At 45.6% G+C, this 71,785-nt stretch overlaps 1 protein-coding gene across 1 annotated transcript; it reads right to left on the reverse strand.

Moving 5' to 3' along the window:
- Positions 1-19,103: 19,103 nt before the first annotated feature.
- Positions 19,104-58,684, reverse strand: WNT7A (Wnt family member 7A). Its single transcript, XM_071550996.1, has 4 exons — positions 57,868-58,684; positions 56,771-56,997; positions 44,866-45,137; positions 19,104-23,403 (listed from the first exon to the last, which is right to left on the reverse strand). The coding sequence occupies exons 1-4, from the start codon at positions 57,936-57,938 to the stop codon at positions 22,924-22,926; spliced, it is 1,050 nt and encodes a 349-aa protein (XP_071407097.1). The 5' UTR covers positions 57,939-58,684; the 3' UTR covers positions 19,104-22,923.
- Between the last annotated feature and the right edge of the window lie 13,101 nt (positions 58,685-71,785).

Below are 71,785 nucleotides of genomic sequence, written 5' to 3' on the forward strand. Positions count from 1 at the left end.
CTCCCTCAGCTGAGGAGCTCATTCTTTCCCGGAGCATTGCGAGTGCCTTTGGCTGCCTTGCAGTGGAGGATGAAGAGCTGGAAGATTAGAGTGTCTGTCCCTTTTGCTTTCAGAACGAATTTTCATTCAGGAGTGCTAAAGCTGATGGACAGATGGCTTCAGAAAGCCCTTTAACTAATACGTGTTGCCAGCCCTACATCCTCTTCTCTGTTAAACATTTCATTCATTATGCAGTTCCAAGGAACGGTGAGAGCCAACTCTTTCTGCCAGTGTCACCACTGCATGGAACTGCCCCTGCTTTCCAAAGAACTGTCAAGAGGCATTTTTCTTCGACGGGGGGAAAATCTAAGTCTTGCTACAATCAGCTTCTGAAGAGGAAGGGCCTTGCATTCAGCCACAGCACCAGTGAGTGCGGAAATGGAATTAAAATGGAGAAGAAATAAGAGGAGGGGAAATCTCAAAGGGTGTCAGGGGGTTATTTGCCTCAAACAGCTTCATGAGATGGTGTGCGGTGTGCAGATTGTTTTACAGATCCAGCTCAGTGTGCACAAAGACAGAGCCTTGGATGCTGTGGAGGTTCTAAACAAGGGAAAAGAGAAATGAAAATACCACTGCAGTTCTTCCATTCTACTAGAGCTTCCGAATGGCTCAGAGTAATCATAGGCTGCGGAGCAAAAGTGGCTATTTTTCATTACAAGTCCCATTTTAGTTCAGCTCAAAGTCACCTGTTGGTAGAAGAGAAGAGGAAAAACAACCAAGAGTTGGTTCTGTTTCTGTGAAGTGTGAGAACTGCTTCCCTTAAAAATGTCAGGAATGGGAACTGCTCTGGGGCAGCAATCTTGGCAAACAGCTCAGCTGTGGGACCAAGGGCAGCACCAGCCCCACCTGTGCCCTCCTGGGGGACTTTCTGGATGTGCCAAAGAGCTCAGATGTACCTGTGTTATGTTTCACTTCACTGTAAAGTATTGGGGAAAACTTATTTAAACTGAAGCACCAGGAGATTTTTCTGGTTTATTTACTTTTGAGTGCTCATGTGGTTGGGAAAACAGAGGGGCAGGGGAAGGTTCCTGGGCGACTCACTGTGGCCACCAAAGCTGTGTGCTGTCATGCTTAGGAAAGGAAAAATCCTGGTGTTTGACCCCAGAAGGAATGGGAACAGTATTTCCTCTCATCTGTTCCTTCTCCTTCCCCAAACATCTGCAAGGTTGGTGAGGTTTGGACTTTCTCCATGACAAGGTGGCTCCATTTCTGTCTCATAAGTGGCACAGAAGCAGGTGGGGAGGGAAGGAACAAACATACTCTAAGTTCTGAGATTTCTGTGTTTGATCAGTGTGCTGTTCATTTTTCTGCTAAATATAAAACATTCTTAGAGTAACTTCAGCCATTCAGAATAAATAGAAATTGAGGCAGGAAGAGGAAATATATTTCTCATTTCAAAGCACATCTCAAATTCCTTTAAATTGAAGGAATTTAAAGCATCCTTGTTTTCTGGCTACCTAGCATAAGGAGAAAGGATAGGAATTTTCCCCAGTCATAATAAGATTTCCTAAAGTTGCAAGAATTTTTTTCAAGTGTTTACCAATCCAAGTCAGTCAACAACTGCTCATATGAAGAGCTCTGAACAGTTTGATACCAGTTTGATATCTGGTGTGCAGATTGTAAATACATGTGAAAAGTGGCTCAGCCAGATTAATTTTGACTCCAGTCATGACTTGCAATTAAAGTCAACAGAATTTTTACACATGGGACTCTGCAAACAGCATGAATGTGTTTTCCGTGGGACTTCTTTCTGTTTTGCTTGGTGTGAGCAATACCCCTCTTCTGGCAATCAGCATTTGGTCCTCAAGTATTAAATTCATATTTTGGGGGGGTTTCAGGAAAAGTAGAAATTACATCTAAGGCTTCATACAACAGTTATTTTAGAGGAGAAGTATGTGGAGATATATATATATAAATATATTCACTGACAAATTTATCCATATTACATGAATATTTTAATTAATATATTCAAAATATAACCAAACCCTTGTCCTAAAGAGAATGGACCTTGATTAGCATTTCTATGCTCCAGGAAATAAACACCCGAAGTCCCCAAACAACCTGGTCATTGTGAAGAGGTGGAAGCCTGGTCAGAAGCAGGAATACAGCAGGTGAATGGATCAGTCTCCAAAGAGGTGTTCTCTGCCCAGATCTTTAGGTGGAGAATTTGGGGAAGATTCCAGAAGACAAAGATGCCAGGAAAGGCACTTCAGAGGGGAGACAGAAAGGAGGGAGAACTTGAGATACTCTGAGGAGACCCCAACATCTTGCACTGTGATTTGGGGTGATCTGTCCAGCTCCAGGAGAACAGGGAGAACTTGGGATAACCCACAACTTGCACCAGGGACGCTGTTACCACTGATTGACCTACCAGACCCTTTTCCTGAATGCCATTGCCTCTCCCATGGGAAAGAGGAGTATAATCCATAAAATTCTAATCTGTGATTAGTGTGTTTTGGTATCCAGATCCTCTGAGTCTTAAACAGTGACAAGCCAACAGATTAATTCCATGGAGATTGTAAGTAGTACCTTAGACATTTCTCAGCTTCTATTCTGATCACTGGCCAAAAACGTCAGCAAAACCAGTAAGAATGTGCTATGAGGGAAATTGCAATACATTAAGGAATTTGGGATAAAAGATAACAACCCATACAACTCATGAAATTTAGGAATTACTACTCTGCTTTGTCACAAACTGTAAAGTTTTTCTTCTCTCTCTGCTGGAACTCAGAATTTTCAGTGTGGTCTGCGAGGCTGGAATATGTCTGTTCCTCCTGAATCTTCTAAAAAATGTTCTGAGCTGCAAAGTGGCCCCAGTCTGAGTGTGGGGTGGAACAGGGGAGCAAGGAGAAGGAGGTCCCTCTTACTGACCTGCTGCGGCCTCTGAGATTAAAAGAGGTTTTTAGAGCTTCACAAGTGACAGAGTGAATAGGGAGTGATGTGGCAGAGAAGCCATTGGAAGGGCCATTTGAAAGGACCCTCCCTGGTCCTGGATTAAATCACAACAAATGGAAGACAATGAAATCCAAGAAAAGACTGAAATGTTTGTATGTTGGAAGATAATCTGTCCTGAGTCAAATCCTGCATTTCAAACTGCCCTGAAAGACCCTGCTTCTACTTTAGTTCCCAACAGCAATAGTCAAGGACTTTATTTGTGTCTCAAAGCACAGCCTCAGAACTGGTGATAGAATGGCTCAGAAAGTCTGTGTTCAGGGCAGTTGATGGTTGTGACGTGAATATCTGGGCCGATTTGGTTTGCAAAAATCGAGTTGGAAAATTCAAAGAACTCCTTGTTTGACTATTCTAGCAGCTATAGACAAACTCACAAGCACAGAAAGAAAAATTAATGAATATTTTTTAGGCTTCAGTGTGAGACAATCTCAAATACATGAGCGTACATCCTCCCAGAGCACAGTTCAGATCACTGGTCATTAATTAGAAAATCAGACTGTGGTACATGTGTGTGGCAGGACATGCCAGAATTAAGCTGCCTAGTACAAGCCTCCTACCAGCAATTACTAAGCCATGCTTAGGTGAACACAAGGACCCTGCAGAAGAAAGTCCTGCCCTTGGTCCAGATGTATTCAAGGTTCTGCAGTGCTCTTCAGGCATGACCTCAGCCATTATAGAGAACATTAACAATTTGCCCATGCTGCCTTACACTAGAGCTCCATTTCACTGAGAGGGAGCTTTTCCTTGGTTTTCAGGGAGAGTCTTTCTACTAAAGAATTCTGTAAGCAGAAGAAATCTGGTAGAACTCAGCTGGTCATAGTTATGCTGCACTTGTTTCCTCTCTTTCCCCAAAGATGGACAGTTCTTCATTTTATTTTCCTTGGAGCAAAGTTTTCATCTAAAATCTCAAACACCTACTCTGCAAATCTGACTTGTAATATTCTATGGCTTCGAGAATGAGGCCATGTGTTCTAAACCAGGAAATAATAGACACACACCCCAAATACAAATCTAAGTAATATAATTATCACGTAATGACATTTGGTTGTGTGAATTCTGCTGTCCTGAATAATATATGCCTTGACATCTTACATTGCAATGTAGCTTTTGACACCATGTGTTTTGTAGAAATCTGGGGTCTGGGGCATGGGTTTTTTGTTATTTATTTATTTATTCATGGTTGAATCATTAAACGTAACAGAGCATCATTTGATTGAAGTTGTTCAAACTATGTGAGATTTCACTCCACAGAACTGATTTGAACTATCAACCTTTTTAATAACAAATTGTTATCCCAAACAACCCACAGAAGAAAGGAATAAATGTTTTTCTCTGTTGGTTTGAATATTACTCTTGAAGGAAGAAAATGATCTCATTTCATCTAATAGGAGGAAGTGCTCAATGTAATACATTAATGCACATTATAATAGTTTCTCTTGAAAGCTGAGGAATAATTTGAAGTAGAATATACTTGTAAATATTCAATCACTCAGTAAACCTACCAATCTTTGACTTTGTTAGTTAATGCTTTTTAATTGCCAAAGCAATAACTGAAGAAGGAGGGCACCAATCTATTGTAATTACCTCAAAATACTGTGCTGCGAATATCAATCTGAGAAGGTGCTCTTCATACAAACAGTGCTGTGGGAAGGACATGGGAAGAGCTCCATGTGCTTCAGCATCAGGAGTGTGGAGACGGGAAGCTGAGGTAGCAACTGGGGTCTGCCAGGAACTCTGAATTGCTGCCAAGGGGTCTGTAGCTCTAGGCTTGCTCCAGAACAGCATGTGGCTGCAATACTGCTTGAGGCTGCCAAATATACACAGATTTGTGACATTTCCTACACACACAGCTGAGCTGGGGCCAGGGAGTGGAGCTGGCACTGGGTGAAGTTCCTGGAAGGCAGAAGATTTCCCTGTTTGCTGCAGTCCAGGAAGGGAGTGGCACTCGGCATGAAGCATTTGGGGAGACCCTCTGATTTTCTTTGAATTGTCAGTTTTTAGGACCTCTCTGTCTCACTGGTTGCTGTATCCTGCTCATCACCTTTAGCAACTGGGAGAAAACGGAAGGTGAGTTGGACAACTCATTCCCAGTGCATGGGTCCTGCATTCCCAAACTGCCTCAATCCTGAGCTACAGCACAGGAGGAAGGACAGACTTTACCTCTTCTGGGACCCACTTGCTCCTTGTTCCCTGTTTACTGGCAGCATAATCTGACCAAGCATGTTTAACAGCAGAGTGCTTTCCTGAACCATATGGAACTGATAACAAATATTTCCAGGAACTACAAAAAGGAGAAAAATCATTTCTGGAAGACTCAGCTGTGTAAGAGAGCATGTGCTGCAATGTAGGGGCTTTGCTGTGTGGGTTTAAGTGTTCTGGATGTGTCAGATGCTGGCACCTCCATCTATGCTAGTGCCTAATTTCAGTAATAAGGAGAAGATGACAACAAATCTCACTGAACACTTTAAAAGATATTTAGGTGCTCAGGCTTGCTATGACATAGTGAAGTTGTAGCATTTCCCTACTGAAGATGTATAGTAACAATTACACATGTTGCAGAAATTATTTTAATTAAATGTCCTGTTTGAGCCGCTATGGAATGTTAATATGTGAAATGACTCAATCCCCATTCATCATTTCATACCATATAAATCCAGTTTATACTGTTCAACAAGATGCAAGTCAGACAACAGAATAGAATTTCAGCACTTGTCCCTGGCCAGACAAAGAGAAATCTTGGTAAATAAAGCAAGCTGGTTAGTGATGAACTGCTACTAATTAGCATTCTTGAACCAGCTACTGAGGAGTTAGATGAATGAGCAGATCTGGAGCCAACTCGGTAATGACTTTTTCTTTGTGCAACCACCTCAGCTTTTAGAAGACGATAATTGACTCAGCAATCATACTTATTCTGGCAGCAAGGAACAGGTTTCCTTTACTGGGTGACTTTACCTGGTTCTGGATAAGCAAGCAAACTCTTCTGGGTATCTTTAAATAGGGAAAATGATCTGCAATTTGGTTATCTGGAGAAGGTCTCTGCACATGAGGGTGAAGAGCAGCTCTAAATTATGTGCCATGTTGAATAAACTGCACAGGGACAACCTTGTTTGAAAAAAGTTGTACAAGTTTTTCCATTTCTAGGCTTCTGCCCCCACCACTATGAGCTTACACACACTGGTGATATCCTGCTGGAACCTGATAGGAGGGCATGCACTTGAGGTAAAATTTATCACTGCACACTGCAGGTCCTGCTGGGCTGTATCACAGAGAAACAGCAACTTCCTGAGATCTGGAGCCGTGGATTTATCCCTGATCTAGAACAAGGTTTCTGTGAGGAAAATGGTACCATTCTCAACGTACAAGATAAAAGGTGCACAACCTACAGGGAAAAAATTGCTCTGGCTGCATTCACTATTGCTACTAAAACAAGAATTGCATTGTCCACTGAAATCCTGTGTAGCTTTTTAGATAGTTATGGGTAAAAATAGCTATAAATATGAAGACTTAATGAATATTTTGTTCAAATATTGAATGTACGTCTAAGGAGCAGAAAAATCTCTATAACCCTATTTTGACTTTTCACAGAATCACACAACATGCTGAGCTGGAAGGGACCCACAAGGATCATGGAGTCCAACCCTCAGCCCTGCACAGGCCCAGCCCCAAGAGTCACCCCCTGTGCCCCAGAGCATCATCCAAACACTCCTGGAGCTCTGGCAGCCTTGGGGCTGTGCCCACTGCCCTGGGGAGCTTGGTCAGTGCCCACCACCCTCTGGGGGAAGAACTTTTTCTAATGTCCACCCTAACCCTGCCCTGACACAGCTCCAGGCCATTCCCTGGGTGCTGTGCCTGCCCTGACACAGCTCCAGACCATTCCCTGGGTGCTGTCTCTGCCCTGGCACAGCTCCAGCCATTCCCTGAGTGCTGTCCCTGCCCTGTCACAGCTCCAGGCATTCCCTGGGTGCTGTCCCTGGTCCCCACAGAGCAGAGATCAGTACCTGCCCCTCCTCTTGCCCTTCCTGAGGAAGTTGGACCTGCACTGACATCTCCCCTCAGTCTCCTCCTCTCCAGCTGAACACACCGAGTGCCCTCACTCTCTTTCCTTCCAGGTCCTTCCCCATCTTTGTTGCCCTGCTTTGGATACTCTCTAAGAGAATGAGCTTCCTGCTTCATGATGTGGTTCCTGAAGGTGTCCCAGAGACTTCCTGCCCACTCTGCTAACACAGCTCTGAGCAACCAGCCTGGTCATGACAGTGATGGGGAGCAACGAGTTTTCAGGGTTTGTGGCAAAGCTGTCTTGATGCCAAGCACCAGACGTTTCCACATGTGTATGTGTGTGAAAGAAAATTGGATCTGGCTACAAAAATGCAACCATGACTCAACTCCCCCAAAACACATGAGGAAGTGGAGGTGGGTTTCAGATTTTTCTTGATGCAATAGCTGTGTCTCATTGTTGAAGACAAAAACAATGCCCCCAGTCCCATTTTCTTGTTAGTGCTCTTTATTTAACCAGCAGTTCCACTGCATGTGGTGAGCCAGGCCAGCTTTTATGTGGTGATTCTGTCCACAAATCTTTTTGGAGGATTTGAAAACTACAGCAGCAATAAGAGTTACTACAGAGTGCACCTAATTTGGAAAGCATTTTGCCAGAACACCTGTCCTGATGCAGAGTTAGGGTCTTCATTGCTGCTGGCGTTTCAGAGCATTTGTAATGCACAGCCTGGCTGAAACAGGAGCTCAGTGCAGGAAACTGCTCACAAGAAAGGGTTTGTTGGCTTGATTTCACTGCGAGAAACTCCAAGGTGCCTTTGTAATATAAACCTTTATTAGTGATAGAAAGGGAGTCAAAGGAAAGTATTGCAAGCCACTGAGGTTAAACAATATGCCGCTTAAATCTAACTGTAATTTGTGTTATCTGTAACTGAAGAAGGTCATGGCATCTATCCTTCGCAGGGGCAGTTTGCAGTGCCAACAAATTAGCATCCCAAGCTCTGGCTTGGCATATGGAGCAGCCTCTGGAAGCTTCTCAGGAGAGCTGTGAACGGACAGGAACGGGCTCCCCTGAGCTGGTGATCTTACTGCCATTTATTACACAGCCCTGCTCTTGCTGCCAGCCCTAATGTGCTTGAGAAAGTGGCAACGGAGCCTTGGAAAGCAGAGGGAAGTGATGGCAGTGCCAGGGAAGCCGAGCCCCCGGGAAGTGCCCGCTGTAGTGCGGCAGTTCCGTGATCGCTGCAGGGTGGGCACGGCCTGGGGGGCAACCAAACATCGCCCCTCTTTTTGCTGTAAGGAAGGAAACAATGGGTAAGCCCAGAAGAAAAAGGACTTCTGAGAGGGTAGAGAAGAAAACCAATTTACTTTGAGAGCAATGAATTTAAGTGCTTTTGCCCTTTCTTAACCAGACTGGATAAGAAGGAGAAAAAGGAGAAAGCAAAGTCTTCTTCTTTCCCCTCCCCCTTGCAAAATCCTACATGCCCTTTTGGCAGAGATCCATCATTCACTTAATGTGTCCTGCTGAAATCAATTCATGTGTCAGGATTTGGAGAGCTAAAACAAAATTTGTTTGCTGATCCCATCCACAGATCACTCAAGAGGATTCATAAAGGTTAGCAAAAAACCCACAAACCCACATTCAATTTGCTGTGTAAAATAATGCATTAGGGAATGACAGATTCCAGCAGGGAGGGGAAAAGTCTGATTGTAGAAACCAGTTGGTCAAAGTCCACAAGCACCTTGAAGCACAAGCAATTACACAAAAGGGGATTTGCCCCCTTGGGCAATGGAAAAAAAATGCCCTTTATAGTGAACACTGTGCCCTGCTGAGCGAGAAGGTGAGGGTGTGAAGAGGTGCTTCCTCCATGGGCAGTGCAGGGGGGGTTGGGAGCTGTCACACCAGGGTGGGCTCACACATCAGCATGATGGGAGCAGGTCCCTTGGCCACCAGGTTGGACTGGTGCACTGGGCCAAAGCCAGCTCCACCTCCCTGCTGCCCATGGGGTCCAGGAGGGTTTCCATCTCCACATTTATTCTGGGGCATGCACAGAGGAACTTTGCCAACACATCCCCCCATCAGGGGCAGGTGGAGAATTTTCTCCTCCAGCTCCTGCTTTTCACAGACCTTGGGCTGCCTATGAAATGACTCCTGGTTTAGGATTCCCTGCTCTCTGCACTGACATAGAATCATAGAATCAGGACTATCCTGAGTGGGAAGGGCCCCACAAGGATCTCTGAGCCCAACTCCTGTAATACACATCTTCAAAGCTCATGTTCAACTAACCCAGCACAAAATTAGGCACCAAAGGCTCAGCCCAAGTGTCTGTAGCTGCTGAGGAGAAGTTCTCAGGGCACAGGCAGATGCTGGTCTGGCCCCAGCACGCTGCTCTGCTGATGTGCTGGGAGAGGTCACTTCATGCTGTTGCAACAGATGCAAGTAGGACCTTGTTTTTTGAAACTGCTCTTAATTAAAATATAATTAACTGCATGAAGCAGAGAGCGGCTTTCTCTAATCTCACCTTTGAATAAAAAGGATGGCTGAGAATGTTAGTCAGCAGAGTGCTCAGATGCTCCACCAGCACTTCTGGGTTCACATGGTTGCAGCTCCATCCAGAACATGAGACTGGGAGAGTAGAATGGTACAAATTGTGGCTGAAGCTCCCACCAACTGCACAAACTGCCCCGCGCACTGATGAGCTGTTTTACAGCCTCGCTGGATGTCGTTCCTCTGGTAAATATGATGTCACACTTGCTTCAAGCAATCTGTTGAGTTGTAAATATCACCAATCAATTCCTGGGGCTGAGTCCTGTGACCTTGGGTGATCCATGACAGTGCTGACTTTAATGTATTTTCTAGCCTGAGCAGAAGTACTTTTAGCTGCCCTTTCCCATTAGCTTCCTGCCTCACAAATAAAATACTAAGAGAATTATATTCACCACTTCTGCCAATTTTAACCGGAAATGATTTTTACTAAGAAATATTAAATGTTGCACATTGACAAGTTTGATCTGCTTATCCCTGTGAGGGTCTGCAGCCTTCTCCTTGGCCTTTTCTCAAAGCCAGGCATACTTTGCAGCCCAGGGTCACTTGACCAGTTTCAAACTCAAATTTAAGGACTTTTTCTTTATGCCCAGAGTAGCAGGAGGTTTGTGATCTCTGTCTGCGTGAGAGGCTTTATGGTGAGACTCCTCCAACTTGAAAACTTCATTCTCTGAGCCCAGAGTCTCCTTTCTGCCTCTCCTTCCCTCCACCAAACTTGCATGTAGACACTTTTGAAAATGATTGGTATTTGTTTCCATATGGTTGTTTCCTAAAGCAGAAAAATTACTTTACAGACTTGGGGTTTTTTATTAGGTTTTGGAAGGGTGGTCTGGGGAGGATGATCGAGGACAGGACACAACAACTGTCTGACAAAAAGGATATTTGCACTCAGAGGACTTTTTTCCTGACATCTGAGATGATCCCAGTGATACAGGCCCACATCCTATGAACTGAACTGCTGTGACACCACAGATCACAGGTCAGAAATGTGTGCAGAGCAGCTGACTTGGCCAGGTTTCTCTGTCTCAGGGCTGCTGAGCTCTGACACCATTGCAATGCCATGTACAGGCACCATGTGTTTGAAGTGAGGGTGAGAGCCCAGAGGCAGAATGTGATCTGCCAAATCTCTCCTGCTGCCTTTCTGCAATGACACGAGAAATCTCTGCATATTTGGCTTTTCTTCTAGACTTGTGGTAGGAGCAGAGGCACAGTCGGCAGCAGACACAGCCCTGTGGGCCCCTGAATCTCTGTAGTGCCCATGGAGATTTTACACTTGTAATTCTCAGTTCTGGCTTTGACAGCCTTGCTGGCTCCAGTAGAAGCCCTCATTGCTTCACCAGATCTTGGTGAAAACTTGGTGTTGCAAAGGTGTCTTTCATCTTCCCCTGTGTTGCTGCACTAGTTCAGCACCCTCAGGACTCTCAGTAATTTCATCTCCAGCCTCTTGGCACTGCGGGTCTCAGCAGGTGCATCAAGTTCTGCCTTGTGAAGGTGGTGGGCAAAGCTGCGGCTCTGGGGCTCCCTGTGCTGAGTGACGTGGGCACGTGGGTGGCACAGAACTGCCAGGCTGACAGTGCCATTTCAAAGTTTTCTCCCTAGAATCTGAACTTCAGATAAATCCTATGTGCTGGTTGTAATTTAAATTCAATCAATATTCAGTTAAAAAATAAATAGAAAGCTTTTTAGATCGGTGATGTAAGGGAATGTTGGTTCAAGGAAGTAATTATATATTATGCAGAAAAAGTCAATTTAAGTCCTCAATAATTTACTTAAGTGATTTACTTGACTGATGTGTTGTCTTGACCCAATAGGGCAGAGTAACAGACACTAAGTTATGGCAGAGTTCCAGCAAAAACAGCCGTTGTTACCGTCCAACATAAATCATTAGCTACTGTCTTGTTCCAGGTGTACACAGGTGCTATTTAAAACCCCAAAAAAGGGATAAATTCTATGTTTGTAAACATAACTCTGTCAAAACTAATCCTGTTTCTGGCAGATGAAGATGTTATCCATACCTTTTGGTAAGGCAATCTCCATTTTCAGGAAATAAAGCTCCTAGTGTATAATTAGCTCAAATTGGCTGGCTATAGGGCAGTAGGGACAAACACTGGGGTTTAGCTGGATAGCTGGAAAAGGAACTCCTTGCACAGACATGTGGGGGACAGCTGAAAGGAGGGCTACTGCTGTGGGCTGGTGGTGGCCCAGTGCACTTGGCAGATCAGCCTCAGGGCTCCAGGCTGGGAGCAGAGGAGAGTGGCTTCTTAAGGATGCTCTTTGGACTTTTCCCAGCTCACATACCATGCACGTAGAAGACAGAGATTTCCATTTGTAGCCATGACAACAGTGCTGGAGAACACTGCTTTCCTCTGCTTGCTGTACCTGTGCTACACAAGTCCTTTTAAAAATTACCTTTTGTGCTGTGCTCTTTCTTCAAAGCTGGCAGTGAACTTTGGCCCCTGAAGAAATGAAGCCCCAAGTGAGTCTCCAGTGCCCTGGGCAGGTGTGCTGAGCTCTCAACTTGCTCTGGCACTGTTCTAAATCTAAAAGAACAGCAACAAGTCCCCTGTGCTAGGTCCAGATCCATCTGAGACCAACTGAAATTTGAGTTTAATGATCCAACATATTAAAAAGCTTCAAGCAACCCAGAAGTCACCTGTTACACCCCTGTTTCCTGGGTTTATCCTTGCTTCAGTGCTTGTAGCAGCAGTGCTGGGTGTTATGTCTCCTCTCATGCCTTCTGTGGGCAATCAGGGCAGGCTCTGAGCCTGCTCATATGTGCCTCATGTGAACACAGAATCATAGAATGGCTTGAAGACCTTAATGATCACCCAGTTTCAGCCCAACATCATGTGCATTTGTGATTCTGGTACCTGCATCAGGTATGTCTTCCTCTAGCCACCTCTTTCGGAGCAGTTTTCCACTGGCAGTTCTGAAGCTCTGGTTATACTTTGAACTACAACAAACAAACAAACAAACAAACAAACAACAAAAAGCCAACAAAACAAAACAATTTAAAAACAAACAAACAACACCCTCCCAACCTATCAAAAATGGAAGAAAAACTCAATCCTAAACCACTTCCCACCTGTACTCCCTTGAAAATTATTGGACTATAATTCAACCAATGTCACTTGAGCATTAGCACTAGATTTGTGTGATGTTCCTTTGATTCCCTTGGACTGCAGATCAGCAGCTCTAGAGAGAAGCTCTGGAGGAAGCAGGTAGTTCTGGACAAGGAGGAAAACCAGTTGGCCAGGATGGTGGTGAGCAGCAAGATCTATCTGCATTCTTCATTAAAAAATATACCTTGGCAACCATAATGTGAAAACACCAATTAAAAATAATCAAACTGGGGGCGAATGGAACCCAGCAAGCCTCTGTGGGGAGGGGACTATAAAAAGAGTCTAGAGCAAAAATGGCTGCTGACAATTTTTCACATATGTTCTTTGAGACACAAGGAGCTTAACATTTCTTGAGCTTGGTTATGTAATGAGATCATTAGATCAGCAAAAGCAATACACCTATGATCTATTGTGGGCAGGGCTGAGAATTCAAACTTAACAGGAAACATGGTTGATAAACTTGCAGTAATTTAACATGATAGCTCTGAAATAGTTTGTGTTTTACAAGTCTGACTAGGTGTTGAAAATATTTCTCAAGGAATTAACCTGAACTTCAGCCCCCTCAGGTCTTCAGTCTTTTCATAAACCTTATAAGTACCACAGACAGGCCTTATGTCATTAGGCTCTTAATGCTATAAACATTTAATGAAGTTAAATTTGAAGCACAACACATTGTAAAATCGATCTGATCTTGTTGAGGAGACAAAGGGAAGAAAATTGTTTGAGTCATTTGGAAAACAAATTAGGAATTACATTCACTTAACTTTGAGGTGGGTGAAAAATTATGGGCAAGATGGATAGAGCCATTGTATTTGGAAGCAGAGCAGTGCTGGGGAACTCTCTGTGTGAGATGTGTCTGACACACATGAACAACATTGTTCACATGCTAGAATCACACCAGGAATCCCCTGGGACGTGGCAAGCAGCATTTTCCTGGAAATTGGAGGAATTCCACTCTAAATATTGCAGCTTAGACACCTCTCCCACAAGAAGCTCCTTTAGCAACTGGAGATTTCCGTGCCCACACGTCTTCACTGCTCTGTACCCAGGTACCTTGTCAGAGGAACACTCAGCTGCTCCTGTTCCCTCAGGAATGCTGTGCCCTGTTTGGCTCTCAAACATGATGCTGCATTATTTGCCTGGAGAACAAAGTCATTCCTTCTGCAAATGCTTTCCTATAACTGGTTTTCTAAGGAACAGGTTGGAGGGTGAGATTCTCTCACCTTAGAGTGGGACAAGGGACTTTGCTGGCAGCCAGCTCAGTTTCCTGGCATAGCTTAGCAGCATCTATTGTCTCCTCAAAGTGCTAAGTGGGAAGAAAAGGAATTAATTAAATAAATAAATAAACCCCTCTTAGTGAAGGATTACTGTGTAAAAATCTAAGACAATGAACAGGAAAAAGTGAAGGGCAAGGGACGTGTTAAAATGCTGCAGACACCAACCTGCTCAGAGGAAAGTGTATTTGCTCTTTCTTTTTAAAACTCATTATTTATTTCTCTATTCTTCAGGCCTAATGTCTCACTAATGAATTCCAGGGGGATTTTTGAATCATGGTGATATCATGGGTTAAACCCTTTCTCTACTTTTTGAATGTAAATTCTTTTTGACATTCTTACTTATTGCAGAGCATTGACTTCTTCCCTACAACAAAACCAAATGCTCTTTGGTTTTGCATAGTTAACATTTTGGTAATGGGTAGCCAAGATTCTCTCAGCAGCTCAACAACATTTTCTAAAGCACACTGGCGTTGTTGTAGCAACTGGTGGCTGATCTGTGAATAAAGCAGATGTCATTGTGGTAGGATAAAGGGAGAATAATCTATCACCCGGCCACTGCCACTCCTGCCCAAACAAGTCATCAAAATGACAACTTTGGTGTGTAGTCATTAATTAAGGTCTGTGTGTGCCCTTATCTGATCTGGTTATCATATCAGCCAAGGTTATGTTCTGAACACTGAGGGTTTCCCAGCCTTGGCGGAGGAAGCCAGTCGGGATGTGCCGAGGCACTGATACTCTGCCAGCTTCCTTTTAGGCTTTGATTGATTCACCACTTTCATCCAAGCTGGTCTGGCCTAAATAAACACAATATTATTCTGGGACACTTTTTTTCTTTGCGATTTGATCTGAATTCCACTCACGTGGGGCACAACTGAAGACGGGCAAGCATCAAAATATTCTGACAGGTGCCCAAGCTGAGCACAAAAGGAGAGACAGAGGCAGATAAATTGCCTTTCTAACTTGTCAGAAAGGCTTTACTCCATTTATTATTTTTTAGCTGCTGTTCTAATTCTTACAATTTGTACTTAGTTGGTATAACTCATTGACCTGAGGGAGTCACCTCACATCCCCCTCTTTTGGTGGCAGCAAGGATGATGTGGTTGTGCTGTCCTACTAAAGGCATTCCATTAGAACATTCCATAAGTTTTTTATGTGCTTCCAGTGCTGAAGCATCACAGCAACTAGGCACTGTTTTGTGGAGCCTTTCACCCAGTTTCAGCTTGCCAGAGGCTATTTGTTCCCTGTGGAACTGCTGTCCACATCTCCCGACTTAAAAAGCCTCCTATGCTACCTTCCTTGCCTCACAGTTTTGTTAATCACTTGACTTAAAGAGACAAAACATGAGACCAGGTTTCTACCATTTCCCTGGTGCATGACTCATACTTAATGTGGAGGTTATATTAATTACTGTGTGCTCAGCATTTAAAGAGTCTGAGAAGAAGGAGCCTCCTCCCTTCAGCTACACAGAACATGCAGTGAACCTGCAACATGCAGTGAATACATTTCCACACCGCTCAGATGTGGATATGGATTTTATAAAAGGAGGCAAATCAGTCATTGCTGAGTTCCTTAGAACAGGATGGCAGAAGCAGAGAAATCTGGGCTGTAGTCCTAATGCTTTCACAGGCTGCCTTTGTGCCCACTGGGCAACCCTCCTGGGCTCTGTGTCTCCTGATTTCCTGTCTGTTCTTGGGGATAATAGTGGCTGGCTGAGGCCAGGCTCAGTGCAGAACATTTGTATGACTTGACACCACAGCAGTAGAGTAGGCAAGAGGAATTATCCTGCCTTTTATTTTTAAAAAAATATATGGAAAATACCTTTTTAGGGGTAATAATTGACTTATCTTCCAGTGATGTGTGATGTCATTATGGTCTAACACCTCTACTGTATCTTCTCCGCCCTTCTTTCTTAACTTCTTTCTCAAGGTGCTGTATGTTTAATATCCTCTGCAGAATTTAAATCACTTCATTGATATCCACAGTGCATATTTCCATGGGCCCAATTGCAAAAGAAAAGTTGCTGGGTAAGACATTAAGTGCAACAAACAACTCACCAAACAGGTTCTTGCTGTGTCACTGGAATAGATGCTTGGATTTGGCTTGACCCAAATGAAACTGCACTGTGGGCTGTAATAAAGGGGAAGCCTTACCTCTGAGTAAAATCTGTGGCTTTAGCCAAGACCTTTCTGTGTGCCCTGGTGGACTCAGTGGTGTGCCTTCCATGCATCGAGTTGTTGAGGGGTTTTCCTCCTTAATTATTTTCCTCTGTATTCCAAAGAAAGCATTTCTGGGCTGCACCCTGTCTGTAAAAGGCCATTAGTGTCTTTATCTGTCTCCTAGTTAGAATCATAGAACCAAAGAATATCCTGAGTTGGAAGGGACCCACAGGGATCATGGAGTCCAGTCCTCAGCCCTGCACAGACCCAGACCCAAGAGTAAACCCCTGTGCCCCAGAGCATCATCCAAACACTGCTGGAGCTCTGGCAGCCCTGGGGCTGTGCCCACTGCCCTGGGGAGCCTGGTCAGTGCCCACCACCCTCTGGGGGAAGAACCTTTTGCTGAGATCCACCCTAACCCTGCCCTGGCACAGCTCCAGCCATTCCCTGAGTGCTCTCCCTGGCCCCACAGAGCAGATATTGGAACTGCCTCTCCTCTGCCCCTCTTGAGGAAGTCACAGACCCCGATGAACTCTGATCTCTTCTCCAACTGAGCACACCAAGCGCACTCAGCCGCAACTTGTGTGGCCCCTCTAGGTCCTTTACCATCCTCATGTCCCTCCTTTGTACACTCTCCAGTACCTTCACATCTTTCCCACCTTTGCAGTGAGGCCAGCCCAGTGCAGAGCAGAGCAGGACAATCCCCTCCCTTGTCTATGCTAGGCCTGATGCCCCCCAGGGCAGGGATGTCCCTTCTGCTCCAGGGCATATGTGGCCAACTGATTTGTTGAGCTCTAGTCTAATGAACTGCTTTTCTCTGTCCATGCTAAAAAGCAGTCAGTTGGAGTTGGGTAGAAATTACTTTTCTTCAAGACAGTGTTACCATCACTTGGAGAATCTCTGTGCTCCACAGCTTAGAATGAGTCAAAGGTTGTCAAAGAAAAATGGAACCCTAGGGATAATACCAGGAACCTGATTTAATTCACTTTGTAAACTGTATGGAACCAAAATATAAGCTGTTTGGTTTTTTTGTTTTGTTTTGTTGTAATTGAAATACTAAGAGTTTTGTGATATTGTTTAAATAATAAAAAGACTTCAGGATAAAAGGGCAAATGCCTTAAAGGATCCAGGAGGGAATCTGCTAAACTAATTTTAAAACAATATTACTTAAAGCACTGCTTGCTGACATCATGTGAATGGGCAAAGCTCAACAGCATCGAGAGAATGAGAAAAATTCCAAAGGGAAAAGGGTTGTGGGCAATGAGTAAATGGGATCAAGCAATAATCACAGAATCCAAGAAGGGTTTGGGATGGAATGGACCTTAAAGTTCATTTCATTCCACCCTCTGCCATGGGCAGGGACACCTCCCACCAGCCCAAGGTGCTCCAAGCACCGTCCAACCTGGCCTTGGACACTCCCAGGGATGGGGCAGCCACAGCTTCTCTGGGCAACCTGTGCCAGGGCCTGTCCACCCTCCCATGGAAGGATTTCTTCCATGAGTAAAGAATTCCTTTCATTAATATTAAGCACTACCTGTGGTACAGTTCATGTGAAGTCCCATCTAAACTGATGAAGAACAAAACTCAGCACTGGCTCCTCACAGGTTTTTGCTACGATTTCTTTTGCAAGTTTTAGCTGAATAGAGAAAAATCTCTTCCAGGCCAGTCTCTCCAACTTCATTTCAAAAACCCACCGGTGCAGCTTTCTCAATAGTATTGGAAAAGTGAGTTAGGAGCATGTGGTGCATTAGATGATGGAGCAATTCCATATTTGTTGTATTGGTCTGAATTATTCAAGATACTCTGTAAGAGGAAGAAAGTTTTTTCATGTTGAGTGTCCCCCTTCTCTATCTCATCGTAGCCTCCCATGCAGACCAAAAATCAAACCACACAATCCCTCAGTGGCTGGGAATGGATCAGATTGCTTATAAACACTCTATAGAGAGCTAAAACTCCAAGTGCTTGGAGAAAATTAGGTAACAAGTATAGGGACTGCAGGCAGGCTGCTGGTGGCAAGGGGAGGCAACTTTCCTGACAGCAGGAGTAAATATATTGTGCTACACTTAAAAGTGAGATTTCTCTGGGACTTGTTTCAGAGTGAATCTATTAATCTGTGACAACAACAAAACAGAAAAATCAGTTATTTCCTAAAATCATGAAAAGACACCTTTAGAGTTTTACAATGTCCTCTGGACAGGAGAATTGCAAAGTTCTGGTGTCTTTCTTCAAACACCTGGAGTCTTCTAGATCCACAACTCGTTAGCATTCTGACTTAACCATATGTTATTCATTGTTTGCTTTTGAGGAAGAATTCCCTTAATTTTTGCTCAAGATTAAAATGCCCACCTCTGAGAAATTATTGGCATGATTATGACCAGAAAAGAGCATGAATTGGTTAGGAAATTACATCACTTGCCACGGTGGCCACTGAGATAAGGGAGAACAGTTTTGAATCTAGATGAGCTTCATCAGCTGAAGTTCTGCAGCCTGATAAAACTCTGCACTTTGTTTAATTTTGGATAGTTTTGGAACAATCAAGCCTGACTCAGGCTGTAACTCTTGTTGGTTGGCAGCAGCAATATCTGATAGGTTTGGACAGCCCTGACTGGGCTTATCAGCCCCTGAGTCTGCAGCTCAGTCCTTCTGCCAACACGAGTTGGAGACCTACTTGTTCAATCAACTTCTTGGGGTTACAAGTTGGGGGCAGGGGACTGTATTAGTTAATTTGAGGAATTCACAGAGTGTATTTCCTCATATCTAATATCATGATAAATGCAAAATATTGTCAGAAATACCACTGTTGAATCCTAATTTGAATTTGTGCACCCTGACTGCAGCCTGTGAGGTTTCTGTATTCAGAAACCATTTTTTAACCATGATCAGTTCAAAAGAGTTTTGTAATCCACAGGAGAGTTCATTTGGAGTCTTGTGCAATATGGTGCATGTCCATTATTTTCCTTTTCTAAGTTACTGTGTCTGCTTAAATAACGTCACCAAACGAGCCACTTAAGAGTACATTTTAAGGATGTTTTCAGTTTAATCATCACTGCTGAAAGACATATCTCCATTAGTTTTGTGCATACATGGCAAAGAAAACTTAATCATTGACCAATTCATATTTTATGGAAGTGCTTCTACATCCAGCTGATTGCACTCAGATCAGCTGTCCTTTTACAAGGGCTGAGAGGTAAAATCCTTAATACTTGCTTTGGAATCCTAAGGCAGAGCTGCTTCATTTCCGTGAATTTGGATTCCACTACCAAAGGTTTCATAACCAATAACTTCCCAATTTGCAGTTACGCTTTCTCTGATGTGTTCCCCATTCCTCTCACTGCTGCTGCTCCTTGGAGGTGTTTTCTCTCCAGGCCCCAGCGAGGCTGTTCCCATGCCCAGCAATCCAGCACCAATGAAAAGACGTGTTTCCCTTTGAGAGCCACATTGTTGGACAGTTGTGTGCATTGCACTGCCATTGTGTGCTCCTCCAGCATGGAAAAACAGAGCTTTTCTATCCCTGAGCACAAAGAACAAGCTGTTGGGGGGGAGGGGGGGTGGAGGAATATCTACAAACCCCCTAAATCTTTCTCTTCCTCCTGTTTATTCTTCATGCCGTTCAAGCCCATTTATGAAGGACCAATTAACTTTAACTCCAGACTCAGGGCACGTTCTGATGGGCCAGATTTCTCCTATCTAAAGTGACACAGGGAATTTCCAAATACTTTCTAGTTGAATGCAGCATTTGCTTTTCCTTGCTCTTTAGCTCCCAACCTGTTATTCCAGCTGTCAAGCAAATTCATATTTTCTCTAATTTTCTCTCACATTTCTCATCAGCAATATTGTAAAATACAGGGGAAATGTGTACCAAATCCATTCCATTGTGCATCCAGCTTTTTATTATTGTGAGTAAAACTGTTTAAAGATATTTGTCCTTCAGTAAATATTCTGCTAACTGTACATGGCACATCACTGCATACGGAGTTACACAGGAAGCAGGAGTTTTACAGATAACTTTTCTATGGCAAAAACATGCTGAAAAGGTACTAATTTGGAAAGTAACCCTAATCAGTGAAGAAAGCACACCTTTGACTATTATACGGTACCCACAAAGTCAAAACGCAATACAAACTGGGGAAGGAGGGGAGATTCCAATATTAAATGTTACATCTGAATTATTTAACCATAATAGTGTTATAACAAATGTATCTACTGTAGGTGGTTGCATTTCATATCTTGATGTGTGCAATTTAGAGGAACTAAGAGCAGTGACTCAGTGACCAATAAAAATTTGCTTTTATATTGACAGTTTGAAATTAAACTGTGTTAATACATTTATTTTGATGTCTCATTCTGGTGTCTGAATTGAATAAAATTTCTATTTTGTATTAAGTGGCAGGTCTTCAAAGAAACAGTGTATTAATCCTGATCATACCTTGTTAGGATTAGGCACTGCATGGGCTTGTGTCTTACATAAATAATATATATACAGGAAGTGAGTTAAAACCCCCACCATTCAGATGAGCCCTAAAAGGTCAGGTTGTGAAACTTTGCAACAGCTTTTGTGATTCTTCCATTTCCCTTATCCCTTCTCTGTTTTTACAGTCTTAGGTGGGAGTTTTCCCCCAGAATTATCAGTAGGCACAAGATAGACCTGTATCATCTACTCCTTGTAATGTTTGCTGCTCTCCACAGGAGTCAGTGAAGTGTTTTTTGTTACTGATGCCTCTCTAAGCCTCATTAAAGGGGAGAGATCCTGGGAGTAGGAAAGAATCTGGTTTGTACCAGACAATTTGCAGTATCATCAGTAACTCTGGGCCATGTTTATTAACCAGTGAAAAACAACATTAAAATTATAATTTTTTTGTTTTATCGGTCACAAATGAGTCAAACAGGAGGAACAGAATGACTCTAAAAACACAAAGAAATATTTACCACTCAAACGTCTGAAGAAATTAGCAGTGATAAAATGGAAACACCATAAAGGGAACTCAAAATGGCTCTGAAAAACAAGTGAGTAGTCTTTCAATTTGCTCTCTTCAAACTTGCCTGGATGTTTTTCTGGATTTTTGAGCTCTGGCCTTTTGCGGGGGGAAAAGAATAATGTAAATGCCCAAGAGAGTTGGACAAAAAAGTAAGCTTTGTATCCTATCTATGAGAATCAGACGATGTGTGTCATGCCAGTTTTTACAGTCAGAGCCTACAGTCTCGCACTGATTAAAATGCAATTTGACAGCAGCACAATGTGAGGTTTAACTCCCAGCACACACAGCACATTTGCGAGTCATAACGCCACAGTTTAATGACTGACGCATGTGGGAAGCTAAGTCGCCTTTTTTTTTTTCCCCTTGAATGGGATAAATGAGCATCCAGTTAATACCAATCATGAATTCAAGCCATGTGGCAAAATTGATGCTACATACCCTGTTCTTGTTTTGCATATTCTGCAAATTGAGCTGCAGGAGAAGAGCCAGTTTGTACATACATCCGGAGAGAAAGTTCATTCTGCTTTCTGACACAGTCACCAATTGCAGCTGAATGTATCCAGCTTGCTGCTGTTGTGTTCACAAACTACTTACCCTTTCTCTGTTAAATAGCCTAAGAATTACAAATTGTATGCCTGTTTTGAGAAAAAGTACAGGTTGAACAAGCAGACGTAGTATAAATAAAATATTTATATAAAAATAGTCTCTTACAAAATATACTCTCTTATCCTATGATTGAGTTTTTCCAAAAGATGGAAGTTTGTCTGGATTTTCTTATTTTTAGATATATTCCAAACATGATTTCATTAATGCTTCTTTCTTTAATCGAAGGAAAAAAAAAACAAACCACAAAACCTGGTAAAGATTTGTAACCTCTACCACTTGACTTTTGTTCCAGACAACTAGCAGCAAACAGGAGAAAACAAATAAACAAAAACCCCCCAAACAACAGTGTGTTTGTGTATGTACATATATATAAAGACTCCAGCTTTTGTACTTAAACAGCTAGTACTGTAGAATATATCCTGCAAGTCCAACTAATAGAAATATCCTACTTAAGAACAATATGTACAGCTCCAGTTTTTCCTTGCTCTTCCTACAAAATTATTCCACAAAGAAAGCCAGCTATCTACTTTAATTGCAGAACAGTTCCCAAAAGGTTGGTAGAGTTCTTTTTTAATTAAATAAATTAATATTAGTTTTATCTGAATAAATTGTTAAATATTGCTATTATTATGCCCGAGTGTCCCAAATCCCTGTGCTAAAATCTGCAGCACACACACACACAAAAAATGCAGATAAAGCAGTGTCTACAGAAACCTTCCACAGTTCTACTCGCTGTAGCAAGGGGGATGAAGTGAAAAGATGGGCAAGACCAGCAGGAGCTTTTCACCAGTGTAGAAGCCTAAATCTGTGTCACCCACACGCTCAGTGGGCCATTCACAGCAGGGCTCTGTCCACCCCATCCTGTGCAAAGCCCTGGTTTAGGGACTTCTCCCCTATCCCTCCCTGCTCTGCACACATGGAAGTGTTTGACCACCTCTTCTCCAAACTAAGAGTCAGTTGCCACACTCAGATTTCTCCCTGACTGGTGTCTCTCCACAAGGCAGTCAATGCTTCTTCCTTTAGAGGTGCAGGTTCACTGAGATGATCTTTTCCTCTCTCTTTTGTGTGTCCGATGGCCCGAGGTGGGGTTTGTTTTCGTTCCTTAGCTGACTTTATGAGTCCAAAATGTGTATCCACATAAGCAATGGAACGTGAGGAGAAGAAAAGAGGGCTCCAACCATCAGCATTTCTTCTGGGAGAGCAGGTCTCGTGTTGAGTGCATGTGCAAAGGTAGCCACGGCCGGGGCTGTGCCCATGTGCTCACTTACAGGTGTACACCTCTGTTCTCTCGCTGCATGTGTTGCACTTGACGTAGCAGCACCAGTGGAACTTGCAGTTGCACTGCCACACCCTGGAGTACTGGTGCGTGTTGTACCCGCGACCGCAGCACATCAGGTCGCAGCCGTTGGACTGCTGCGCCGTCTTGTTGCACATCCTGCCCTGCGTGCCCACGCTGCCCGTCACAGGGTCCTCCTCACAGTAGTTGGGTGATTTCTCGATGTACACCAAGTCTGTGTCCATGGGTTTGCGGTAGGAAAGGGGCTTCTTGATCTTCAGGAAGGTGGGGCGCTTGTTGCGGCTCGCCCGCACGGGCTCCACCTGCACAGCCTCATTGTACTTGTCCTTGAGGATGTAGCCCAGCTCCCTGAACTTGGGCAGGGTGGTCCAGCAGGTTTTGGTGGTACAGGAGCCTGAGACCCCATGGCACTTGCACTCTAACTTCATGTTTTCCTCCAGAATCTGTGGTAGGACAAAGAACAATGCATTAATACAAGCAGGGGGATTTGATGGGTGTGGGGTGACAGTCAGGGGTGGATTTGCTCTCCAGCAGGAGTTGCCACCACATACAGGTCACATTCCCATCAGGGCTGTGGGTGTTGCTTGCCTGGCACATTGCTGTCCCAGGAAGCAAACACTCATCCGTATCAACCAAGTTCTGCCTGCAAAGCTGATTCCCCGTTTGCACTTGGAATCAAGCAGTGGAGGTAACATTGCCTAATTTCACAGCCCATGGACCAAAGGTAAAATGGGACGTTCCTCAGCCACAGCTTTTCTTCAATACAATTGCACCGTGCTTCATATTTATCTGGTTTTGCAGTGTTTAGCATATGGCATTGAAATCAGGAGCTGGCAGAAAATCACCCCTTTACATCAAATGTCACATGCAGAATGTTTTCAGAGTCCAACAAGAGGTGCCAGAACTTGACTTTTGTAAACAGAGGTTCAAGAATAAACTGCATCTCAGTGCTTGCACCTGGAAATGACATCAGATGGTGCAAGAGATGAATGAGCAGATAAACTCCATCAATGCTTACCCTCCTGTAGGTCCCACATTAATCAACAGCAGAGAACAGATGATCATTTAGTCATATAGGCCTCATCTGTTCTAAATGGTGCAGGTTAATGCTTCAGTTTGGAAATCTAAGTTTTATTTGGATATACCATAGTCAAACACACTTTCTGGAGGGTTGGAAGTATTTTGCCTCCTGTCACATGGATAACAGAGCAGACAAATGCCCAAGCAAGAAAATTATTCTGTCTTAGAGCATGAAGGGTAAGAGTAAAGATCAGGAATTGGTTTCATGCTTTTGTCATTATTTCTTGTTAAAAAAATTCTACCCGTTTAATACTGTAAAAGCATCTCAAACACCTCAGCACTGTGGTTTGCTTCAACCTGTCTCAAGCTCTCTTCTTTGCAGGGGGCTCCCATGCTTATGCCCAGTTGTCAGTGCTTTCCTTTTGAAGATAACAAGCTTCATCTTCCCTTTCACCTTCACATCCCTTGAAACTCTGTGTATCTCTGTGTTCCTGTGTCTTCTCCTGTTTACCAACCCAGTCTTTGCCAAATCAGACTGGTCTCCTGAGCCCTACAACTGACCTCACTCAGCAACAACATTGGGTTAACACAGGCAAACCTACCTAATTCCAGCAATTCATTTCCCACCAGTCTTTACTTGAAAGAGATCACAACAATTTTGATGATGAAATTCTGCCCAACCTGGCAGAGAGCAGCAGTGCAAAGCCCAGCCAGAGGGATTATCAGGGTTCAGGGAGTGGCCACATCATTCTTCCCCTGAGACAACCCAGCTGATCCAAACTTGGGCAGTCTGGAAGGCTGGGGAGAGGTCAGGGATATGGGAATTTGAATTAACCCTTTTTTATATCCTCCCTTTCTGTTTTAGGTGTTTGGAAAACTCACTCCATCACTCACCTTTTTCAGCAGCAAACAGCAGAGTCTGCACTGAGGCAGCCAAGCCCAGCTCGAAGGCTTGACATGTGTGGGGACCTCAAATCTAAAACCTCAGCCTAAACTGGGGGTGGGAAGGAAAAAGCCCATCACAAGCTGTGCAGCAGAGCACACACTGTCAAACAGAGCTCTGCCCCCTTCTTGGCAGCCTTAAAATAAGCAATTTGAAGGTGGCAGGTAGGAGCTCTCACACCTTTTGGTCTTGAGGCTGTTTCTGTGCCACATTGGCACAGAAACTGCTATTGCCAGACCTTGGCATAGTTTGCAGCTGCTTCTTTGTTCCTCATTCTTCCACTGCCTGTTTTCCATGAAGACGGGGATTTTAAGGTATTAAAATGACAGGCTCAGAGGGTTGGGGCTGTTCAGCTTTAAACTGAGAGTAGGTTTAGATGGGATATTGAGAAGGAATTCTTCCTTCTGAGAGTGGGCAGGCCCTGGAACAGGTTTCCCAGAGAAGCTGTGGCTGTCCCATCCCTGGGAGTGTCCAAGGTCAGGCTGGATTAGGCTCTGGTCTAGTGGAAGGTGTCCCTATCCATGGAAGGGGGTTAAAACAAGATGATCTTTCAGGCCTCTTCCAAGCCAAGCCATTCTGTGATTCTAGGATTTTTTAATTCTATGAAATAGCTTTGTTTTCACTTTAGTCTATGAGCAAATTGTCAGCACATGTGGACTAAAAACAGCATTAAAAACCCTAGAAAGCAGAGGTCCAATGCTTTGACAGTTGTGACCTTAGCATATGTTAGGTCACACTTTGTGCTACTGGTTTTAAATTAGTTTCTCCTGCAAACTAATGACTGCCCTAAAACTCAGATATGAGAAACTTTTATATTCAGATCTGCATCTTAACTTGCAGCTCTGCTTGGGTTTTGGCTTTATCTTGTTATCTTGAGTTTCTCTCTCAGCCACTGCATACTTCTTTTATTGCTCACTCATTCATAAGGTAGTGCTCTTCAAAGATAGATGGGGAGATGGAAAAGGAGTTACAGCACAGAAACCGAAAATATAACATAAATTCTTTCAGCCTCATTTGGACCTTTTTAACAGCTCCCTTTTATTTTTTTTTATTATTATTTACATTTGAAACTAGCCAGGATACATTTCTCAGCCCTAATTCACTGACTGTTCTTGTAGAAGTGCCTGGCCTTATATCCTGGTACGATGTTCAAACTTGCAACAAAATATTTCTACCTCGCCGCCGTGGGGATCCGCCAAACTCACTCCAAACACTAATACAAAATGCATCATGTGTCCTCTCTCCAGGTAGGGGGGTTTTTCCTGAAGTGTAGCTGAGTAGCCTAAATTGCCTTTTGGATTCCTTCATTACCATGCCATTCCCAGCCAGCAGGCTCAGAGGGAAGGAGCAGCTCCATGGCCAAGAGCTGAGCCAGCAGTGCCAGCTCTGTGCCCGAGCTCCTGCTCCAGGGACACGATGCCAAGCACAACCACCTTCTGCTTTCCAGGCCTCAGCTAAGGCTGGGCATGGGCACTCAGGATAAGAAGCTTTGCCTTTGAACAGGAGTAGTTTGTACAATACCAGTTGAGCCCAAGGGCCAGGGATCCTCTCCAGAGGTGTGAAAACATTTGGAAGGGGACGGGAAGGGGCAGAGAGATGAGAAAGACTTTTGACTTTTACCTCTGTGCTACATTTATTGTTCTATTTTGCATTTCTTATTTTTGTATTTTCCTAAGATTACTGGCTGCCCCTGCCCTCATTGGAGATGCACTTCCAGCGTGCTGTGCTAAAATCTCTCTGACACATCCACCCCATTTCGGTTCCCTCCACTCTGCAATGGAGCTTCACCTTCCAGAGATGCCTCCTCTGGCCCAGCCCCTCCACCTCTGGCTCACACCCCCTTTTGTTGGTCCTGTCCTTGCACACATATCCTTCTTACTGGGGCTGTCTTTCAACACTGTGTTTTGCAAATTCAGCTAGAGATTAATTGACACTCCAACCTTTAGAAAATAGGCTACAGGGAACTTGAACTGTCTGTCCTCAGCAAAAGCAAAGGCCTGCAATGGATAGTTTCATTGTACTGCGATATCAGGTGCTTGGGCTATTTGTTTTAGGACAAAATATTAGGATGGTGGTATTTTAATATTGTCCCATTATTCCAGTATCCTGTGGTAAATCAGTGCCTTTATAAACTCAGGATGTGAGTTGCAAAGAGAAGGAAGAAAATAAAACAGGAGATTCTTTGGGTAGGAACAGCAGGCTTTGGTCTGTCCCTCAGTTTCTGTAAGCCCAAAGCAGTGCCTATAGCTGAAAAACTTGGTCTGTGTTAAAAACCCAAAGTGTTCTTCACCTTTCAAGATCAACATTTGTTTCTTTGAAGGAATTATCCACATGCTCATAGTTTTTACATTAGATTAAAACTTTATATTTGTTATTGACTTTTCCTAAAACCTAGGAGCCTGAAGGGCACAAAATTTAAATCCTTGATCCTCTGTTTCTTACCAAATGACCATATCCAGCTCCATCAGTAAATCTGCATGCACCAGTGAATGCTCTGAACTGGATTAAATGCGAACAAAGAGCTGGAGTTCTTTTAGCTTTGTCCACTTTTTCTTTGAGCTCCTACAGTAAACTGTCAGTACTTGTTTCTCTCCCCCTCCTCGCTTCCCTCCCCCCCCCTTTCCCCTTCCCCTCCACTTGCCATTAGCCTCTGGGAAATAGTTTGGGTGAGAACTCCTGCTGGCTCTCCCTCTTGATGTTATCTTCACATGCAGTACCTTTGGGCACTGCCATTAGGAGCTTAACATGTTTTTTCTTCACCTCAAGTTTTGCAGGGAATGCAAAGAGTTGGTCAGGTGAGGGTGGCAGTCTGGGGCTCTAGAAAACACTGTCCCAGGAGCTGCATGGGCTGGGGCCAGCAGGGTGGTCCTGGGACCCTGGCATGGGCTGGCTCAGTGAAACCAGCAGGAAGGACTGCCTGGCATGACTTGGGACTGGGTAGGCTTTGGCTCACGAGGGTGGTCCTGCTGCCCTACAGGAATTGTGTCCTCCAGGTGGTGGGACTGGAGCTTGGAGTACTCAGGGGGCAGGCACTGATCTCTACTCTGTGGGGACCAGGGACAGCACCCAGGGAATGGCCTGGAGTTGTGTCAGGGCAGGGTTAGGGTGGACATTAAAAAAGGATCTTCCCCCAGAGGGTGGTGGGCACTGACCAGGTTCCCCAGGGCAGTGGGCACAGCCCCAAGGCTGCCAGAGCTCCAGAAGTGTTTGGATGATGCTCTGGGGCACAGGGTTTGACTCTTGGGGATGGGCCTGTGCAGCCCTGTGGGTTCCTTCCAGCTCAGCATATCCTGGGATTCTGTGGAACACTGGGCACCCTCCTGCAGTGGGTTTTCCCAGCTCAGTGTTTCTGTTCCCCATGTTACTCAGTGCCCTTGGTTTCCAGCTTCCAAAGTCAGCTGCCTTTTCAAAGGCATCTGCCAGGGCAGCTTGGCCCCCTCCTGCCCAGTGGGCTCAGGCCCTGCACAGCCCTGGGTTTGCCACCCGGACTGCACTGCCCTCAATGCCAACGTTCACAGTGGCACATCCAGCGACCATCACACCTCCAGTGCCTTCTCTCCCACCACCAGGATTCCCATAGAAACCAAGCCAAGACCACAGTGTCTGAGGCCAGGGACCCTTCACTGCTTCACGCCACAGAGCTCAGGCTCCACTCCACAGGTGAAGCAGTTTGGAATTAGTGAGACAACAGGCACTGACTCCCACCCCACCCCACCCAGGCCATAATCCTGCCTAATTTTTCTGACATCCCATCACGTGGCTCAGGAAATACCTCTCTCCTACAAGTGCCTGCACACACACCTTTACTGTAGATCAAAGGAAACACAACTACTGGCAAGACAAGAGCGAAATGTTCACTCTGGAGAAGAACACGGCAGGGCTTGGAGAGAGGTCACAACGTTTCTGGGGAGTGGGAGGGTTATGGTAAGATCAAACCTGCTCCCTTCAGCTGCTGGAAGATGAGGATTTGTGATTTATGTTTCTTACAGAGGCAATTGTAGCTCCTTAAGTAAGACAAAGCTCCTCAAACTTCAGGAAAGATGTTGAGATACATATTTTTTGCTTTGGAAAAGGACTCCTCAAATAAAAATAATTATTCGAGTTTAAACAATAAAGTCATGACTTATTTAGTCTTTCAACAAACTAACTTTCTTGAGAACCAAATCACATGTAGAGCAACTGGCAGTGAGGTCTGTCGTGAGACTAAGCACTGAAAAGGGCAGTGGATGGATTTGAAACACTGCTTTGACCAGATGCAAAAGGACTGTATCTCATTAAAATGACTAGGAAATGTCTCTGCCATTTGTTTTATCCATGTGTGAGAGTAATCTCAAAAGGATGCTGCTGTTTAAGGAAATTGTAGGGCTGTTCTAACACCAGAGCTCTGAAATCTGAGAACACTACAAGTAATACTTGGTGCTTTTTGATGGGGAAAAAACAGAACATGAGAGAGCACAAAAAAGCAACACTGCTGTCAGAGACAAATCCTATGAAATCTTTCAGAAATGTGAGAAACAGCATAAAAAAAGCATCCAAATGCAAGTGTAAAATTAGCAAAGGTATATTCAAACAGGAAAAAAAAGGAAAATATTCACAGAGCTGTTGTAAAATATGTTCTGTAGAACACATTTTGCATTGATGTCCTGTGGCAAACTGACTGGGGATGAGTTTGGAACCAACTGTGTCCCACAGTGAGTGACTCACTCCAGACAGCCTTGGAGAACTCAGTTGAACATATTATGAAGATCTTACTAAGCCCAGCCAAAAGATTTTTTTTCTTCATGGTTTTGTAAGTAAATCTGTGCAAAAGAATAAAATCTGAAGTCAGGATCAAACGAATTTGCTGATGAACACCAAGAGCTGTGTCTGTCCCAGAATTACTGCTACCCCAGGCAGGCTGAGCTGGTTTTCTCATGACAAGAATTTCTGTGTTTTAAATAAAAAATGCCTGGGAAATCACCAAAGCATGTGGCCTACATCAATCAGATCACCTTTGCTCTTTCCTTGCAAGAGGTGTCTGAAGATAATCAGGCAACATGCTGGTCTGGGCACTAATTCTGAGGACATGCTGATAAATGACACACTGCTCCAACCACCAGAGGTGGGTGATATTTCCCAACACCACCATTCATCTTCCTATTTTAAAAATCAGAAACACTTTTTCTACATTCAAAGTCATGATTCCCTTAAAAAGGAAATTTCACAATGTTTACACTCTCAGAAGTTTAACCTTTTGTGTACTATTTCTGACCTTTCTCTCTGCCACCACAAAGCAGGAGGTGCCTTCCATTTCTTATATGCCCTTTACAGAGTTTCAGATTCATTTTTATACTTTCTTCCTGGAATATTAGTTGGCCTTTACTTCATCTTCATAAAAAATTCAACCATATTCAGCCATTATTTTCAAAATGCAGCTTCTATTTCCACACTATATCAAACAAGTAGAGAAAAAACAATAGACTTTCTGTATGGTGCCAGTGCTCATGCACTGCTGTCAGCACAGAAGGAGATGGTCTCCTGTTTGAGTCAGAGGACAGAGGAGCTGGTACCCTTCGTTCCCTGACTAACACTGTGCAGAATAGCAAATGAACATAGAATTCTGAGAGCAAGGCCAGTCAAAGCTGAAAGGAATGCAGCAAAAAGCATTTTCTCCTGCGGAGTTTTCTTATACTTCTGATAACCTTCATGACTTGCTGTGTATTAAAACAATTTATCATCATTGCTGGGTCCAAAAAGCAGAACAACAGTAGAAAATAAATTTTACAGAATGCTTTTGTAATTGGTACTCTTGAAGAACTGATGAACTTGGGCCAACAAGGACATAACTGGTTTTAAAAAGAGAGATTTAATGAGACAGGTTCTCACACAACCTAAAAATGCTCTTCACAAACCATAAGGCACTTTGCATTTTTTTCAAACTGCACAAACTGTTCTGTGAAATAACTGAAGTTGTCAGAATAACTCAGAATCAGAGAAATATTGAGGCTGGAAAAGACCAAGATCAGAGTCCACCCTGTGCCTGATTCCCACCTTGTCCCCCAGCTCCGAGCACTGAGTGCCACATTCCTTGGACACCTCCAGGGCTGGGAACTCCAAACCTCCCTGGGCAGCCCCTTCCAATGCCTGGCAGCCCTTTCCAGGGAAAAATTCCTCCTGAGAATCCTTCCTCAGCTTTCTCTCACTGAGGGTCCTTCTAGGAGAACACCTCACAGGCACAGAGCTGTCCTGAGGAAAAACTTCTGCCCAAACCCTCTTAGTTTTGCAGAAGTACCTGTGAAAGAGGATTCCTTGTCTGTGGCTCCGAGTCTGTGCCTCACTTGCTCAGTGCTCAATATTCCTCTCTGACAGCTCTGCAAATCTAATCACTGCCCATGAAAGTCAAACAAGGTTCTGAAGTTTTTATTTATCTCCATCAAGATGATGCTTGCAGAGATGGTGGGCATGATGTGGCAACACCTGATGGGGCTCAGGGAAGTGTGACAGGGCTTGGAGAGGAAGGATGCCCTTAGAGCCTCACACTGCCCCTCTGGGTCAGACAGTCTTTCCCTGCAGAGGGGCTCATGCCAGGGATTCTCCTCTCCCTCACCCTCCACCTTCTCCATCATATCTGAAAACAGCTTATGCAAGACTTTGGGATTCCTGCCCTTCTCATGTCTCTCCTGAACACATTCCAGTTTTCCCCAGACAGAAGGTACCTGCACTCTCCTTTCTCTGTCTGTGCATTCAAATGCAAATCAAAGCCATTAATTCCTGGGCTGGGACTGGGAGCCTCAGGTTGGGTTTTGGGTACTCTGAAGGGATTTGGTGGATGACAAAGGAATATTCAATGAAAAACCCTTCTTACCCAACCCTTCCTTCTCTTTGCAGGAAGTCCTGTTAAAAAAACCTTTTCTTAACTACAAATCTCCAAACTACTGCTGAGGTTGACTTTTGGGGCTAGTCCTGTGCAGGGTTAAGAGCTGGACTCGATGGTCCTTGGGGGTCCCTTCCAAGTCAGCATATTCTGTGTGATTCTGGGTGTGTTGGAAGTACTATATCAGGAAATAGTCTGAAAGTACCATGTTCTCACTACCTGTTGCAAGTAGCTGTGAAATGGGGGTTCCTGATGGGGGACTTTGTGTTTTCTCAGTTGCTGATGACAAAAGCTTGAGGGCTGGCTTGACAGATTATTTGTAATCACAGTTATTACATGCTGTGGAGGTTTCTTGGTACAGCTGCTTGCAATACTGGTCTGACCTGCCTTTGGGTTTTGTGGATTTTTCTATTTAAAAGCAAGGCAAATATCTTAACAGAAAAAAAAATAATTTGAAAACATAGCTGTCAATAGGTTTGATAAACTACTTGTTTTAAAAAAATAACTCTTGTTAGACCCATTATCACCTAGATTACACAGGATCAATGCAGTGCCAAGTAAGTGTCATCATGTAGGAAGTTTAAAGATCAGTCATAAAAAGGAACTTGGAAAAAATAGTTCAGAAAAAAAATCTGTTTTCTTTTAATGTGCTTTCACTTGTTATTATTGGAATACAGCTGAATTGTCTTAAAGACAGTCAAGATGTTATTTTATAGTCTATATTTAAGTGAAAGTGTGATTTCCAACCCCTTACTGAAATGGGATTGCGAGATAAAGGGCAAATTTATCTCGAATCATTATTTGCTGCTGTCCAAGCAAAACTGACACTGTGGACATGATGGATTTTAGCTTGTGAAATACTGAATAGTCTTGCTGTCTGGCCTACCTGGGCACTTTGTAGGATGAAGCTAAAATAGACTGGGGAGGGGGATGGGTTACAGAATCCCAGATAGAGTTGTTGGTTATGTTATCTACTTCACCTTCCTATCACTACATAAGTTTTCCACAGCATGTATCTTTCCTTCCAAAAAGATACTAGCTAGAATGTTCATGCCAGAAGGGAATAAAAGATGATTGAGGAGGTTTGGAAGTGAAGAAAAAACATGGTGTTCACTGACACTGAGACAGTTTAGAAGGAAAATGAGACAGCAATTTTTCTGGCTTTGGACATGGTACCCAAATATCATTTCCTTTTGACTTCTCTGTATCTCCACATCTTACATTCTGGTCATCCACTGAAAATCACCCTAAAATAGTGTTATTAAAATCAGGACTGTCTAAAATAGTCATCTTTTTGCCATGTATTAAAAATGTGACGAATACCTATTCTTGAAAACCTCATTTTCCCAAATGCCTGCTCCAGCCTCCCAGCTCATTCCTGCAGTCAATGTATGGATCAGAGCAATGAAGGCAATGAAATCTTAACTGAGCAAAGTCTGCTGACCTTGACCTCTCCACAGGTTCCTCCAGAATCCTATGTCTGGTTTTAGTTTTGACCTTGGTACAGATCTTCATCCACTCTCTGAGCTTCTAAATGTCAATGCATCAAGATGGCATTGAGTGTAATTGTGTTTATATTTTATATTTAGCATGATATTTCTGAAGAAACTGGGAGCACTCCCAGGTAAGAGAAACTAAACTAAACTACACTCCTCAGTTTGTGAACACAAGGAATTAAAGTCTTGGGGTTATTCAGGCAGAGATGTCATTGCTGCCCCTCTCTTTGGGCTTTATTATGGAGCCTGAGTCATTCTTCACATAAAAAAGATGCAGAGAAAACAAGAACTGACAAAACTGGAATTCATCCTCATCACAACCAAGATGTATATAGAGGAATGGCACAGGCCTCACTCATTCCCACTGATCTTCACCATCCCTGTAACCATCCCCACTGGTAGAGAAGCACCCAAGGAAGTGGTGCTGGCATTGTACAGAAGCCACCAGGTAGACATTTGGACAAAGGCTTTAGCTGTCAAGGGAAGTTTCCAAAGAGTGATAGAAACCAAAAGAACAGCCTCAGTTATTTCAGACAACTAATCAGAGAACACCTGTTGTGCTACAAAGCCAGGTACCAGCAGGAGTCTGAGCTGCAAAATAACATCCATTCCTACTAGATTCAAATATTTCCAAGCAATAACCACACACAGGTAACTACAGGCTCATGTAGTTTCATACCAAACTATAAGAGTTAACCCTAAGGTACTCAGCAGATAATATTATGGAAGGTCTATCTCTCATGCTCAAAAATGCCTATAAATTTTAGTTCTCTGAGCCAGCAGTTTCTGTAAACAAAGGATACTTTTCCTTCCTATCAAGCTTTTCAGGTGCTCTCAAAGTAATTCTACATCAATTTTCCAGTACCACCTTTATAACGATGCAGTATTTCTTAGCTTAACTTCTTTCTTAGCTCTTTTGGTTTAGAAAGAAGCAGGAGGTATTGTCATGTTTGATTCACAGACACACTCAAGCTTCAATCCTAACACCCTGTTCACAACTCAGCAAATGAAACTGGAGATGTTCTGTCATAAGGCAGAAACTGAATCACAAGACAATGTGTATTGGGAAGAGATTTCCACCCACTTCATGTTTACAATTCAAATTATTCACATTATCATAAACTAACATGATTTTGGTGTTCATTGTAATATTCCTGTGAGAATAATTATTCCACAAAGGTGACTTTCAAGTTAAGTTTGATACATCAGTGTTCCCCCCCCCCGCCCCCCCAGTTGCAGTTGGGACAATAAATCCACACCTCCATGTTTTCAAAGAGCTTCCACTTATTAGAGATAAGATCCTACCAGCAGAGCCCATCTCTGCAGCCTTGCAGCTGCCAAGATCAGCATCCAGGCCAAGAATTTTAACAAGGATCTTCTGGCCTGTTGTCAATGAAAATTTCCTCCTATGCAGGAGAAAGCAGAAATCCCTAAATTTATGTGTAATGCCCAGTGTAATCTAAGCACAGGTTGCCCAGAGAAGCTGTGGCTGTCCCAGCCTTTAAAGTGTTCAAGGACAGGTTGGACAGGGCTTGAAGAAACCTGGGCTGGTGGGAGGTGTCCCTGCCCATGGCAGGGAGGGAACAGGATGGGGTTTAAGGTCCTTTCCAACTTCAACATATTCCTTAGCATAATTATTTAAATATATAACTTCCTAGAAAATATTGCAGGACTTTGATTACACCTTTTAGTCTATATTTGCTGCAAGGCAGATTTATCAGTTTGATTCCCTGGGAAAACAAAGCCTAAGACTGACTTGGGGTCTGGCTCCCTTCTTCCTTCCTGCCTTCTCCTGTCCCAGTAGGAACAGCTGCACTTTTACAGGGATTTCAACCAGATATGACAAAGGGTAGAGATTGTGAAGAAAATTCTGTGAAGTCTTAATCCAAGTCTTTTGGACACATACTCTTGATGAAACTTCTTTATTTACCCACTGTTGTGCCCTCTCAATTGGTTTATGACTGCAGGATTTATATACCCAAAGATAACAGAATGTGCTGTGATTCAGTTAAGTCTCCTGTGTGGGAATAGCTCTGCCAGAGAGTTCATAGTTGTGCTCCTAATTATGTGTGGTCTCCTTTTTGGTGTGAGATCTGGAAGGCTCTGGGCAAGGCTGCTTTCCTTGGTGCAGGCCACCAGAACCCATGGCTGGAGCACCAGCAGCACATGGTGGCTCAGACCTCGTGTAGAATCCATCCACAGCGGCACAGTCCTGCTCCTTGGCCCAGAAGACACCCTTTAGGTGCAGCTCATTTTTAAGTACCAGAAGTCTCAGAGTGATTTCAATAAGTAGTTCTGATGCAAATTAATATTCGTGCCTTCTGGCACTAATTGGACCTGCAGCCCAAGCATCCTCTCTGCCATTCCCTGAAAACCTTTATATCCTTTATATCCTCTAATAGATCCAGCCTGCATCCTTCCAGCACCAACAGGCCTTGTCTGTGTCCTTGGACTAAAAGGCTGTTCCTCATTTAGTCGACTTTTTAATTGTTTACTTAAAAATACCTGGAAACTCTTTCCATTAAAGCAGAAGTCTGTTCCACTTGTACAGCACATCTCAGCCATTACTGCTCTTTGTGGAAGTTTGGGGCTTTGTGACTTCAGAGTTTTCTGCCACCACCAATTTGAACAGAAAAAAAAAAGCTAAACCTTGATTTAACTTTCAATTTTACCAAAACCTCTGTTCAGGTATCTCTGCTCAGCCCAGCTGAGTTCATGTTTCTGACTCCTCATTGCAAGGCTCTTGGGAATGTTTCTGGGCATCCTTTCAGCTCAGACTCAAGAGGTTTGGGCTGTCACTGCAGGACATTCCAGTTTCCACCCCTGTTGACACAGAATGGAGCAGAGATTCAGCCCCACAATCCCAGAGTTAGGTTCTGGATGAGTTTGCTTTGTCACAGATGCAATGAATGAGGCTGCACTGTGCAAGATCTCCAGCATAAAATTCATGTATAAACATGTTTCTGTATTAAAAATTTTCCTAGTGTCCAGCCTAACCATTAGTTTGCTCCTAACTTGGTCAAGACTACTATTCTGGTGAGTTTTGCTAAAATATGGATATGGAAGAGTCTACTTATATGCAAGGAAATCAGTCTTGGGTTTGGAAACCTAAATTTGAAGGGTGACAAATGTCACCTGGAAGAAGCAGAATGGTGCTTGTAAGTTATTCCTGAGAATTTTTCAACACCTTAGGCATAAATTTAGGTATGAAGCACAAAAATCTTGGCTCTGATTACATTTCTCAACAAAACATCAAAAAGCACAGGTCAGTAGAAATAACGCAAGGCAAGACAGCCAAGCTCATAGGTCAGAGTTAAGGGTAACAGGTCTAAGTTTTCTTTCCTACAACTTTTCATAAAGTCACAGAATGGTTTGGGTTGAAAAAGACATTAAAGATCATCCCATTCCAACCCTTTTTTTTTTGTTACATGTTCAGCATAAGTTCTACAATACCCAAACGCAGCAGGTATCTGCTTTGTGAGGATTTTGCTCTGTGATAGCTGCATTTGTTACAAACCAGAAATTTTTGTTCAGGTTTTTGTTCTGCAATAGGGGAGACACTGAAGACTCCACCAAGGCTCCAGAGGTGCTGAAAACATCAGGAGAACTGAATAATCTATACAGCACCTATTTGTGTCTAGTTGATATTCCCCTCTGAGCACTGAGTGACAGGTGTGTGCCCTATGGGAAATGTTGCCAACTGTCCACAGAGAAAGGCCAAATTAAATTAGAAATTGTCCAGAAATGTGTGACCCACCCAGTGGCTTTGCTGAGCTAATTAATCATCAGACCAAGTATCTGATCATTTTGGTCATAAAAGGCGCATGATATTAAATCTGGAATTTGAGATCTTTGTTATTTATTAACACAGCCTGACCCTCAGTCTCAGCTACCTTTGTCAGCACCATGACAGACTGTCAGCCCCAGGAATCACAGACATGGAATGCATGTTTTGCTCATCATGCCAGAACCCTCTCAAACTGTGGCTGCAGGTAAGTGATAGCATTTATCATTCCTAATCTTCAGCATAAATCAGGGACTCAGTTTTCAACCACATGACATATGGGGGAGAGTTGAAAGCCAAAATACAAGTAGAACCATGTATCACCATTTCTGATTAGCTGAAAGTGGAGGACAAGTGGAATGAAAATTCATTTTTGTAGATTACAGCTCTTGTGCAGTCCAATTCCCTCTCATAATTTAGACTAACATTAATGTTCCCTTTATCTTTACCCTGGGCTGTTGAGAAGATGCAGAGCTTGTCTGTCAAGCTCAGACTTGTTTTAAGACTATTATCTAAAAAAGTAGCAAACCCATAAAATAGTACTTTGATCCTTCCAAATACAAACAAAATGCTGGAAGAGTGCACGGGATGTATATATTTTTTTTTCACACCTCGGAAATTACCCAGCAGGGTTTAGTTGTGCTTTGCAAACACTCAGCTGGATGGGACTTTTGGAAGCTCTCAGCTGTGTCCTGTGGTGCCACCAAACTCAGGGGGAGCTTTCCCATTCAGTGAACTGGATTCATTGCAGTGCTTGGACTTGCTGGGAATTCTGCTGCCCCCCAGCAAACATGGTGATGAAGCTGCCAGGAAAGAATTTGTTGCATGTAAAGCTCATTTTCTAATGGCACTGAACTAGAGCTGTGGTGACAGACCCTGAGGCTGGAGAGCTTGGAGACAAGGCAGGGACCCGGCAGGCCTGGGTTTACCTTGGATAATGTGCTATGACTGGCTCCAGGTCTTTGGTGGACACTCTCCTTTGCCTGGACCTTACAGCCACATCACTGAGACTTGCCAGAAGTTCACTTTTCATATTCTATCCCATCACACTGAGGTACCACCCCTGTGTATAAACCTTCTCCTAAACCTTTTCCTTCTGCCTAGTTTTAATCTAGGCAAAATATTGCACTGGGGCAGCTGCCAGGACATTCTACATCGGCATATTTGCTGCACCTAACACCAGATTTTCTAGACATTACATGACATTTTTGCAGTGGAACCATGTTTTTTATTTAGTTTTTTATTAAGACTCTCCCTGCTTTGTGGTGGAGGTGCTGAAGAAGCTTTGCACAGTGTTTCTGGCAGGGTTGTCTCCATTACACTGCCAGGCTCCATGAGAACTTGTCCACCAACATCACCTGCCAGAGGTGTGGCAGCTGCAGCTGAACTCTGCCAGAACTGCTACTGCCACCTCAGCAAGGGGCATCTACCTGCCCACAGCCTAAACTCCCCATCTTCCTCCAGCAATGGACACATTGGAGGCCTTTTCCTGGTCTCTTATGAGCCATGCAAGGAACTTGGCAAAGGGCTTGGTCAGTTCTGTGTTGCAGAAGCAGCTCAGGGTCAAGTGTAGTGCTTGTTGCTCTTACACCTCAACACATCTGCTGACAATGGAAGTCCCAGTGAGGGAGTACTAAGGGGAGCTGGTTGTAAAAGAACAAGCTCTCAAGCAAGTGGGCATCACAACTAGCCCTGTGTATGTTCATCACCTCAGGTTCCCTCACAGCAAAATGTAGGAAGTTATTCCTGAAAAAACTCTTTCCAACTTCATGCTACTGTAAATCAGGGATGTACCACAGCCGTGATCTACCCCTAAAGAGAGAAGCCATTCATCAGCAGTGTATTTAAGGAGCATCCCTAACAATGAGAACTTGAAATTTCTGAATGGAAAAATCAGGAACATTTTTGTGTCCAAGCAAAAAAAAAAAAAAAAAAAAAAAAGAAAGAGAGAGAGAGAGCGTGAAAAACTGTTGGAAAATGTGAAGTGCAATTGCAAGGGCACTGCTCATTCCTCACCTCCAAGGAACATGGCTGTGCTGCTGATACTATAATATCCCTTGATTGCTGGTGCCAGGAGAATCAGGGCAGCCTCTCCCACTTCTGTTCAGCTCTAAGCTGCTCTCTGAGACTCTCTGGAGTCGATGGCAATTTCAAGCAGCTCCAGACACAGGTGAGCTTTATTCTCGTGCGTGTGTGCCTTTAGAGACATTCCTTCTGTCCGAGCCGGCTGAGCACAGCCCTGCATGGGTTGGGTTGGGATCAGTCAGCTGAGCTGTGTACAGAGTCTGATCATGGACACATTCCAGCAGGCACATCCACATGGGAAGGAATCTTTTGACTCCACTATGGCCCATGTCCTCCTGGCACACCAACTGTACCCTGGGAGCACTGTGCCTGCCAAGAACCATGTATCAGATCCCTGAGTGTCTTTTGGAAGCAGAGCTCCTACTGGGAGCTGCTGGAACGCTGGAGTCCCTCTGTAAGACTGACCTTCCTTGGGTAGGGCCAGCCCAGTGAGGCTTCAAACCCACAAGCTGCTCTCCCCTCCAGTGCAGCCAACTGCAGGTCTGTGTGAGCAGGGACAGCACCCAGGGAATGACTGGGGCTGTGCCAAGGCAGGGTTAGAGTGGATCTCAGCAAAAGGCTCTTTCCGCAGAGGGTGGTGGGCACTGACCAGGCTCCCCAGGGCAGTGGGCACAGCCCCAAGGCTGCCAGAACTCCAGGAGTGTTTGGATGATGCTCTGGGGCACAGGGTGTGACTCTTGGGGCTGGGCCTGTGCACAGCTGAGGGTTGGACTCCATGATCCTTGTGGGTCCCTTCCAACTCAGCATATCTGGGGATCCTATGAATAGTTCCATGTTTACATGTGTTTTAAGATTTAGTTCAGGCAGAACTACTAAATCTCCAGACTTTCAGACCTATATTCAGAAGAATTCTAAGTGTTAAATTGTTCGGCAGCCTCTTATTAACCTTGTCCCTTTTCTAACGTAATGCTCACAACTTTCCAAGTGGTTCATCTGCAAGAGCTTGTTCTGTGGTGCTCCTGGTAGTCATGCTCATGGGCTGGTTAAAGAGAGAGGTGTCTTGAATGAGATAGAAATACATCTCCTCTGTAGATGGTTCATTCTTGCAGTGCTGTTGCACTCTAGGCAAGGAGAGGATGATGTTCAGGGCAGTTTCACATCTCTGTCCTCCTGAGGTCAAAGATGTAGCAAGCAGTGTGTGTCATAAGTGTGGGATTTTCAGGATGACTTGGGACAATTCCTGACCTCCATGCCTTCCAAAAGCCAGTGTGTCACTTCAGCATTATCACAGTTTTCTTTAAAGGATAAAATACTAAACATTTCAGTCTATTATGATCATTGCAGGTTCCATTTCAGAAACACCTCCTGGGTTCTCCCAGCTTTGTTTGATGTTCGCAGCAGCTCTGCTGGGCACATATTGCACATCCCCCAGGAGCCTTTGAGCTCAAGGGGAAAACTGAAATGCTCCTGATTCATGGGATGAAGAGACATTGCAAAGTTAGTGCACTTCCAAAGAGAAATGCTGAAGAAAAATCCACCTTCATGTGCTCTTGAATTGCAAAAGCCTTCTAATGCAGCCTGTGCCCATGATTTATAACAATGACTCATAATATTGCATTATACTTAATATGATGTAACGCTGATGCAAGATGCCATTCGTGGAATTTCAATGTCACAGAGAAGAGGAGAGGAGAGAGCAGTCTGGTCATGTACCTTGCCATGCTGTCAGAATGAAAATTTACAGCCAAAATATGTGGAACCTTTCAATATCTACTTTGCTATTTTCTAGCAGGATAACTTGTAGAATAACATTTTTATTTCCTAGAGCATAAATATCTCTCAGACATATGTTATTGTGTTACTTACAGTAATTTAATTAACTTGTACTTGAGAAGACAAATTTGCTAACAGACAATTCAGTTTTACAATTATAACCCCTCACATGGAAGTTTTCAGGGCAAATCAGGATTATGCCTTTAAATTAATTGAAGTTTTATCTCTCTTTTCTGACCCAGCTGTTATGAATTCTCCTCCTGTTCTCCCTGCACTCTTGCTTCTTCCTGCAGTGAATCAGCACTTCAGGAAATACTAATTCAAAGAGGAAAAACGCTCTAAACTCTGTTTCTGAAGGTCAGAAAGAACTGCTCTCCAACAGGTTTGACAAATGAAGTGAGGCTCCTCGGGCTGCTTGGGGCCAGTTTCTTAGGGTGGATGTTCTGAACTTTGCCCCCTCCCTTCCAGCCAGGCTGAGAACTCCAAAGCTGTGCCTCAGAAGGTAGTGCTTTGTTGCCAAGACAGAGAGAGAAACAGAGAGTAGAGCCCTGTCCTGTAACAGTGAGGGAAACTGCTGATGGCTGCAGGACCCATTGGCACCACTGGCTTTGGTGTGTGGTGTGGGAGCAGCTGGAAATGGGGCCGTGTCCCACAGGCTGGGCTCCAGGAGGAGTCCTCACTACATCCTGGGCGTGCACACGGCTGTTTGTCAAGCACTGCACCACCAAAGCTGTTAGGCAGAGGAACGTGGTTGTTCTCCACCTATGACCTTTAAAATCCTCTCTATTTGACACAGTCAGTTGTCTTGTTTCCAGAAAGAGCCGACAGATTATAGAATCACAGAATATCCTGAGTTTGAAGGGATGTACAAGGATCATGGAGTCCAACTCCTGGCCCTGCACAGACACCCCAACAATATCACCCTGTCCCTGAGAGTGTTGTCCAAATGCTCCTGGAGCTCTGGCAGCCTTGAGGCTGTGACCACTGCCCTGGATAATTGTACTACTGCTCTGACAGTCACATGTATTTGGTATGTTCCAAGACTGTTGTTGGCACTGCAGGAAGCAGAGAGACATCTGCCTAAAAGAAGATTATGAAAAGGTGAAAAGTCTTGAAATCCTTGACAGGCTTTTCCTGATGGTTCTCTGTTGGTCTATACTGCACAGTCCTATTCAGCAGTGAGTCTTAAGAAGGCAAGGAGATAATGATAGACCTGTGCATCATTAGAGTGCATACTGAACCACGTGCAGCTGGTGCTGTCCTGAAGAAGGACTTTTTCAGAGGTGAGTGGGACCAAACACACAGCACAGGTTCACATTGCAAGACCAAGGAATTAGAGGGGACTGACTTTTGAATGCTATAGTGGTGCCTACAGGTGAAGGTAACAGATCAATAAAAATTGAACATCTAGTTTATTTTTGGAAGCCTGGTAGGTGCCAGTCTGTCTCCTAAGTGCATAAATATCATCCAAAACCTGGCCATGGGCAAGCAAAATTAGACAAATATTTGTAGCCCAGAGGAAAGGCACCACAAATAGGTTGTGTGGAGACGGATAAGATCCCTGTTGCTCCAAAAGGGAGCACCACCTCACAACAAGACTGTCTTTGTTGTGAAAAAGTGAGGTTCTGAGAGACTTGGTTTGCCAAATACCCATAGTGCCCCCTACCCCACCAATTGTCTCTAAATACTGTGATCTTTCACGAAACCTGAAAGGAGCCTCTTCAGCAAAAACATAATTTCTTCATTCTCTACAGGACAGTGAAGCAACAAGCCTCTTCTCAGTCCTGTTACTCTTTCTTTCCCCTGAAGATTTCAGAGATTTGTTTGAACAAAGATCAGTAATTTTGCTCTGTGAGGGGTGCAGGAAGAAGTGCAGAATATCTTGAGATCAGAACAGTTCCTGAGCCTGCTGGAGAAATGGCAGATGGCCAGAGATAGCACACACACCACTGTTCTCACAGGTAACAATGAGGAGAGCTGAATCTTCCAGGCACAAGCTCTGGGGACAGCAAATTGTGCTCAGGAAGGTGAAAAACACAAGGAGCTCATGTCCTCAAGGGGAGGCTGCTGGGTGCTTTGCCCTCCCACAGCCCAGCTCCAGCACCAACAGCCCTCCTCTACCCAAGATCCACACCTGGGTGAGAACAGAAACAGAAAACACAACTATTCTATTTGTTTGTATCTTTGAGCTCTGCACTGGGGGCAAATTACAGCCAGTAGGCAGTTCCATCTCTGTTTGCAGTCTGGTGTTGGCTGGTGTGTCATTTCTTGGGAATCTTTTACTGCCAGCACCTATCAAATACTTTCAAGGAAGTAGCTTTCTGTCAAAGATGAAACTCCCCTGCTATTCATTACTTCCCTGGATTTGAGCTCGTGTAGCAGAGCAGGCTGTGGGCACTGATGTCTTACCAAGCTTTTCAGCTACTAGAAGCAAAGTAATAAAGATCTCAGATCACTTGTTGAGAAAATATTAATGGTTAATCCTTGAGTTATTATCAGAATTCAGTTTTGCTAGTATTAAAGTACAAATTTTTGCACCAGAGAACCATACACAGGCATTTGGGATATGACACAGAGTAAAAACCTTTATCTCACCTATAAAACTACTACAGTGGCATTAAACTAAAGAAGGGTTAGGCTTTTCTTTGGGGTAGAAATGGCTTTTCTTCAAGACAACCTGCTTGGCTCCAGCATAAGTGGTAATGTCTCAGAGCCTACAGGTAATTACCACAACAAAAATGGTATCCACAAATTAGCTGTCATTCCGTATCCTTCTGCCATTTGCTTCTAAGTCACACTAACATGATGCTGAAATCAGGAGTATTGCACAGGAGGGCAAGTGGGAGAAGGCAAAACAGAGAGCTAAGGAAGCAGAGGATTGACATTCCTGCTGGAGGATGTGATCAGCAAAATGGGCACTCCCATAGGGAAAACAGTGCTGGACATACCCACCCACGGCTGAGGGAAGCACAAGGACACCCCTGGCTGGAACCACAGCACCCCTGGCACTGCCCTGAGGTTTGCTGGGAATGCCTGACCCAGAGGGATCAGAGGAGCACAGATCACACTGGGTCTTGCACCTGCAACATGGCCAAGGCAGCAAACAGGAGGCGACCTCATCACTGTCTATAACTACCTGAAGGGAAGTTCTGGCCAAGTGGGGGTTGGTCTCTTCTCCCAGGCACTCAGCAATAGGACAAGGGGGCACGGGCTCAAGCTCTGCCAGGGGAAATTGAAGTTGGAGATCAGAAAGAAATTCTTTGCAGAGAGAGTAATCAGGCATTGGAATGGGCTGCCCAGAGAGGTGGTGGATTCCCCATCCCTGGAGGTTTTTAAACTGAGATTGGACATGGCCCTGAGTGCCATAATCTGGTAAAGGGACTGGAGTTGGACCAAGGGTTGGTCTGGACTTGATGATCTCGGAAGTCTTTTCCAACCCAATCGATTCTATGATTCAGTGCCCAGGATCCCAGGAAAGCTGTGTGGGAGCTGTTGGATTCCTGCCTTCCCCAGCAGTGGCTGTTTTCAGCTCCCCAGTGCCTGTGAAAGGGAACAGAGGGGGAATCCTGCTGTGCAAAACCCTGGTGTACCAGGGAGTCAGCCTGGGCTCCTTTGCTGAGGCTTTGCCCTCCATGCAGGGGCAGCGCTCAGAGCAGGGCCTGAGCTTTTCAGTGGGGCTGAAAATGATCCCTTTCCAACTGGGTGAGACGTTCATGTCTCAACCTGACGAGAATCCTGCTCTCCCACACAGTAGCAGCTTTTTATCCTAAGTACCATTTGACTTCCCAGATAAAATGTTTGTTTGCTTTTTTCCTTTTACAGCTGGAAAGAGCTACATTTAGACAAATATTTGACAGACAAATGGCCCAACAAGCTTGTCTAACTTGCAGAGGTGCCTTCTTGCCTACTGTAAATGCCATCAGCATGAAAGCACTGGATTCTCCTGCACTGCAGGTGATGGAAGCTCATCTCCAGAGCCAGGATGGAGATGGGAGAGCAGGGATTACTCACCTTCCTCCCAGCCTCGTTGTTGTGCAGGTTCATGAGCGTCCTGGCATTCTGTTTGATCTCCCGGGCATCCACAAACACCTTGGCGAAGCCGATGCCATATCGGATGTCAGCGGAGCAGCCTCCCCATTTCCAGCCTTCCTCCTTGTGATACTGTCCCTGTTTCTCCTTGTCACAACCACAGTCACTCAGGTTGCCCTGTGTGCACGCAGCTGTGATGGCATGTGCCACCCCGGCCGCGATGATGGCGTAGGTGAACGCGGCCTCTCTGCTCCCTGAAAAGGAAAAGGGGCCAGAAATACATGAGATCTGAGGTGGAAAAACTGCCATAAACACATGATATCTGAAAGTTTAAATCTGCCATAAACACATGATATCTGAAATATCCCAGCCCCTGAGCTGCCTTTCCTTCTCCCTCCGCTCCTCAAAGTGGGGGAAAGAAAAGGGAAAAAAACTTGAAAGAAACTGAATTCAGTCAGAGTATGTATGTATTCTTAAATGCTTACAATTATATATACACAATCTGCACCTAACATAGGAAAACTTCTAGGAGAGAAGGAAAAGGGAAGGGGAAAACAGGGACAACAAAGGGACAAAAGAGAACAAATTGGTACTATTAGACACTCGCACCCACCCTCCAAGCAAACTAGAACAATACAATACTACCAACGACTCTCAGAAGAAGGCCAGCTCTATCTCATGCTCTCTCTCCTTCTCTCACGTTCTCTCTCTCATCTCCTGCGTGGCTCCGACAAGGGGCCAAAAGCAGCAAAACTCCCTGCTCCCAATCCTTGCCAGAACAAGAACACTGGCCATTTCCTATCTTCCTCTCTAATATCCTCCCTTGTCACATGGGAGGGAAAAAAAACCAGGTGGGGAATACCTAGGAGATGAGCCTTTCCCTAGTTACACCTGGTTACCAGGGAAGGCCTGGATCAAAACTATTACACTGCCATAAACACATGATATCTGAAATGGAAAAACTGCCATAAACACATGAGATTTGAAATGGAAAAACTGCGACAAATACATGAGATCTGAAAGTTCAAAACTGCCATAAACAGGTGATCCCTGAAATGCAAAAATTGCCATAAACACGTGATATCTGAAAGTTCAACCCTGCCCTAATCATGTGATACCACACAGAGAAACGAGTTGGAAAACCAGGCAAGATCCTACAGGGCAGAAATCAGAAACTATTTGAGAAGTGCTGTCAATCTGCAGGCATAAGCAGGTCTCTGCTCTTCTAAGTATTGATTTGGGTGGATGGTCACTCTCTGAATTGAAAGCTCTACATGAGGGAGTAGGAAAGAAAGTATTGTTGAGACAACTTCATCTATGCAATTCCAGATAGTATTAGAAGTAGTCAAAATTTTATAGCAAAAGGGTGGGGAGGCAAAGGCTCTAGCTTAAAAAAGAAAGAAAGAAAAACAAAATAGGTGGACTTGGGGGTGAAATCAGTAAAACAACAGTATTCAACTTTAAAACGTCACAGAATACAGAATATGCTGAACTCAAAGGGACTTACAAGGATCATTGAGTCCAGCCCTCAGCCCTGCACAGGACCATCCCCAAGAGTCGCTCCCTGTGCCCCAGAGCATCATCCAAAGCCTTCCTGAAATCAGCTCAGGAGTAGGACTTTATTTAGAAGTTTAATTCTACACTAAGGTGTTTTCTTTACAGTAAAACCATCTCTGTTGGATATCTTGTTCTGAAAGCATTTTAACTGAAGTGGGACTTTTTTTTGCACTGTGTCACAAACGTTTCAACACTGACTCAATGAAATAAGTTTTGGGTTTAATTTCAAAATTTCTCACAGGATGGGAAAAAAAAATCCTGACCTGTTGTAGGTACCATGACCAAAGGAATTTGAAGTAGAGCCTCACCTGAGGGCTGTGAGGCAGAGATTAAACCAATACTATTTTGTGCAATGAGGCTCTAATGACAAGTGCTGTTTGTTGAGGGGGGACTTTTCACTTTAAATTAAAGATCTAATTTATCTTCTTGAAGTTTTCTTGCATTCTGGTGTGTGGGACCTCCGAGATTTTGGAAGCAGCTCTGCTGAGAGAGGGTCTCTCCAGCACCTAAGAGGGTTTGCAGAGGTTGCCAATGCATATCAAACAGCCCTTTAAAAATTCTTGGATCCCCCAAACTAAGAACTTATTTCTCTTGTCCAATGACAAAATGTATCCTTGCATCACTAGGATCAGAATAAGACTTCATTAGTTGAGTGCAGATGGGAAGATACTTCCCCTCTCCAGTTCTAGCAGACCTCAGCTGCTGGCAATAGTTTATTATACATGAAACAAGCCCATTTCTGCTGTTTATTGGATTTCACAAAAAAATAATCACTTGGGAAAGAAACCTTACAAATTTGGCTACTTCCCTTCCATGTACATGGTCTAGATTCTCGCTTTTAACGAAAAATGTTCACTTCCTTATGCCAAGGAAGTAAAATGGAAAACAAGATGACATTACCACAAGCTGTTAACAGTCAACTTTGTGCCCTTTTATTGGCATAGCCAATATTCCCATGGGACCTGCTAAGCACTGTATTTATTAAGGGACTGGTAGTCAAGAATCAAACTTCCTTGAAAGATTCCTTGTTCCTCCTCATTTAAGAAAACAAACAAAGAAACAAACAAACAAAAACAAACAAAAAAAACCCCCCTCATTATGGATGTGGAAGAGAAATTCCAGGCTTTAGGTGCATTTGGGGCTGTGCTCTCAGAGTCCCTGTGGCTGTGAGGGGTGACCCAGAGGAGGCAGGGGAAGTGCAGTCCCACTCCCCAGAGCATTCACCAGGACCAGCCAGGACACCCTCCCAGTGACTCCTAAAGTTTATACTCAACAATATCCCCACTATTTGAAGCAAAACACTGTGAAAAATTCCCTGCTAGACAGGAGAGGTCCATCAAGAAGTCCCTGTTTCTCTGCTGGGAGCAGAGCAGGGCTTTACACCAAGTTTCTGTTTCATGAAGCAGCAAATGGGACAGGATCAAAAGTAGTATTTTTGAGTTGAAATTTTCATCTGGCTCTTTTTTCTCCCTATGGTTGGATCATTTCTGTTCAAGCACAGGTTATTTTTAAGATCTAGAATAAAAAGCACTTGGAGACCTCTGTAATCTGACACACTCGACATTGTAAAGACTGAGCAGCTCTTGCTTCTTAGAGAGAAGAAAAATGCAAGACAGAGAATATAAAACCAGTTAGTACAAGCAGAATCGGAATCCAATGCTAAGCTTGATCATAAATTATATTACATAAATTATAAGTTTGTCTTATTTAGGGGTAAAGTTTGCAGCATTTAAAAACTAAAATTTAGGAGATTACAAGGTAAACAAAGCAAGTGCCTGGAAGAATTGATCCAGGTAGGAAGTGCAGTATTGATAAAGTGACATGGGTTTGTCACATCTGCATCAAATTTTTCCTGTTTTCCATAAATGATTCACTTTTTAAGGTTTCATTACCCTTGTTTGGCTCACAGAAATGTCAGCATGGAGGGAAGGTCAGTTAATACTGAGCCTCCTCTGTGACAGGGCTTTAGACACCAGAACATTCCACAACAGGTTTATCACAAGAGGATGTTCCTGCCACTTCTAAATAGTCAATACTCCTCTAGTTTTGATTTCAGCAAACAGTGGAAATGCCTTGAGGATATCAGAGAAAAACACACTTTACTAAGGGATGGTCAGGCACTGCTTTGTTTCCTCTGAGCTTCTCCTGATGCTCCAGAACAGGCTGACCAAGGAAGTTGTGCTCCACATTCAGTCTAATCTCAAACATGGGTGGGTTGAAAGCCATAGCCTCATCACTTCTGAATTCCCAAAGATGAACAATGACCTCATATGATCTTCTATTATTTTCTTTCTAGTTTGATTTTCCAGTGCATCTGACAGTCCACTTAGACCTGTACCTTACTTTCCTTCTTAAAATTTAGTAGCAAAAAGTTAAGTATCTTAGCATTAGAATAAGGTAAGACTTTGATATCAAAACAACACTGAAACCCTCTCGTATTTACATTAACCTGTAGGGGATGGTGACTGTAGCATCCAAAAATACTCCATAGATGGGTACAGCACTTCAGGTCCAGGAAGACAAAGAAGTTTGGCAAAGCAGGAGATATGGTACCTAAAACAGGATAAGGAAAGGACAGAACTGGCAGCAATGCATTCCACCATGTGAGAGACAGAGCCCACTCTGCCTAAGGACCAGGATCAATTCTTTCCAGAAAAAAGCAGTCAGGAGACTGGTGGGGTTCGCTCTTCTGCATACCTGAAAGAGTGTGCAAAACCCTAATCTGCAGTCTTTACCTTCTCTAGATGACTAGAAATATCAGCCCACAGCTGGTAGAGGAAACTGTGTTTTCAGCACTGACATCAGAAAAGACTTTTTGGAAAAAGTTAAATAAAATGTACTGATTGGCATGAGCTGCTCAAACTGCCTCTTGACCAACTTTCTGACCCATTTGCTACATGTGTGGGGTGAAGACACAGGAATTAAATCTTCTTTCAGGCAATTCCCATTGAATCCATCCTTAAACTGCAACTGAACTTTAATCTATGTTCTTTTTAAACAGTAAACACCTGGGACTGTCCTCAGCCTGAACAAGTCTTTCAGTGCTGTGTGAACACAGAGGCTTTTCTTCATGTGTTGGACATAAGTATCTTCCCGCTCTTCCTGGTTTTTTCTGGACTCCAGTAAGGTATCAGGGCACAATTATTTAGGGACTCACTGAGCCTCCTTCTTCACTGCCACCCAACAGGTCTTCTCTTCCCAATGAGTCCAAAAGGGATGAGGTTCATGGAAAATGTACTCTTTTCATCTTTAATGGCTCTCTTTTGCAGAGAGAGCAGCTCTGGGGACTCAAATACGTATTCACTCAAAGGTTGGACTCGATGATCTTGGACGTCTTTTCCAACCTTAATTATTCCATGGTCCTGTAAGGCCTGCAGTGTGTTACAGCTCCATTTGCTCTGAGGGCAGATAGTTAGGCATTGATGCCTTCCAAAATTTCTGCAGCTCCCCTTTGCTGATGCAAAATATTGTTATATATTTGTTAGTCTGGGGTTTGGCTCAGCAGGAACTACAGCCTGTCTATCAGCTACAGAGAATGGTCTGAATTTTGGTTTTCATTCAGCTGACTTCATAATTTTTTTGAAATGTAATCTTAAAATTTGGTGATTTTTTTTAAAACTTCATTCACACAGATTAGAAACAGGAACTTAAAAAGAAGTGCAGCACTTTGATGTTGCTTGGAAAAGAAAGGCCAAACCTGCAAGACACAGAGTGGGTTTTTCTGCAGGAAGGCAGGAGGTGCTCAGCAGTTTGGGATCTGAGCATGTTTCTAAACAGCCTGCCCTGCCCTATCAGTCCCCTCATAAACTGACTGAGCTGTGAAATAAAAAAAAAGACAAATTTCTGTTTATCTCACTGGAAAACACGGGTTGTATTTTCTGCTATTTAAAGCCAAAGGGTCAGAGGGGGAGTTATCTGCAGTGACATGAGCTGAAATATGATTGGGAAAATATAAAGATGGAAAACACAGCTCACCTTGCCAATTATGTGCCACAGTTCACATTACTTCTCATCTCTCTACAGAGGTCATAACTCACAGCTAGGAAAAATGAAGAGCAGAACCCATCCTCTGCCTGCTTTGGGAAGTTCCTCCTCCTTCCTTGGTAGACTATCTATGGCTTCGCAGGGTTTTTTATTTTTATCTTTCTTTAACTTATCCTGAGTGATTAATAAAAATGGTAGCTTAAAAAGAAATCATTGGAGTATCCTCTTCCTATTTTTTTTTCTTCTTCTATTTGAAGTTTGGGGGGGTTGGTGCCTTAAAATAATGTACTCCCTTGAAATGAGAATGTTGGATCCCTATAAACCAGCAGTGTGGCTTTAGAAAGATTAGTACTAATAAATAAAATAAATACAGTTTCTTTAAGAGGCATTTGAGACTTTGGGGGGTGTAGTCACTGCCTACTTTCACAAGCTAAAGTTTTTTCATCAACTCTTGAAATTCTTGGAGAGGAAACACTCCAAGTATTGTGATTATTTTTGAAAACACTCTCTTTAAACTTATAAAGTTACTACTCAAGGCAGGTGCATTACCAAAATCACAGCCAGTATTTTGGAGTTCAAACAAGTCTCTCCTTTTCTGAGGGCTCTGAGCCCCCTCCCCAGCCACTGAGACAGGAGATCTCCTACCTTTCTAACAATATGCAGTCTTGCTGTTTCTCTGGAACATGTACTCACAAGACACATCTGAAAGCAGGCATGAAAAACTTCTGATGGGAATTCCAACTGCAGTGTCCTTGGGGCAATGTTTTATCCTACTGTGACAGTCCCTGCTGAGAAAGATTGACTTTTTGGAAAAAAGCAGCGTGCTCAGGTTTGGATGATCAGGCCGTATTTCAGCCTGGCCTGTGGTTTGCCTGCAAATAACTGTTCTCCTGCAAGACACTGACAGTAAAAACTGGTTGGAAGGGCTGGAAACTTAGCACAGAAATGCAGACTCTGATCTTGCTTGAGTAGAGAGCAAGACTCCTGTTCATTACAGTATTTCTTTTCATTATATATTGGGAGATTCTTAACACCACTGGTTCAGAAAACAGAGTGTTTATCAGTCTTGCCTCTAAATATTGGCCAAGCTGAGTAGTGCAGCAGCACCTACAACCTAGTTACTCCCAGACCTGTCTAGGTAATCTTCCATGCAATACAAAAACAACGAGGATTTTCCTGCCAGAGTTCAAGAAGTGTTTGGACAACACTCTCAGGCACATTGTGGCATTCTTGGGGAGTCCAGTGAAGGGTCAGCAGTTGGATTTCAACGCTCCTTGTGGGTCCCTTCCAGCTCAAGATACTCCATGATTCTGCCAGGGGTTGTTATTTTGTAATTCAAAGAACCAGTATTTAAAACCTGACACAAGAGACTGCAACAGGGTTTCAAATCAAAAAGCTCTATAAAATGATTGAAAATTCAATCCTTTCTTGAACACACCTGTACCAGGATGTTTTCAAGATTGTTTCTCTATAACACAGTAACAATATGAAGTTTTACTCTTAACTTTTCTATTCACTTCTTTTTCTCTGTTAAATCTACCAGACCAGAGAGGAGAATGTCCAAGATCTTTGTTCTCTTTCCCATACCAGCAAGAGCTATTCCTGACAGCTACTGAACAAAGTTAGTTAAGGATTTGGCTTGTAGGACAGTTGTCACTTGTTTCAATAGACAGGAGTGGGAATGTCCCCTCTAACTTCATGTTGTTGAAGCCATAGAAGAAAAGTTGATTCTAATATGTGGAATAAATTCATTCAGTCTTGTGCAGAGCTCATAGTGCAGTGTATAAAAGAAAGCACAAAGCTCTCCTGGTCTAAGGTTGCACCTGGATCCACCTGGAGTGATCCGTGAGCCAAAGGTTTTGGACACAACACACAGAGGTGCTGAGCTTCCCAGCTCTGCTCCAAAGTTTTAAGCCCAGTTAGTCTATGTGGATTCTTGCTTTGATTTCAGCTTTCCTTATTCCCATGAGTAATGGCAGGGGGTGATACTGACGCATTTTCCAGTGTGAAAGAAAGCAAAGAACTGATGCTTTTGGGTAAGCCCAGGATGCAAACTTGGTTGAAGCCAGTTTTGCTGTAATGTTCTTTGGAGACCATCACATCTTCCCAGCCCCCCGCTGTCCCTCCAAGCTGCCCCACTACAGGGCTGCAGTGCCTTTCTTCTCATTGCAGTGACTTCCCACTTGGCTGTGTGGCTTTGTGGAGGTGCAGTCAAACACTTTATACTCACGTGGGAAGTCTCATTTAACAGTGGCAGTGCTGCTCAGTTATGTCAAAAGCACCTGGGTTTTTTGTTCTGCCCCACGGTGCCAGTATGGAGCTGTCCTCTAGATCCCATGACATGCAGGCACATCCCAAGGCAGTTATTGGAGAGTTACTGTCACAAACAGCAGAGTTACTGTTCACTGAGGCACCTGATGAACAGCTTTTGCCACAGCACTTGCTCCTTCTGCCATCCATCAAAGTCCAGTCTAATTTCCAGATTCTCTCAAGGGCTCCACTGGTTGTTCAGATCTTTAGGCTTGAACCACGTTTCACCTGAAGAGAGGTGGGCAGGAGGCTTTTGGCCTGTTGTGCTTTAAAGCCTTGCTTTGGATTGTGGATGTCTTCGGGAGCAGAACTGCTGACCACCATAGCAAATATATTTGGGTTTAAGTGTGTCCATAATTGCAGTGTTACATCATCTCCAGGGTTATTTTAAAAATTCTCTTTGTGACTTTACATTATTAATAAGGTGGCAATGGAATTGTCTAGAAAAACATCCTTGTGTGGAACTTGATTGTGACTTTATCATTTCCTGTTGTAAGCAGACCAAGTCCTCAGCTGAGTAAACTGGTGTCACTTTTACTCCTGTTATTTCTCCCTGTTAGTGGCACTATTGTCCCCAGCTGTCAGGATAAGAGATCCACAGTATGGCAGCAGGGAAGAATCTCTTTTTTGAAGGACAAACTAGGTAAAGTGACGCAAGAAATAAATGCTGTGCCCTGGCTGGAAGCACGACTGCGACCAGCTGGGAACTCAAGCCTGTGATCACAAATAGGCAATATGATGCAAGGATGAGTTTAAATGGTGCTTACTATAACTCTACAAATGAACTATCGCTGGAAGATGGATTATATGTGAAATTTAAAAATACACACATGCTACAGATTAGAACAAGAAAATGTTTGATCCTTTCTTTCTACTTCTACCACGTGTTTCACCAACACTTGTATCTCTGTTATCGTTTAAAAAATATGAAAAGAAGTACACAAAGGAGAGTGTCATGATCAGCCACACAACGGTAGGGCCACAAGGAAAACTCACACCTCCTGAATCACCCTGAGTGGCAACAAGAGAATTGAAATAATCTGGGTACATTTACATAACATTCATAAAACACATTACCCAGTAAGGGTAAGGCAACCTGGGTTTGAAGAGACCTTGGCTTGCTGTGCCATCAAAATTGCAGTTGGGAAATAGTTCCCAAGAATCTGTGGGAGCTTATTTGTATGGACTAACACACACAAATGCCATTAGCATCAGAGTTGCTCAGGCACATCCTCCCAGATTGATCTCAAGCTCCCTCGCCGCACGTGCCTGGCTGAACCACATTACTGTCATTCTGAAGTCATCTCCTAATCATAGAGAGAGTCCATCAGTGCCACTCCAGAGGCAGAGAGGGAGGAATGAGCTCATGTGTGGCTCACTGACTTGATGGCAAGTGGCAAGACAAAGGTGCCCCACAGACTTCCCAGGTAATAACTCTCAGGATGCAATTGCCTGGAAAATATACCCAGTTGTTGACTGTTGGAAAAGGTACCAATGTTTAGCTTCTGTTGGAATAGCATTTTGTAATACACACTGTGTCAGGGGCTAATTAAAAAAAGCAACAGGGGCACAGTATCTTTGCCTAATGGATACCTCGACTGTTCTTGTGCACAGTCACCTTGAAATACCTACTATAGGATATATGGTCCTTCATGTCACACATCTCTTTACTCTTTAGGGTAAGGCACTCAGATCTGAACTCCTCCTATTTGTGGTTATCAAATTTAATTTATGGCTTTACGGCTCACAGGTTTTACCCTTTTTAACCAGAGCAAGATATTATTTCTCTGGATAGTAACCTAAATGTACTCCTCCTGACAGAGATCGAAGGGGAAGAGAGACCTGTAAGGAACATGCCCTATAGCCATGTAAAGGTGAGCTATGCCAGGTATTCAAGGTTTCTATCCCTGCTGATAGGGAAGGAGCAGAAGAACAATGAGACAACCTGAGCAGGAATGGCTATACTGTACTATTTCATGGTGTTTGAGAGCCTGACTACTTCTGTTTTTGAGATCCCAGACATGTCTGTGCACAAGTAAAATTCACCACTGGATTTCAAGCCTCTGTGATTTTTATCAAAGTTTACTTTAAAATTTCAATACCGATAAGCTGTTTAAATTTGAGTGTTTAGGTTATTCTTTAAATGAGTTTTATAATTTGGATGCCATTCAACTCTTGACTGTATTCCGAAACCAAGGAGAAATTTGCCCAATCCATCTTAGCTCATAATGGATAGATAGAGCATATTAAGAGTTATCACCTCAAAGACAGATCAAAGTCTACTTCCTTTAATATTGACTTTCTTTAAAAGGACCTAAATATAACCCACTAGCTAAATAATTCAATTTTCGGAGGGGGGAAAGGAAATGAGAGCATGTTTATACAACAGACCACAATAACTCCAGTTTTCTGATTTGTTGGAGAAGAAAAAAAACCCCTTCTCACATTTTCTGTTTAAGGAAATGTTAGTCTTAGACTAAATGAGCCCAAACCTGTCAGTCATCCAAAAGGACTCTTCACTGATATAAGTGGCAAACACTTGCATTCATCACTGACAGGAACAGCTCAGCTCAAGGAACAGAAACAATGAGCTAATCTGAATAAATGGTCCTTTTTCAGATGTTTCACAATGTTATGCAGGGGGCTTTTCACCTTCTCTACTCAAGTCACTCTGGTTATCAAAGGTGTTGAAAAGTGGGGCTTTCAACACAGCCATGTAGTTCTCTTTCTGTTCTTTCCTTAAATATCTCCAAGTTTTGGAAAATATACGTGTCAGTGTGCCATGATGTGATAAAATACACATTCAGTGTTCTCAGGAGTTCCAGAGCAGAGTGGCAAGGCTGTATCTCTGCCTTTCATGGGAATGCAAGGAATGAGGTACTAGGGACATATCTTGCCATATGATCAAAGTGTGCCTGGAGCCAGTCCAGAGGGTTCCCCCACAGCTGCTCAGGGCTCCTCTTGCTTTTGTTTTCAGTCCCTTTCTTAACTTTCATGAAGTATCCGTGTTTTCTGTCACACTAGGCATTGTTTAATGGGGTTTCTGATTTTTTTACAACTACATTTTAGATGTGGAAGAAACAGGGAGACCTCAAGACTGGAAATCATAAAGCCCAACTTGAACGTTTGGGTGCAGAATGTGATGCTATGAGTGATTAGCTTTCAATGGTGGCTCTAAAAATGACTAACCTGTATTTGGAAAACACATTTCCTTGGTCTTTGTATTTTAAGTGCTGTGGAATCAGCAAGCACTAAAATACCACTACTATGTGTTTGGAAAAACGGGGGGATGAGAGTTTTAACTCAACTCTAATTTTTCGGGTATCTGTGTTTATCATTATTAATGCTGTTTTAGCTAAGAATTTTTATGTTTTCATACTGCTGCAATAACTGAAAACACAGAGACTGGAAGTGGGATCTTCTGCCTGTTGATTGGAACAGTGTAAATGCCCTGACATCTCAAACCAGAAGACACCCCTCTCTTTCTCCTGGGAGAGAGGGCAGGAGGTACACCTGCCCTGGGATAACTATTTTGTGTGGTGGGAATCTCTCACAATGAGACTGTTTGCTGCACCTCAGTCCCACCAGGTACAAACACAAAGTATCACTGTGGAGGTGCCTGCCCTCCAAAAGGGTAATTCCAGCTCTGCTGGGCCGTTCTGACCACTGCCTTCAACCAGAACCAAGCCCCATTTATCCAGCCCTAAGCACATGAAAAGGCTGCTGTCTCATGCACACAAACAAATGGAAAATTTTTGGAAAGGATTTCTGAGAGCAGGACAGTGAAATCCCGGGGTGGAAGCTTATGGACATGGAAGTTCTCACCAGAAGGTGCCCTGCCAGGAGGGAACAGCGATGCCAGTCACGTTGATAACGACAGCCATAGCTCACAGTGCCGGTCCTGCTGGCACGAGCTGTGTGATCCAGCTGGTCCTTCCCCAAACCAACAGCCATGCCCCGTGGCACCCCCCGTGTGCCCCCCTCTTGGTGTCCTGCGGGTGGCAGCCGGTCAGGGGTGGGCAGAGAGCCAACGTACCGACTTTGAGCTCCTTCCCGAAGACGGTCCTCTCTCCCAGGGCAGAGCAGTTCCAGCGCCCGTTGCGGAACTGGAACTGGCACTCGTTGATGCCCATCTGGGACCCCTCCCCGATGACGATGATGGCGTCGGGCCGGCTCTGGCAGATGGCCCGCTGCCGGGGGGCGAGCCCCGGGATCTTGTTGCAGATGATACTGGCTCCCAGGGCCACCACCGAGGAAAAGCCCCTGCAACGACAGGACAGCAGAGGTGGCTGAGGGGAAGGGAAGCTCGTCCCGGAGGCACACGCAGCACCCGCTGCCTTCCCGTGCTGCCGGGCCCGGCTTTGGCAGGTGCCCCCTGAAAACACCCGCCTTTCCCCCGGTCGCCTCCCTCTCCCTCTCTCCAAGCCAAGGCAGAGATAAGGAGCGCGTGGGCTCCTGCCAAAACGGGTCCAAACTTCCTCATTCGCGAATTAAACTCATGCAGCGGCGTTGCGTGCCCGGGCCACGCGCATGCAACGGCTGGGAGGGTTTTTCCCAAACCTGTCGAACAGTTAGAGGAGGCAGGGAGGGAGGGAAGCAAGGGGGACAACCCACGCTCCCTGCCCCAGGGCCGCGCAGCCTCCTCCCGCACCGAGCGCACCTGGACGGGCCGCACCGGGCCGGGCCGGGCGGGGGATGCTGCGGGACTGGAGCGCCGCCACCCTCCCTGCGCCTCCTCTAGCGGAGCCGCCGAGGGATGTCCCTGCGGGGAGGCGGGAGCAGGTACCCGGCAGGGAGCGGCGGGAGCGGCCGGGACACCCGTACCGGGAGCGCCGGCCGGGGCAGGGAAGGGGCGGCTGTCCGGGGATCCCCGGGTGTTCCCCCCGGGCAGAGACCTCCGCCCGACCCCTCGCAGCCCCGCACATCGCCGCGACGCCACCTCACCCCGTTGAGGGTCGCTCCGAGGTGCGGGACCTTACCCATCCTTTGAGAAATAATAGTGATCACCACTATCATCACTTTTTTTTTTTTGAGACTTCCCGAGTTAAATAGTAACAGGTCTGGGCAGGTTGGGCTGAGCGCGAGTGAGAGCGCGATTGTTATAAAAGAAAGAGGAAAAAAAAAGTTGCTTACCCGATCTTAATATACACAATCCCCAGGCTCAGGAAGATGTGGAAGATCCAGCGCCTTGTTTTCCTGTTCATATTCCTTGCTTGCCGTCGCTCAGACCAACACGCAAACGATGCCCGCCGCGCTCGGGGCCGGTCCGTTCCGTGCCGTTCCTGGCGGTGCCGCGGTCACGGCCGCCCGGCCGAGCGGGGCAGCCCCCGCCGTGCCCCGCAGCGCCCGCCGCTCCGCGCCGAGCCCCCGCCGCCTCTCACCATGGCCCCGCCGGGGCTCCCCGCACTCCGAGCCCCGCCAGCCGCACTGCTGGCACCGGAGCGCGCTGTGCGGGCTCTGGATGCGCTGCGGGGTCCTGTGAGCGCCAGCCGCGTCCCAACCGTCAATGGGAATTGTCTCCCTGTCTTCTCCCCCCAAGCCCCCCACTTTTTTTTTCCTCTCTTTCTCTCTTTTTCAGCTACTTGGGCGTGTTCTCCTCAGGAGGGAGTTGTCCAGCCCGGGGCGGGGGGGGTGCAGGGCGGGGGGGGGGGAAGGGGGGGAGAAAGGCGGGGAGGTGGGAAGAAGGGGAACCAGGAATTGCAGACGGATCACCTGCCTGCAGGGAGGCTCAGAGTAACCCTCCTCCTGCGGGCACGGCCCGGGGGCACGCGGCGGGGACTCCGGGGGGTGTCACCGGGGGGCGCCCCCGGGGCTGGCCCCGGCCCGGCGGGCGGCATCGGGGCCGCCGCGCCCGGCTCGGCTCGGCCCGCACCCCGCACCGCTCCGCGACGGCACCGCGGCCAAAGCTTTTACTCCGCAACCGCCGCCCGCTCGCCGGAGCCGTCGAGCACCTGGGGCCGGTTTTATGCGTGTGCCCCGACGCTCCTCCCCTCGCTCTGTGCCCCCCCGTGTCGCGGGCTGTCCCGCAGCCTCCGGGCCCGCGGCGGGGTGAGCCCCGGGCGGCCAAGCATTCCCGCAGCGCCGCCCCGGCTCGGCCAGCACTGCGGGAGCGACGCGGCACCGGCAGGTGCGGGAGTGGCAGTCCCCGGCCCCCGGCGGGCAAGAGAGAGCCCCGTGTGCCCGCAGTGCCCTCCCCGCTGCTTTTGTGACTGATCCTTCCAGTGACAGGGGCAGGGCTCGGTCCCGCCGGGCTCCCGTGGCGCGGGGATCCTGTCGGGTGTCCGAGCCCACGGGGGTCGCAGCGCAAGGCCCCGGCCAGCGGGGCGCTCCTCGGAGCCGGGAGCGGGGGGGGTCAGCCCGGCAGAGAGGAGGATCCCGGCTCCTCGTTGCGGGAATTTACACGGATATGGTGACTATTTTATTATCCATTTAAAATATTTCAAACAGGGAGGTTACCTAAATGATAACAGGGGTGTGGTGCGGGAATTGTTCTGCTGATAATGTTTTTCTGAAAATAAAAACACGGTGACAGGATCCGTCAGGGTCCCTCCGAGGAGCCGGGCCGGAGCCCCCTCGAGGAGCCGGAGACCCTCTCGCAGGGCAGCGGGTGAGCCCGCAGCGCTCCCCGGAGCGTCCCGGAGCGGGGTTGCAGCCGACCCTGGGGCGGGGGCTGCCAGATCCGTCCCTGCCGAGTGTGCGGTCCCCGGAGGGTCCCACGCCACCTCCCCATCGCCCCACGTTCCCCGGTGCGGCGGAGGATCCACACCACCCTGACGCCCCTCAACCTCCCCTCGCGTCCTTCCCACGGGCAGCCGGGCCGGCCCCGGCTCTGTGCGGGGCACGGAGCGGAGAGGAGTGCGGAGATTGCCGGGGATGCTGGAGATGCAATGTGCGGGAGTGCAGGATTGCGGGGGCCCGGGAGGGGTGGGAGTGAGGGAGGTGCAGCGTGTGGGATGCAGTGGAGGGGGGGCAGCGTGCGGGTGTGCGAGATGCAGAGGGCAGGGAGTGTGCGGGGTGCGGAGTGCGGGGGGTGGGAAGTGCGGGGGGTGGGGCAAAGGATTCGGGGCAGGGTAGGGTTCGGAAGAGCAGGGTGCGGGAGCTGGGGAGGTTCAGGAGGTACGGCGGGTGGGAAGTGCAGGGTAGAAGTGAGGGGTGCGAGGGGCTCGGGGTGCGGGGGGCTCGAGGTGAGGGGCATTGCGGGGTACGGGGGGTTCGGGGGGCGCGGACGCCCCGAGCCCCGCGGGCAGCGCCCGCCAGAAGCTCTTTATCAGAGCGACACCTCGCGGAGTCGGCGGGAACTGCTGACACGGGAGCCGCGGGAGAGGGAAGGGAAGGGAGAGCAAGGAGGAAGAGAGGGAAAGCAGGGAGAGAGGAGCAGTGGGCAGAGTGGGCAGCCCTGAGCACCTGCGGGGCGTTTGGGGCGGTGGGAGCAGTTGCCCCAAGGCTTTTGCAGCCCCCAGTGGAATAAAGCAGGCTCGCAGCCCCGCAGCACAGCCAGCACCCGGCACAAAGTAATGGCCCAGGTGTGAATAAGGCACAGCCTGTATTGGCAAGAATAAATTCAAGGCTTAGGGCAAATCCTCCTTGGGTGGGAGGGAAACCTCCCAGCAAAGGCAGGTGCCATTAAGAGGCAGGCAGAAAGGGCATATTCCAGTCTGCACTGAACCGGAGCAGAGCATCATCTCCTCTGACCTGCAAGGAACACACCACATTGCTGTTAGCAGAGCTGTGCCCCACGCCATGTTCAGGGAGCAATGGGGGCAGGTGTGCAGAGGGTCTGGGAGAGCTGAAACTCAACAGGTTCCTTCAGCACACACATCCAGAGCTCTCTGCCTTGCTCTGTGAGGTTCAACAGGCCTGCAGTTTGGGTGAGGTGGGCTGGTCCTGCAGTTTGGGTGAGGTGGGCTGGTCCTCCATGAAGCAGAACCAAACATGCACCTTGCCCAAACATCTGGCCTGTGTTTATGTGACAGCTTCATCAGTGCTGTGAGGAGGTGTGGATTGCTCAGTGCTCTGTTCTCTGTACACATGGAGCAGTTTTCTAAGTGTCAGAAGGTGCTCTGTCATGGCAGCCACACACCAAAGCATCTATTCTACTTCTGCAGATTTGGGAGTGAAGTGGGTTATTTTTTGCTCCATATATAGCTCAGGACAGTGATGTTCTGGTCCATCACTTGGGTCCAAAACACTGCGGGTGAGCAACAGAGCTGCTGCTGAAGGGGACAAAGGGACACATGGCAGAGGTGGGGGTTGTTGCTTTTTTGGTTGCCCTTTCTGCAACTGGTCACATTGGTTCAATAGTCCTTGAGCAGAAACGGGCACAAAAATTCTCAGATGTCTCATTCTGAAACTAAACTTCCTTTCCAAAGAGCGAATCTACCCTCTGAATACTAAAATAACTGAGAGGTCATCCTTAAATTTGCTTCAGAGTTTCAGTCCATATTCCCTGCTCTGGTGATGTGGCACATAAAACATTGTGCAGAAGCTTTTTAGGTTTCATTTGGGCGATTTTTTTTCATTTCTGATGTTTAATATAATTCAACCTCAACAAGTAAACTGTTTCACACAGCACAGAGCTATGGGATAGGTCAAGGCTGAGCAAATTGTTGTCTTAGGATTCAGGAAGAGCAGAAAATGGCAATGCTTCCTCAGAAAATGAAGATAAATAATTTACTTGATTAATCAATGGCTTTCTCTTGCTCTGTTCATTCCTTAAAAAGTTGTGACCTAAATATATGTGAGCATGTGTGTGTGTGCATGTGAAGCATACATAAAATAACATTCCTGTGCAGATTAAAGGAGGTAGTTTGGCTTGTTTGGCAAAGATTCTCAGACTTTTTTAATCATTATTTAAAATGCTGTAGACCTTAAATGGTCCTTTCAATCATGATGTCTTTTGAGTGGTCTGCAGTAACTAATTTTTACCTACTACCTGTTTCACAGGATATGTATATCCAGCTTCCTTTTTAACCCTATGTCTTCATATTTATTACTTCTAATAAATAGATTCTAGTATCTGCACAATAAAATCAATAGGAGGCATTACGGTAAATTATTCTACTTCTCTTAACAGAGTAGAGTAATAAGTTATAGGCAAATTGGTAAATTAAAAGAAACCTTAGAATAACCATTAGAAAGTGATGTCAGGAAAGTAGGAATCAGGACATTGCCTGTGGAACAGAAATGAACTTGAAATCATGCTCTTAAAGGATTTAAAAGAAATCACAGGGCTCCTGATTCATGAGGAGGGGTGTGCAGGTACGAAACCAGCTCTTTGGGTTCTTCTGGAAGACCTTCTGTCGTCTCTTTGCGGGAACTTGGAAGGCAGTTTTTGCTCCTCCATGAAGCACAGGAAGGGGCAGGCCCATTCAAACACATTCCTCTCACCTTTCCAGGGAGACAGGCCAAGGCATGGGAAGGGTCTGGCCTTGGCCTCAGGAGGGCACAGCTGGTGTGTGCTCAGCAGCCCCTGCACAGGCACTGGGCAGCCTGGATGGACTGGGATGCCACGAGTGCTTAGCACAGGCTGGGAAACCCAGCTCCAAGGAAGCCCAGAATCCCAGAATAACCTGAGCTGGAAGGAACCCAGAAGGATCATCCAGTCCAGCTCTCAGCGCTGCACAGGCCCACACCCAAGAGTCACTCCCTGTGCCCCAGAGCATCATCCAAACACTCCTGGAGCTCTGGCAGCCTTGAGGCTGTGCCCACTGCCCTGGGGAGCCTGGTCAGTGCCCACCTCCCTCTGGGGGAAGAACCTTTTCCTGAGATACACCCTAACCCTGCCCTGGCACAGCTCCAACCATTCCCTGGGTACTGTCCCTGGTCCCCACAGAGCAGAGCTCAGTGCCTTCCCCCTCCTCTGCCCCTCCCAAGGAAGTTGTCCCTGCCCTGGGGTCTCCCCTCAGTCTTCTTCTCTCAGGTTGAACACACCAAGTGCCCTCAGTGCCCTCACACGCTGCCCCTCCAGGCCCTTCTCCATCTCCCTGTTCCTCCTTTGGACACTCTCTAATGGCTCAATCTCTCCTTTCCATTGTGTCACCCCAAACTGCCCCTCCATTGCAGTGAGGCCACCCCAGTGCAGAGCAGAGTAGGACAATCCCCTCCCTGGCCTGGCCATGCTGGGCCTGCTGCCCCCAGGGCAGGGATGTCCCTCCTGGCTCCAGGACACAGTCTCTGCAGGCCTGAAATCAGTGGTCCTAGTGCAATTCTTGAATGTACAATCTAGAAGAGAACAGTGACCTCTCCACCCAGGTGGAAAGGAGATACTGTGCCTCATCCATAGCTGAGGAGGAGCAACATTGATAACCTGTTTCATTCCAGGCTATGGCAGAAAGAGGTTTGGTCCTACTGGTCCTTACAGTGCCTAAAGGGCCCTAAAGGAAGCCTGGAGAAGGACTTTTCACAAGGACATGGAATGATAGGACAAGAGGGGATAGCCTTAAGCTGAAAGAGGGCAGATTTGCATTGGATATTAGGAAGAAATGCTTCCTTGTGAGGGTGGGCAGGCCCTGGCACAGCTGCCCAGAGAAGCTGTGGCTGCCCCATCCCTGGGAGTGTCCAAGGCCAGTTTGGTCAGGGCTTGGAGCAACCTGGAATATTGGAGGCACCCCATATGGCAGGGGGTGGAACAAGGTGATCTTTAAGGTCCCTACCCACCCAAACCATTCCATGATTCTCTGATTCTTTTATGCATTGCCGACTCTGACTGGTGACCTGAGCCATGTGTCTCTCCTGAGATGCTCGTTGCTATGAGGAAACATTTCCCCAGGCAGAGCAAATACTTTTATTCCAGATATGATCTCTTTGCTCTCACCTTTTACTACCCATGTCTTTATTTAGCAGCAGCAACTTTCTTCTGAACAAAGCCCAGGCCCAAGTTACACCCTGAAGCCATCCATCACTTGTTGCGACAATGGTGTTTCTATTGTTAATTGTTTGTCAGGGTTGCTTTTTGGGGTTAGGCAGTGCAGTGATTTAGTACAGCAACTAATCAGCCCTGAAAATGTATTCTCAAAATAAATTAGATTAAAAAAAAAAAAGAAGCTTGAAAAGTCTGTTGGTGTCGATACAATCCTTTGGGACCTCTGGGCTCCCTCACAAAACCACAACTGGACCCAGTAGCTAAGGAGGGTCACTGCTGCTCCTGGTCTCAGCATGGCTTAGTGAAGCTCAGTTTTGCACAGTCTGCTCAGTGTGTGGTTCTAGTCAAGGTTATAAATGTCTCATTTTTCATAGGCATAAAGAAATACAAGAAACATACCCACCTAAAATGAAAAAGAAAGATTGTCTGTCTTCTTTTTTCTTTTCTTTTTTCTTTCTTTTTTTTAAGATGGCCTCTGATAACATGAATTCACAAGAGGAAATGTGGTTAAAAGCCCATTTTGTAACTAGACCCTAGATGCACATACCATCAATACTCCAGCTCTGGCTCCCTTTTATTAAGCTAATCATAGCTGCACTGTTTTGTTGTCAAAACATCTCCTGTAGAAGTCAAACCAGAGTCCTTTTCAGTAGCAGAATTGTGAGGTTAATATATCAACACCCCGTATTAAGGATCTCCTACCTCCTAAAAAGCCTGTGGAAAAAAAAATACAATAAATAAATAAATAAGATTCGCCAAACCAGTTAATTTCCTGGGCTCTTCTTGGTCCAGTCCCACAGTACGTTGTGTCATCAGCAACCACAGTGACTTCTCAGCTTACAGATGTATTTGTGGGACTGCAAAAGGAGTAATAAAAACCAAGGAATGGAATCCATGGGGAGTTGTGGCAGGTCAGGGCTCAGGAAGAGTCTGTCACCTGACCAGAGCATTCCAGAGCAAATCTGGGCAGGCTTTGAACCCTTGTGGCAATAAAAAAGTGCCATGTGCCTTGTTGTGATCAATCAATTGATTTGCTGATGCAAAAAAGTGTGTGCTGAGCTCAGGAGAAGGCTCTGAGGAACCTGGGGGAAATCTTGTAGCCTTTGAGAGGGAAGCTCAGGTTCCCAGGTGTCCTTCAGGTAAAGCCCACCTGAGCCAGCCCCATGGTGGCCCCAGCAGCTGATCAAGCCAGGGAGCAGAAGGGTTTGGGCCACCACAGTGCCTGGAGCTAATTACCTGCAGCTTCATGTAGTTAAGAACTGTTAGGCTCAGAGGGCTGTGGGAGCTTCATGGGGAGTGGGACACTCTTGAAAATGTGGTTGGTGAGTTTGAGGTTTCTCTGGGTTTGCTCAGGCTTTTTAATCCAAGCACAGATAAAGGAATACTTTACATTAAAGGCAAAGTAATGGGGTGATGAAGCTGCTCCAAGCCTGAGCTGGTGAGCTTCACCCAGTGCTGTTTCTGGGCAAAATCATTTGGTTGGGTCTTGGAATGGAGGAATTCTCCCTGTATGAAGACATGATCATCAATTCTAAAAAACACAGTCGAACTGGAGGTTGTTCATGTGCTGTTTTGTAAATCCCTCCATCTTTTCCCTGTGCTGTCTCCAGGAGTGGGGAGCTCACTGTGGCTGCACTGGGTGGGTTCCCCTGCTCCTGTGACACATGCAGGCAGTACTCTGGGCCTGGGATTGGGACTGTATTCCAAAATGGGATTGGGTTTAACCCTGCCTACAGCTGCAGACCCCTCCCCATGTACCACCTCCAGTGCTTGGAGTTTGGAACCTGTCTTTGCCGCACATGCCAGAGAAGGAGCTAATCATTAATACACATGGAGTAAATTGTTCTCTCCAACAGCAATCCTCAACATCAGGAGCAGAACTGGAGAAACAAACCTGGTTTTGCCAGTCATTTTGAGCTGACTAGGTGAACTCCACTGGGCTGTATCTTCTGTTCCCTTGAGCAACATGAAAGTGTCACCAGGTGTCTATTGCATGTCATGCAGTGACCTTCAGTTCTCAGTGACTCATTTCTTTCTCTTAGTTTACCTTTTGTCCCCTGACAGGCATAAACACAGTTATTTGTTCACAAGGATGCTCCTCCTCCAGACTTTTTGGATTATTTGCTTTCCTGCACAGCTTTTTTGGGAGACTTTTTTGATTCTGTCCCATAACAAGTTACATGTTACAAAGACACTTGCATTTGCAAAAAATAATATTCCTTTGTTATCACAACAGGCACTCAAACAAATACTATTTTTGCCTTTTTTTTTAAATGACCTGACATTTCCTTTACACATTTATTAATGGACATAGAGGTGAAAAGATGAACCATGTCAAAGCAGATTATTTGTTGCCAAAGAAAGGTGTTTAACACCATGGATCTGCTCCAGAAATTATGAGACATTCTTCTAGGCAGTGTAAGAACCAGGGAGCTACAGATGCTGTTAAAAGAAGGTATTTCTAAAGCCATCAGGTTCTTCCCAAGTGCAGGGAGATGGAGGAGCAGCAGCACATGTGGAGGGAAGTGAGCTGGGCTGCAAAACTGGATGTGGAAGGAGCATCTTGGGTAGCTGTGGCCACCGGTGTTGAACACAGAGGGGCTGCAGGGGCACCTTTTGGGGACAACACCTGCTGGGACCCAGGGGTTTGCCAGGGAATAAACTGAGCAGTCCCTCACAGCCCCAGGGTGAGGAGGAGGAGGCTGGGGCAGAGCTGCCAGGGGTCACTCAGAAGCCCCAGGAGCTCCGTGTGGGCAGGGCCAGGGTGATGTGCCCAGCACGAGGCATGTGGGGCTGAGCTGGGTGGGGAACAGCCTCCTGGACAACAAGGGTGGTGGCCATTGCCTGGCCACGTGCAGGGCAGAGCCACGCAACTGAGTGGGAAGGGTAACAAATAGGAGGAGGAAATCATGCGGAGATGAGGGGAAGCAAGCTCATGTGCAGGGCAGGAAGAAGAGAAAGGGTGGGGAAAGTGGAATTATGGGCAGGAGGGCACAGAAAGACACAGGTCTATGTTCTGTTGTGACGAGGGCTGACCTTGGGCTAGCACATATTTGCAAATCTGGCAATCAGCAGAGGACATTTGGAGACTATGACTAGATTAGTATTTCCATATAACTATAATTAAAATTACAGAACTCAAAACCTGTTTTTTTTCCAAAATAAAACTTCCCTTCTCCTCTATTAAAATATAGGATATGCACTTTTACAAGGCTGATGACAAGATACCACTAAAATGCACGAGGCCACAGTGATATCATGGTGTGAGGGAGTCATGAGTGAGGCATGCAAACTTTATGAAATACTGTCTTTTTTTTCCTTCCGTTTTAGCCATTGCCTAAACTGGAACCATAAAACTGGTCTTAAAATAGCCCTGCAGGTAAAAAAAAAAAAAAAAAAAAAAAAAGGGAAAAGTACTGAACTGGATTTTGTTTTCCAGCCAAGTTTGTTCAAACAACCTTTGCTAATAGGAGCTTTGGGGGAATTCTGTGAACCCTGGGAATGTGTACTGTATTGCAGATATCAGGGCTCTTATCAATAATTTCCCATCTCCTTGCAAAGCTGGAAACGTTTCCCTGTCTACCTACACAGAGATATATTTTATGTCAAGATGTAAAGCAAAACAGGCTTGCATTCAACATTCAGTTTCAAATTATGTAAACAGTATTAACTGATCTGTCAAAAATGCCTTCGTGGAAAATGCTTGACTGAGCTAATTCATGTTTTTGGAAAGGTTGCCTGTACAGACACTTGGAGCACACCTGTTTACCACAGGCCTGGGAACACAGCCTTCCAGTTATACATTTCCTAAGAGTAATTGTGGAGTCCATGCTTTAAAGGTATTGAACACAGAATTGTAAACTGTTGGGGGTCTAATGATATGGAAGACGTCAAGATTGAGTTTGAGCATGTTCTTTGTGCAGTTGGGAAGATGTAAATGGAGGCACATCAGGACCAGACAACCAAAGTTAGGGGTTATTGGGGGGTCTGGGCTAAGGGTTTGGTGGCCATGGGTAGTTCTGGCATCTCTGGCTTCAGCAGACCTTGGTGATAGGAAACAAAAGGTTTTGTGCTTCATTAGAAGGGCTGTCCTGCCCTCCTGCTGCTTCTCCTGTGTGGTGGCACCACTCAGGTGTCACTGAGGCTGCAGCCAGAGCTGGGGCCATCTCTCTGATGGCCAGGTGAGGACACTCAGCAGCTTAGTTACTGGTTCTAGTGTCAATCTGACAAAAGTGCTCCATTTTCCTTAGAGGCTTCATGTGTTGGTCCACACAGTCACAGAGGATAAGCAAAGTGTTTGGTGTCTGCTCTCTGAGCTGAAAGGGACTTCCAGACAGGACCTGGGATTTCTGTTTTGGGTTAAAATAGCTCTTCAGTCCTGTTCTCCCTGGTCTAGTTCAAGTGAGTGCCCTGGTCAGTGAGGAAGTTTTCTGTGCTGCTCATCAGAAGGCAAAGCCTGGAAAGATGCCAAGAAATGCAGCCTTTACTGGAGTGTTCCTGGGAGCATTTGGGAGCCATGGCCAGGGGGTCAGTAAGTGCACACACAAACTCTCAGACATCTCAGAAGTCTGTGCTCTTGTAAAATTAATTTCTTATGGACCAGAGAGCAAGTGCCACTTGAAAGGTGTCAGCACTGTACTTGAGCCAAGTTGGAGCACAGATTGAAAGGCTTCCTGGGAGGATTTCTAGATTTGGTAATGGATATGTGGCAGGAGAGGACTCTGGTAATTCCATCTTCACAGAGGCACAGAATGGTTTGGTTTGGAAGTGACCTGAAAGACCACCTCATTCCACCCCCTGCCATGTGCAGGGACACCTTCCACTATCCCAGGGTGCTCCAAGCCCTGTCCAACCTGGCCTTGGACACTTCCAGGGATGGGGCAGCCACAGCTTCTCTGGACACCCTGTGCCAGGGCCTGCCCACCCTCACAGGGAAGAATTCTTTTCCAATACCCCATCTAACCCTGGTCCTGAGGAGAACATAGTCAAGAGGGCTAAAAGAAAATGAAGATAAAAGGAAGTGGCTGACTGAAATCTGGGTAAGAAGGAGAGATGAGAGACCCCCACCAGAGAATTTACATAAGATGTGAGGGGCAGAACACCAGGATAATGAGAAGAGCAATGACCTACAGGATGGAACAGTGGCTGGAAGGAGGAAGGAAATCAAGGACCTTTTGGTGCATCTTAAAAAAAGATGATGCTAAAGGATGCTAGTGAAGGGGAAACTGCAGAATTCAAGGTTAAAAGAGAAGAGTTAAGGATAATTAGAATTAAAAGGGATGAAAGACAGTGAGAAGTCATGGAGATGCCATTGGAAGGAAGAACAGACCCTACCACAGAGATGAGGAAAATCAGTCAGCTCGTATTTCCTGGAGAACAGAGGATCCAGGAGAAGAGAGCCAGGAGTGAGAAACTGCATCAGCCAAGAGCTGCAGACACACCTCAGATTCAGCTGTATCTTACAGTTGCTCAGTTGGGAAGGCAACGGTACAGAGGCAGAGAAAATAGATTGGCTGCTGTGCTCACAGCTTCAGGGGGAAAAAAGGGAAATTCAGTCAGTAGGCCAGAGTCTGGGAGAACAGTCTATACTTGACTGAAATGAAGCTTGAAAGTAAATGAGCAATTTTCAAATTGAGAAAAGGACAGGGAGGAGAGGTCTCCAAACAGAGGAGCAGAGGAAAACTAATTGAATTATCTGGGTGAGCAGTGAGCAGAAGGGGGATTTGCACAGCAGGGAGGTGAGGAAGAGCTGTGCTGGGTGAAGAATATTGTAGATTAACCATTTCAGAGTGACTCAGAGAGTCAAACAAGAGCTGTGGATCAATTGAAAAAACAAGGAGATGGAGATGCCAATGTGAGAAACTGGTTGTCACACCAGAACCTGACACCACCAAGAGTGGGTGTGGGAGTCCAGGAGATTTCTTGATGCTTTGGGTCTTGATTTCTTGATTGCTTTGTGTCAAGCATGGAAGAGGATGGGAGAGGCTGGGCAAGAGAAAGGGCTTGAAAGTAGCAGGAACAGGAGGGATCTCCAACCATTTGCACCATGTTTGCTCCTGATCTACAAAGCTCAGAGAAAGGAAGATGCTCAGGAGGAGAGCACAGGTGAGGTCCTGAGAGCCTGGAGTGAGCACACAGAGTCCAGAAACAGCCAGGATTGGAAAGAAATAGACTGGGGCGTTGAAAAGCAGGTGGAGGTGAGGGAGTGGTGTGGCTGGGCAGAGTGGGTTGTACATTGGGAGGACAGGGATTTGATCCAGAGCTGTCAGAGTAAGGGATGAGGAGCATGGTGGGAAGAGGATAGGCATGGCATGGAAACTGGGAGGGCACAAGGAAGATAACAGAGCCAGAGGCTGCACTGAACAAAGGGTGAGGTCAGAGGGTGGCAGCCGGGCGCGTGCACACAGCCAGAAAACAAGAGGCAGCTCCTGTCTGGGCTGCCTGCAATCAGTAGTGATTGATTACAGAATTAGGCTGGTGCTATTTTGGCCCTGTGACTTCAGCTGCTGTAATCCAAGCCCGCCATGTGCTTATCCTTGCAGCAAGGGTAACTCTCCAGCAGGCACAGGGATGCTTTTGGGGGAGACACGGCAGGAAGCTTTCCCCAAACTGCATTTGTCATCCTGCCACTCCTCTCATCCATCACCAGGTCAATATAAAACCAGCCCTGTGCTTCCTGTTGGAGTGTTGTGAATTTTCAAAGGCAAAGTGCACTATTGTTTAATAGCCAATTATTCAGTGGCATTGATAAACAGGCTCTGCCTGCGATTACTGCAGCAATTACTCACTCTCTTAATTTAGACATGAGGAAAAATTAATTCAAGCTTCCAGTTGATCATTTATATCTTTGGCTTTTGTAATACACATCACAACACACTGAAAACAACTCCACTGAGAGGAAACTGTTCATATTGATAAGGGGTTTTACTCTCATTCTGTCACTCAGGGAGCTGTGAACAAGTCCAGCCTGAAGGGCTGTGGCTGAAGGTGAGGGGTTTAATCTTTTGGGGACATAAAAATATGAAAATCATCTTGTTAAACCTTAAATTAAAAACATAGGGAGGGATGTTACTGTAGTCAGAAGGGATCTCTGTGTACAGCACAACAAGCAAAGAAAATAGTCAGATGTTTAAGAAATGTGACCTCACCTTGCCCACAAACCACCCTTGAGGTGCTGATGGATCCAACTCCAAACTGGAGCCACCCAAGATGTTAAGGAGAGGCTGGTGGGAGAAATGAGAGGGTGCTGGCAGCCTAGGTCAGAATGAAGTGGAGGTGGCAGAGGCACATAAAGCTGTTAACATGCTTAGGAATTGGTGTTACTCACTCCTTATAACTCAGGAGCAGTGAGATGGAAAGGTATCCACGTACTGTTGGAAAGGTTTTCACTCATTTTCTTGTTATTAAAATTACTCCACAAATCCCAAAGGGCACAAGAACTCTTGTGGTAACTGCAAGCCCGAGTGAAGGAGCAGTGCCTTAGAAGCACCTTCTCCAGGTTCCCTTCCCACTTGGTGCTGTGGTTTCACTTTCCCTGGTTGTGTTTGCTGCTGGCAGAGGTCCAGCTGGAATGTGAGAGGAGCAGGAAGAGCCTTTCCCTGGCGCAGAGTGACGGCACACCCCTCCTTCCCCAGGCACATCCCTCCCTCCCTCCCTCCCTTCCTTCCCTCTCTTCCTTCCCAGGCACATCCCTCCCTCCCTTCTTCCCCAGGCACATCCCTTCTTCCCCGGACGCATCCCTCCCTCCATCCTTCCCTCCCTCTCTCCTTCCCCAGGCGCATCCCTCCCTCCCTCCCCTCCCTCTCCCTCCCCTCCCTCCTCCCCTCCCCGGGCGCATCCCTCCCTCCCTCCCCTCCTTCCCCGGGCACATCCCTTCCTCCCTCCCCGGGCTCATCCCTCCCTCCCTCCCCCCCTCCCCTCCCTCCCCGGGCGCATCCCTCCCTCCCTCCCTCTCTGCCTCCCCAGCGCGGATCCCGTGCAAGGCTGAGCCTCTGCCGCGTCTGGAGAGCACTGTGCAGGGCAGGTGAGGCCTCGAGCTCTGTGCAGGACCTTTGCCTCTGGAGCAGAGCACACACTGCCCTCGGTTTTGCTTTCCACATTTAGATTTAATTGCCCCCAGTTGTGTCAGTACAGAGGGCTGTGCTGTCCAGGAGCACTACAGAGCCTGGGTCACCTCAGGGGGAGTTTTCA

Source organism: Pithys albifrons, chromosome 3 (genome assembly GCF_047495875.1).
Source record: "Pithys albifrons albifrons isolate INPA30051 chromosome 3, PitAlb_v1, whole genome shotgun sequence".
NCBI lineage: Eukaryota > Metazoa > Chordata > Aves > Passeriformes > Thamnophilidae > Pithys > Pithys albifrons.

Excerpts from the sequence above, each read along its gene's own strand:
- WNT7A (XM_071550996.1), bottom strand. The coding sequence starts at position 57,938 with ATGAACAGGAAAACAAGGCGCTGGATCTTCCACATCTTCCTGAGCCTG. Across the intron at positions 56,998-57,867 it reads ATTGTGTATATTAAGATCGG|GGGCTTTTCCTCGGTGGTGG; the intron begins GTAAGCAACTTT and ends CTGTCGTTGCAG. Across the intron at positions 23,404-44,865 it reads ACAACGAGGCTGGGAGGAAG|ATTCTGGAGGAAAACATGAA; the intron begins GTGAGTAATCCC and ends GTCCTACCACAG.